The sequence below is a fragment of the Xenopus laevis genome, chromosome 9_10L (genome assembly GCF_017654675.1).
Source record: "Xenopus laevis strain J_2021 chromosome 9_10L, Xenopus_laevis_v10.1, whole genome shotgun sequence".
Lineage (NCBI taxonomy): Eukaryota > Metazoa > Chordata > Amphibia > Anura > Pipidae > Xenopus > Xenopus laevis.
The window spans coordinates 54,579,085-54,650,808 of record NC_054387.1 but is presented as its reverse complement, the minus strand read 5'-3'; the positions used below and the strand labels follow the sequence as shown (position 1 = coordinate 54,650,808).

The window sequence follows — 71,724 nt, the reverse complement described above, 5'->3', positions numbered from 1 at the left end:
TCTTTTCCCTGGGACTCAGTGTGTAGGTGACCGTGACAGTGTCATCGTGAGGTACCTCAGAAAGCCTTTCCGGCTCCCGTGATCTGCAACTTAGAATAACAAAACAAGATTTTGTGTGTGACATTCTTCGGCACGACACAGCTTCCATTAAGCAATGCTTCAGTTCGACTACGTAGTCCTCATCAGTGTCTTCAAGCAAGAGTAGAACTGGGCAGCCGAGCTTTGTGTCCCTCTCATAGTATTCTCTGAACTTCACTGCATGTTCACAGACTGTTGGAACTGGGCACGATGAGTCTACAATGGCGCAGCGTAATGTTTGCCTATATTTCCAAAGAATCTGCCGAGCAACTGTGCTACCGCCGCTCCCTGGCAGGTGTACAAGTTTGATCCTGTCGACTGGATGTGCTGCTGAGTTTTTATCTAGCCGTTTACTCAGAATTTTGTCTACCTCAGCACATGCGTCGCGTTCCAAGAACTTACTACAGAGGTTCTGCTCCGCAAACCAGAGATGCTTCCACTCCATTTTTCCTCCACGGTAAAAGGTGCTTTCAAATGCTTGGAGCTCTTCCTTGGTCTTGACTTTGATATTGCTGCACTCATTTTCACACAGTATTTTCAAGGAATGGATTCTTTCTTCATCGGGCAGGGTAAGGACAAAAACACCGTTGGTAGAAAGAGGAAGGTTCTTTCTGTAATCTGTTACTGCCAGCATGTCCTGAATGGTAGCATCCACCTGACTCAACTCCAGGCCAATGATACTTATAGACTCCAGCTCCTCTGGGCTACAGGAAGCCTGTGCCAGTCTGGCCCACTCTTTATAATGCTCCTCATTTTCTGCAATGCAAGTTATATACTCCGTACCATGCATCTGCCTATAAAATAAGTGGAATGCTTCAGCCATTGGCTTTTGTACAGGTGAAAACAACACAAATACCACCCTAAAGTACCCCCTGTTCCATGTATCCTCACAAAAGAATGAAACCGCCTTCTGTAAATATTTAGCTTTTGTCCTGATCCATGTCTGTTCATCACAGGGCTCATCATCATCTGCAGGATCTTGATTTCCATTGCACAATATCCAGCAGGTTTGTCTGAACAAGCCCAGCTCATTGATCATATCTTTATCCTTTGCCCCATCGCTGAAGGATGTTGTTAGAGAAAATGTATTGGGCGCATGTTGTTTCTTATATTCCAAACAGAGTCCCGAAGCTTCTGAATCCTCGTCAAAATCCAATACACATAAGACTCTCAGACGCATTAGGAAGCCCAGGTGCTCAGCCTGTTCCTTTGTGCACTTATTAGTTACTAAGACATGCCACTGATAGTCACCAGCCCATTGGTCACTGTTAGCAAATAGACTGGATAGTTTTTTTATTTGCTCTTGGTTATCACTTGCATCTTTGGTGACTTTATTTTCTATACAAACTTCCTTGACTTCTGTATCTCCTTGGCTCTGGCCTACGGGACCTTCTTGGTTCTGACTATTAAATCTGCTGCACTCAAAGTGTTCTTTCTCTGCAGGTGGGACGTCCTGGCCTTCATGGGGCATTAAACCTTCACTTTCCCCTTGTTGGATGTTTTTGGAAGCTAGTAATTCATTTGGTACATTGCTTTCACTGGCCACAGTGATCTGAAGTAGAGTCTTCGATTTTTGTCCTTGTTGTAAAAGGCTGTCCCTTTTCTTGATTAAAAGCTGAATTTGTCCTTCTTTCATCTGGAGATTTTGTCTGAGGAAAGTGGCATCGAGTTCTGCAAGAGCCTCTCCGTTGACTTCTTCCTCCAGTAGCTTCTCAATGTAATTCTCCTTTACATGAACTGAGCGCAGCCACTCACCAACGTCCCCTTCTGTCCACTCCTTAACAGGAATTGATCTGTAATCTGAAATGGAAGCAGGGCATTAGGAGCAATGCTGAGATATTAATCAGCCAGATCAGCACTAGCCATGGCAACTTTTGGCAACTTACCCATTGGAAGAGTAAAGCCGAGTTGATAGGGTCTGTGGGAGACAAAAGTGAGTATTGGTAAGAAGAAAATTCTGGAAAAGGATTTACAGAAGTTTTCCCAAAAAAGCTGTGAGAGAATATGATTCGGAAGCAGTAACTATTGACAAGCCGTTCTGCCCTCAGCTTGAGAGGATATAGTCTCATCTGTCTGACTCATACCTACTAGGTCTGACCTGTTGCTCAAGCATGCTGGGGGCAAGTACATGTCTTTGTTTGCTACAGAAACACTACTATAGTTTCTATAAATAAACTTCTGTGTAGACCTGGGGGCAGCCAGTCGACAGGATCAAACTTGTACACCAGCCAGGGAGCGGCGGTAGCACAGTTGCTCGGCAGATTCTTTGGAAATATAGGCAAACATTACGCTGCGCCATTGTAGACTCATCGTGCCCAGTTCCAACAGTCTGTGAACATGCAGTGAAGTTCAGAGAATACTATGAGAGGGACACAAAGCTCAGCTGCCCAGTCCTACTCTGAAATAGGACAGTACAGGTTAGATAGCAGGAAAGCTCTGTGATATACAATGGGTTAAATTCTTATGCAGGAATCTAACCCCATTGTATTGGACAGAGCTTATCTGCATGCAGCCTGTTCCATTTAGAGTGGCTGCCCTGTGGCTACTGTGATACAAATGTGAGATGGCAGGCCATGTATGAATGTGAGTGTGATCAAGTGTATCCAATATGGTGCCTTAAGGTGGCCATACACGGAGAGATCCGCTCGTTTGGTGATGTTGCCAAACGAGCGGATCTCTCTCTGATATGCCTTGAGGTGGGCAATATTGGGCCTTCGGCCTCGTGTTTTTATATGGTCATGAAACTCCTCGGTAACGTATAATATCCTTATATTTTACAGGAGGGGGTACTTTATTCACTATATATTAACATTAGTTGGAGACAAGGGAACAGCAGGAGTTGAGGTAATTAACTCATAAACTTATTAACATGTTTATCAAGAAGGAAGCCGATATCTCATTCACATGGTTATAATTTTAGGCATACAACCATTGGTCATTTTTATGGTCACAGTTCTGGGCGTATGGCCATTATTTTGTTATATGTCCACAGTTAGGATTCTGTTATGATTGATTATTTTATTGTTACACTAGTATAAAAAGGGAACTCAGTTAAGGGGGGCTCAGGGCTTCATCTACAAACAGACGTGTTGTATAGAACCTTTCAAATGGTGATGTGTTAATTTTCTTACAATATATTATTCTTATCTGATATTGATCTGTGTGTGTGTTTTATTTCTATCCCTGCAACCAAGTCTGCAAAGGGAAGCTCAGCAAGATGGCTACACAGCAGCTGATTTATAGAAACTATAGTAGTGTTTGTGAAGCAAATATACAATTGTACCAGTGTATTATATTACTTTAAATGCTTATATTTTTGTTGTAACTGTTCTTTAAGGTTCCTCTAAACAGAGAAATGGCACCGCCAAAGCCATCCAACTTCAAAAATCCAAATAAATTTCACTCTGGAGAACCGCAAAAAGTTTAGTGTTTTATTGTTTTTTTCAAATGATCCTTCATCAGGTGTTTATTTGTATGCATTTTCACATGGAATTGTTCAGTATAAAAACTGGGGAAATCATAACTGTTGCTTTTGAATCTGACCTGCATGCTAAGGATCAATTGCGAACTCACTGAACAGTTATGTACCATGTGGGCCCACTTAAAGTCAGACTAACTCAGAGTTAGAGAGCTGCAAAACACAAAGCTGTGTTTTGTTCTGTTAAACATCCATTCACTCTAGCCTTATATATTATACATGACATTTTTGGCTTACTATATTAGACACATTTTTTATTTTGCACAAGCTATTTATTTATCCAATTTTTATTTTCACTCTGAACTGTTCCTTTAATATCCACTCCACTGTGTCTGCAGCCGGACCAACACAGGTCTGCCAGTTTGGACATAGGAGTAAGCAGAAGCCAGCGGATTGGCTGATTCTCAACCTGTATTTATACACAGGCCTAGAGAATCAGCCCTGTCTGGTGTCTACTAATCACTGACCATGGCCATGATTTACTCATCTTTAACCAAAGTACATTTAGGGGCAGATTTATCAAGGGTCGAAGTAAAACTTCGAAATTCGATAGTCAAACTTTCCCTTTTTTTAATTTTTTTGCCCATTTTCAGTCGAAGTAAAATCGTTCGACCGTTCATTGAAATCGTTCGAATCGAACGATTTAATCGATTGATCGAACGATTCTCAAAATCTGGGGAGGTTCCCATAGGCTAACATAGCAATTCGGCAGGTTTAAGGTGGCAATGTTTTTTAAAGAGACAGTACTTCGATTTTCGAATGGTCGAATATTCAAAGTATTTTCAATTTGAGTTGAATTTGGCCTATACGATGGTCAAGGACCCAAAAAATACTTCGAAATTCGAAGTTTTTTTTATTCCAAAATTCACTTCGACCCTTAGTAAATGTGCCTATGAGTAAGTGCCCCAATAGGCACGAAACGCGTTAGGTCTTCATGTCCTAATAAATTTGTCTACTTTTTATATTTGTCTCTTTATTTTTGGAGATCCTCACATCCTTTTGGATACAGTGTTTTTGTCTTTGCACCTTGGGACTGAGGTGAACTTTGAGTGGTTTCTCCTTTATTATTTTTTCTATTATATTTTTGTATCTTTACTCATTTAATACTTATTTGTTGAGTGGTACCATAGACACTTTTTGTTATGTGGCAGTAGCACAAACCAAAGTATTTTCATTCTTAGTAAATGTGCCCCTTAAAGTACAATACAGGTATGGGACCTGGGGTTTTCTGGATAAGGGGGTCTTTCTACTAAAAAATAATTTAAACATTAAACAACTTAATAAGATTGTTTTGCCTCTGTAATGCCGAGCTACCCTTGGCAGACATCACGTGCAGGGATAGAAATAAAACACATACACACTGATCAATATTAGATAAGAATAATATATTGTTATATATTGTAAGAAATGAATACATCACCGATTGAACACAACAAAATGTCTAGGCGAGTTTCCCTTGGCAGACTTTTGAGAGGAACATCAGATGGGGGACCCCGGGCCAGGTACAGCAAACTCTCAATGCCAGATGAATCGGGCAAGGTTCTATACAACACGTCTGCTTGTAGATGAAGTCCTGAACCCCCCTTAACTGAGTTCCCTTTTTTATACTAGTGTAACAATAAAATAATCAATCCTAACAGAATTTGGTCTTAATCCTAATTGCGGACATATAACAAAATAATGGCCATACGCCCAGAACTGTGACCATGAGAATGACCAATGGTTGTATGCCTAAAATTATAACCATGTAAATGAGATATGAGCTTCCTCCTTGATAAACATGTTAATACGTTTATGAGTTAATTACTGCAACTCCTGCCTCTAACTAATGTTAATATATCCTTATTAATTACCTCAACTCCAGTTGTTCCATTGACTCGATTAATGTCAGTACATCCATGTTGTAACTAAGGAGCCATGTTGGATACACTTGATCACACTCACATTCATACAAGGCCTGCCATGTCCCATTTGTATCACAGCCTCCAATAAGGATTAATTACAGTATATCTTAATTGGGATCAAGCACAAGGTATTGTTTTTTTTATTACAGAGAAAAAAGGAAATAATTTTTTAAAGTGTTTAATATGGTGGCCTCCTGTAATTCTAGATACCAGGTTTCCAGATAACGGATCCAATACCTGTACAACTTTCTGCCTTTTTAGTCTGCAGAGAGTTCATGTAACCAGGACTCCATCTGCCAATTATGTTCCAAAACCAATAGAGTTATTAAAGGGGCTGTTCACCTTTCAGTTAACTTTTATAATGATGTAGAGAGGGATATTCTGAAACAATTTGCAATTGGTTTTCCTTTTTTATTATTTGTGGTTTTTATTCAGCGGTTCTCCAGTTTGCAGTTTCAGCAGTCTGGTTGCTAGGGTCCAAACTAACCTAGCAACCATGCATTAATTTGAACGAGAGACTGGAATATAAACAGCAGAAGGCCTGAATAGAAAGATGAATTAGAAAAAGGAACAATAACAATAAATGTGTAACCTTACAGAGTATTTTTTTAGATGGGTCAGTGACCCCCGTTTTCAAAGCTGGAAAAAGAAGGCAAATAATTAACTAAAAATAAAGACCAATTTAAAGCCTTTTTTTCCCAGGAGAGAGTTTTATATTATTCTGCTATACAGTATATAAACTATAGATAGCAACAGGGGATGGCATTTGTTCACTACACTCATATGAAATATCCATAAAGAGTGATGGTGCTTCCCATGGGTCTACCAAATATTAAGTCAATAGTTTTGTTTGTGAAGCACCATGCTCAAAAATGAACACACAGGTAAGTGCCAGGGCCAGAGGTTACAGAGGAGTGACATCACAGTAAAAAAAACAAAACAAAAATACACCTAGAAGGAAGGAAACAATCCAGTGCCCAATGCCTGGGTGTGTGGGGAGATGCCCCGTCACTAATACAAAAGGAAATAATTCTGCCCAAATAATCACATTCAGATGAAAGGAAGTGAAAGCAGGACTGAGCAAGATGATTGGACACTTCCCAGGGAGCAATATCTCTATAGAATATAATTGCACATGAACCACTGAACGACACTCCTTGGCCAACATGTTCCTCTCATGGCGCTGCACAAAGATTTGTCTCTGAAAATACATCTTTCAATGGTGATTCTGTTCCACCCCCCCCGAACACTTTACTCAACACTACTTTATACACTGTCCCCTGACAACATCTGCCCATATTAATTATACACATCCCACAGTTACATCGCTTTAGATTGTAAGCTCTTGTGTATTGGGCCCTCTGATCCATACTCTGTAACCCTTCTTTGTTAAATTACTGTATGATGCCTGTTTCTTATGTTAATGTAAAGCATTGTGTAACTTGCTATCGATATACAGTATAAATATATAAGGATTTTCTGCTTAACCCCTGATACTTCTTTCCTTACTATACACACTATCCAGCAGTTATGGCCCCTTCCCCTGACACCATGTTTCCTTACTATATACACCAGAGATCCCCAACCAGTAGCTCATGAGCAACATGTTGCTGTCCAACCCCTTGGATGTTGTTCCCAGTGGCCTCAAAGCAGGTGCTTATTTTTGAATTGGAGGCAAGTTTAAGTTGCATAAAAACCAGGTGTACTGCCAAACAGAGCCTCAATGTAGGTTTACAATCCACATAGGGGCTACTAAATGGCCAATCACAGCCCTTATTTGGCACCCCAGGAACATTTTTCATGCTAGTGTTGCTCCCCAACTCCTTTTACTTCTGAAAGTTGCTCACGGGTTCAAAAGGTTGGGGATCCCTGCTGTACAGGAATGTATTTATAAAGGCATCGCCCCTACAACACTGATACTCCCATCAATTTCCTAACTCAATGCCTGAATACACCAACACACAGTACCAGGGGAATGTTGTATTTACATACCTAAAAAGCTATCCAGCAGTTACAGTCCCTTCCCCTGACACCATCTTTAATTACTATACACACTATCCAACAGTTACAGTCCCTTCCCCTGACACCATCTTTTCTTACTATACTCACTATTCAACTGTTACAGTCCCTTCCCCTGACATCATATTGCCTTCCTACACTATCCAACATTAACACCCCCTATTTTCCCTTGATCTCATTTTGCCTCACTACACACACACAATACAGCAGATATACACTTTAGCCCATGGTGTGTTACCTGTTCCCTCTTGTAGCTGTGGCCAGGAGAATGAGTTAAACAGAGAGCCGAGTCTTTCCCTGCTGCACAGTTAGTACAGTAAATGCTGAGATGAGAGATGTGCACCTGTGCAGGTAGGGCAATGCGGGTGTGGCTTGAAGCTGGGAGTAGAATTGACTACGCACATAGTATGGAATAGGATTATAGATAAGTGGCTCCTATTTTTCATATGTAGTGAAGTAAAGCCCCACTGGCAGGGTTATGGTAATATAGATGTTCCTGCAGGGGGTGATAGTTTGAGGCTTTTTGCTATGGACTTCAGAGCTCTCCACACTGATATATTCATAGGGAGCCACCTACCCTGCACTGACGTGATATAAGTATGATACATTTACTGCAGCACCACTGACTCCTCCAGCCACATAGCACATTAAATTCAAGTCAGTTAAAAACCGCCCAAAAGCAAGTGGGGCATATTATAGGTACCTATGAGGCAGAAGCAGCACTGTGTCTTAGTGGATAGCACACCCTACTGTGTGTGAATGTGAGAGGGACCTTAGATTGTAAGCTCACTGGGGCAGGGATTGATGGGTTTGTTACAGGGACTTTAGATTGTAAGCTTACTGTGACAAAGACTGATGGGCCTTTCATTGTAAGCTCCAATGGTACAGGGACTAATGGGAATGACACACTCTCTGTAAAGCACTATATAAATGCTAAGAAATACCAGTGTTTAAATGGGGAGAAATCTGTATCCAAATGAGAACTAACCCTCAAATTGCACCACTCCCTGCCCTCTCTGCCCCGCACATTGGTGCCGTACATTACTTTCTGCAGGTAAGTTACTAAGCTTGAGTTGGCATTTAGGTTGCAGAAAGAGCAGATTGGTGCCTAACAGAACAGCAACCCAAGGGGGTACAAAGAGCAACTCATCGGTCACCACAGAAGAAACTCGTGGCACTGGGTGGGACATTGTCTCAGTCCTTTACTAAATTATGTTCTCAATGAGTGTGAAGTGCTGAGTCAATGGATTTGTGCTGTATAGATTAGTGAGGCAATGGGGTTGTGCTGTATAGATTAGTGTGTAACTGAACTCTGTACTGCACTGTCTTGCCCTTCTCTTCCATTGCCCCTGTCTGCCACTGACAAACCAATACTGTGGACTCTGTGCCAGCCCCTAAGAGAGAAGTGCTCAGCAGACATACCTGTGCCAGTGTCTCTTCTCACTCCTTTTCTTGAACATCATGCCCAGAGACTTGTGGGTGCTTCATATGGTACCTGGGCATGTGCCTCACTGCCCACATCTTATAGTGCTGGTACATCCTGGGCAACTGTTAAAGAGAAAGTTACACTACAATGGCAATTAATTAGATTTGCCCATATCCCAACCCATGACGCAGACGTGCTGAAAAGAGATACAGACAGACTCAATAATAGTTACACTTAACTTTAAGCCCAGTGAGAATGAGGAAAGAATGGATATTCTCTGCCCCTTCCACCTCCACCTCTCTTCCTAGTCATCAATTAATACTTCTTTAGTGTCTAACACCATGGCCTTATGAGCAGAAGATTTGGAGCTGGCCGTGAGAGATAAACCTCCAAGAGAAAAGATATTGGAGTCCCCAGAGGATTTTCGTTTAGCATCTACTTTTTGTCTTGAGGCAGCTCTGGATCTCACACGACTGTCAGCTCAATTGTTCGCTTTTTCAGTCTCGGCACATCAAGCTCTTTGGGTTCGGTCTTGGTTTGCTGACACAGCATCAAAGAATATGCTTTGCAAGATGCCCTATGAGGGAAAGAGATTGTTTGGCAAACCTTTGGATGAAATAATTTCCAAGTCCTCTGGCGGGAAAAGCACTTTTCTTCCCCAAACACAAAGATTTTGTGAGCCTTCTAGTGAAGAATCAAGGGGGAACTTGAAGTCAAGCTCTCTTCGGGGAGACAATACCTATAATGGAATGGGCTCAATCTCATCTTCTGGATTTAAAAGCCCGGTATATCCCAGGTCCCCTGAATGTGAAAGCGGACTTTCTCAGCAGGTATACCTTGCCCAAGTGGGAATAGGCCCTTAAACCAACTGCCTTTATCTGGATAACCTCAATTTGGGGTTGTCCAGAGGTGGACCTGATGGTGATGGAAGACAATGCCAAAGTTCTGAACTTCTCCAGAGCATAGTCACCGAGGGCCCAGGCAACAGATGCTTTCTTCCAGAGCTGGCAGGGTCTCTTTGCTATTGTGTTTCCACCTATTGCAGTAATCATGAGAGTCTTGCTGAAGATCTCCAGAGTGAAGGTGATTGCGATTCTTCCCAATTGGCCCTGGTTTCCATTACTGAGACGTCTTTCTGTACAGGAACCCCTAAATCTTTCTCACATACACGATCTCCTAGTTCAAGGAATTTAGAAACACCCTAATCCCAAAAATTTCAGCTTCATGGCTTGGAGGTTGAGAGGAGAGTCCTAAGACGAGTTGGGTTTTCGGTTGCAGTCATACAGACTTTTGTCAAGGTGAGAAAGCAATCCACACTTTCCCAGTATCACAAGATCTGGGATTGTGTTTGTTCATGTTCATCTCAGAATAGAGTGGATCCCTGCAAACCTTCAGTTCCTTAACTTTTAGATTTTCTTCAAGAAGGCTTGCAGAAAGACCTTAGTCTAAGTACTCTTAATGGTCAAATTTCCGCTTTATCTGCTATTCTGGAAAAGAAGTGGGCTAAAGAGCCATTGATAGAAAGATTTTTTCAAGCTGTCCTCAGAATCAGACCTCCTGCAAGACCAATTCGCCTGACTTGGGATCTTCCTATAGTGCTGGATGCTCTAAAAAAGGCCCCGCTTGAGCCTTTGGAATATGCTCCTATTGGATCTTAACTTTGAAGACCTTTTTTCTTGTGGCGCTCACATCAGCCAGACGGATAAGTGAGCTCAAGGTGCTTTCTGTGGATCCACCTTACACTAGCTTTCATGAAAAGAAGGTAGTACTGAGGCCTGTCCTTGAGTTTTTACCAAAGGTTGTCTCCAGATTTCACATTAATGAGACAATCGTATTGCCATCTCTAGTTTCATCTGACTCCTCTCAGAGAGAACTTGTTGCCTTAGATGTCGAGAGGTGTTTAGAGATTTATATCAAGAAAACTGCTAATATCAGAAGATCTAAAGCTCTGTTTATTATTCCGGTGGGGAAAAGAAAGGGAGAACCAGTAGCCAAGTCCACTTTAAGAATTGTGAAGACCATCACCGAGGCTTATCAGGAGCAAGGCAGACCACCGCCGGAGGGAGTTAAGGCCCATTCCACGTGGACTATCTCAGCCTCTTGGGCAGCAGAGGCAGGTGTTTCAGCACCTAACATATTTATTAAACATTACAAGTTAGATTTATTTTCTTCTTCTCAAGCTCAGTTTAGGCAGTCTGTTATAACTTGTGTTTTTTCTTCTGAATAAATTCTAAGCATCATAATATTTTCCATTTCCCCCCTCCCCCATTACCATTGCTTGGGTATAACCCATGAGTGTTTTTCTATGTTTATGGGGATGGCCAGGAAAACAGAAACTCATTTCGTACTTACCAAGATTTTCTTTTCCTGGCCATCTGCCATATCAACATACCCTTCCTTCTCAGCTTATATATTGGACTGACAGGGGAGGGCCTTATAGCTTTAAAAATCCCTTTCTTCTGTCTGGGCCTTTATTCAGAGGGAATTAACCCATGAGTGCTTTTCTATGTTGATAGGGAGGATGGCCAGGAAAATGAATAGTTCCTGGTATCGGTAGTGCAGAACTCAGTGCTTATTTGGAACCCCTGCTCCTCACTCCCATTCACACATAATATCAAGTGCACCCCATCAGCCCTCTCACCCTAATACAGCTGAAAGTGCCCCATGTGGGGGATATCTGAGAAGGGATGGGATAAATTTCAGCACAAGCTGCACAGGAAATATTGGGTCCAAACAAATACACTGCACCTGATCATTAACTCTAAATTTAGATCACGTTTTTCACATTTGATTAAATTTTATACAACTGAATACTACTTCACTAAAAATCTTTGTTCAGAAAACACCCCAGTTCTCAGATGTTCCTGGGAAATGAAATACATACCACTGTTATCTTTTTTGTTAAAAGTGGAGTAAATTGTTATGCATGCTGAGAGGGGTTCCCAAACTATTTCATATGACTGTATATTTGTATGGCAGTATCAATGGCTGCATGATTAATTTTGCTTGTGTATTTTATAGGCACAACTTGCTGCATTTCGTTTGCTTGACACGTGTTCAAAAGACAATAGAAAAAAAACAGTTGTGTTTGTAACGCCAAAAAACACAGTTGCACATATACATGTGCTTGTAAACAGTTAAAAACTCTATATTGTGCCACTATGATAACAGGGTCATGTCATTCCCAGGGCTATTCAATTCTTATTCCAAAGGTTGAGTCACACTGACAAAATCTCAGGGTACAGACCCCCCCAGAAGAGAATTTATTATGAAATGTGAATATGAAAGCCAAAGTGGCAAGTGAATGTTTGGAGCAAATGGTTCCCAGGGTTACATTTGTTACCTAGTAGGAAATTCCTGCAGTCCAGTCCACAGTGCTGAACAAATTCTATAATCCCCAGGGAGCACCCAGGTGCTAAGAGATCATTCTTATTGGCTCAAAGAGAAAGGGAAAATTTGCCAGCGCTCAGTTTGACTTTAAAAAATAATTACAAAAAATGAGGTGTTAGTACCACACTTTGGCCAAAATATGTAAGCTCACATGCCACGTCAAGGCCCCTCATTGTACGTGAGTCCTACACTATTTGTGAGCATTGTAAGTTTGTAGTGCATTTAAAATCAAGTCCGCCTGGAACCAGTGTAACTGAGAAGTAAGACCATTATGCACTTACCCTTAGCTCAGGAGCTCTAGCGAGAAAGCTGGGAGCTTTTAAGTAATTATTTTTTAAAGGCAAACCGAGCACTGACAAATTTTCTCTTTGTGTACAAATATTGGCTTTTATCATTTCAGCAGCTAGACAACTCCAGAATGTGGGTTATTCCAAGCGATGGGACAATGGTGTTTACGGCAGCTGGTCAACGCCACAGCGTGAGTCAGACAGAGCACTGGCGATTTCTTTCTGTATTTCATGTACGAATTGTAGCCAAATATTGCCTGGCTGCTATTTAGCCTTTAAACCAGGTAATCGCTTATAGATGTATGTTAATTGGCTTGGGGCTAAAAAGCTCTTTGCTCATTCTTATTGGCTGCATCAACTTGTCTTGCCTTATAAAGCATCACAGGGAACTTACCCAGTTCTGTGAGTGTTGGAGTCACAATGTGTGTGATTGTTCCTAAGGTTATTTACTGGTGGAAATATTATATAAATCTTTATATTAGAGGCTGGCACAGCTATGATTGACTGGAACAGTATCTGCCCCTCAACCTGTACTGTTTCCCACTCAAATCTATCCCCTGCCCTGAAAGTGATTTCATCATAAACACAAAAGTGATGTCATCCAATTGTGGGCACAGGTCAGAACTTGTACTTATTAAAACATCTACTGTATACCTGGTATAAATGTATTGAAAAATCTGTGCAGTCAATCATATATTGCCTGCCCCAGCCCCACCTCTATGCCTAAGGCATAGGTTACAGTTAAAGGATCTCTTATCAGGAATGCTCAAGACTCAGAAGGATAGTTTGCCCAGTATAGTTTCTTTCAGCTCAGTCAGGCTCAAGTACAAGGCTATAAAGACCCAAGGAGTGTCCACAAGTACAAGGTCCTGTTTTACTATTAAAGAGAAAAAACAAACCATTTAGAAAAAAAATAGAAATATGTTTAACACCTTCCTGTAATACTGAGCTTTGTAGATAACGGATTCTTGGATAAGAGATCCCATTCCTGTACTATATATTGCACCTACGAGTAACAGACCTACAGAAAGCAGATTTAATCCCATAACACTTACTGCAGCTTGGCTCCACTCACCAGCATAACCAGCAATACTAGGCAGCAGCATAAATGCATATATATATATATATATATAAATATATATAATACACAAAAGCCATGAATATCTTGTAAATTATATCCTTATAAACGGTGAGTTCTGATGTCATCAGTTATAAACGGTGAGTTCTGATGTAATTTCTGTCACATGACTCACTAAAACTTGTGTATTATAATAAATAAAGTACCTCCAGTTGTGAAATATGAGGATATTAGAATTTACCTCGGAGTTTCATGACCTGTATAAAAACACTCGGCCTTCGGCCTCGTGTTTTTATATGGTCATGAAACTCCTCAGTAACTTATAATATCCTTATATTTTACAAGAGGGGGTACTTTATTCACTATATATATTAGGGATGCACCGAATCCGGGATTCGGCCAGCATTCGGCCTTTTTCAGCAGGATTCGGATTCGGCCAAATCCTTCTGCCCAGCCGAACCGAATCCGAATCCTATTTTGCATATGCAAATTAGGGGCGGGAGGGAAATTGCATGACTTTTTGTCAGAAAACAAGGAAGTAAAAAATGTTTTCCCCTTCCCACCCCTAATTTGCATATGCAAATTAGGGTTCGGATTTGGTTCAGTATTCGGCCAAATCTTTCACGAAGGATTCGGGGGTTCGGCCGAATCCAAAAAAGTGGATTCGGTGCATCCCTAATATATATATATATTTATATAATTTATATAGCACCTCCTCTCTGGGAAATTGCCCCTTTGCCAGCTCCCCAAAGAAAGGTGCATGGGTGCAGTACTCCAGACAAGGGAAATTTGATGCAGATTTGGGGCTGATATAATTAAGGGGAACAATTTGGGAAATAGCAGAAGAAACTGGTTTAATAATTCAAAGGAGCCGTATTATATTGCCATCGCTCCCTTGAGTATAGGATTATACCTCTCACATCTGGAGAACATGGGGCAGGGCAAGAAATCTGATTTCTTCTACGTCCCTCCATGTCAGTACACATGGGGCATTGCCCCTCCCAGACCTGGAGGTAGGACCTATAACATAGCCAATCAAAATGAATCATGACCTATAAGACCACATGACCTCCTCCTCACCACAGTTATTTTTTGTCCTACTGGACAGGGAGGTAGGATCTCCCTCCTCACTTTTTATTTTTTGTTGAATTTTGAGAGAAATCAAACACAGTTTTTGTTTTTCTTTTGCATTTTCTTTTTGTTTATTTATTTATTTATTTTTTACCTCTGTGTAGACACAGAGGGATGATTCCCATGTAATGGAGAAGATTTTACCTGATGCCTCAAGACGCATAATCTGTAAATTATCGCTTATTGGGAAGAAATGCAGGTGTGGGCATATCCATGGTCCTAGCCCTGTGCTAAAATAGCCCCCCTGCTATATGCCCAGCAAGGCACAAGATTCAATCTAGTGCTTTTTGGGAAGAGACACAGTTGTGGGCTTCCCACATTATTACCTGTGAGCCTTTTGTTTTTTCTTCTGTATTTTTATTTATTTATTTTTGCTTATTTTTTACCTCTGTGTGGACACAGAGGGATGATTCCCAGGTAATGGAGAAGAATTTACCTGATGCCTCAAGACGCATAATCTGTAAATTATCGCTTATTGGGAAGAAATGCAGGTGTGGGCATACCCATGGTCCTAGCCCTGTGCTAAAACAGCCCCCCTGCTATATGCCCAGCGAGGCACAAGATTCAATCTAGTGTTTTTTGGGAACAGACACAGGTGTGGGCTTCCCACATTGTTACCTGTGAGCTTTTTGGACTCCCCTTTTCTTTTGAGTTATGTGAGACTTTACAGAACTCTACAGAACTTCGGCAAAAGGGCCGTTATAACAGCCTGAAGCTGGTGAGTATGATTCTTCATTATCTACTGTGTGTAGTGCACTGGGAAGTCTGCATGCTAATTAGCTAATTATGTCCCTCAGCTGAGAGCTATTGGGGCTTTGGCTGGAGTTTCCATCCAGCTAATTAGCCACTCTGATAAGGTGCAGGTGTGCCTTCGCCCCGTTTTGCTATTGCTGTTTAATATTTTAAGCCTTGTATGAGTGAACCTGCATCCTCTGTGCAGACACAGAAGTTATATTGGCACCTCCAGGAAGGGCTAGAGGTTGCACTGCTCAAGCAGTATGGCACCTCCTTCCTTCTTATGAGTCTCCTCTTAACAAACCGTGTTCCACCTGGATATTCCTGCTGACAAGCCTGAGCTATCTGGTAAGGTGCCTGTGTTCCCCTGACTTCTTGTATTATCTGAAGTCTTATGTTGTGAGCTGGCGTCCTCTGTGCAAAATACAGTATTGGCTCTTGCTGCACTTTAAGTACTGGCTGGTGAATCCCTCTGCCTAAAATCCAGAGATTTTGATTTCTCAGTATCCATTGTGTATTTGAAACATTAATTTCACTGGGAAGTCTGCATGTTAATATGCTTAATATGTCCCTCAGCTGAAAGCTATCAGGACTTTGGCTGGAGTTTCCATCAAGCTAACTAGTCACTATCTGGTAAGGTGCAGGTGTTCCTTTGGCCCCTTTGCTATTGCTGTTTAATATTTTAAGTTTTCTATGGGTGAACCTGCATCCTCTTGGCTGACAGTGGTTATATTGGCTCATGTGCTCAAGCAGTATGGCACCTCCTTCCTTTCTTATGAGTCTGCTCTTAACAAGCAGTGTTCCACTGGACTGGATATTCCTGCTGGCAAGTCTGAGCTATCTGGTAAGCTGCCTGTGTTCCTTCTTATATTATATGAAGTCGTATGTTGTGAGCTGGAGTCCTCTGTGCAAAATGCAGTTACACAAGGTACTAAGTCTGCATGTTAATAAGCTAATTATGTCCCTCAGCTGCAAGCTATCAGGGTTCTAGCTGAAGTTTCCAACCTGCGGACTTTTCATTGCTATCAGGTAATGTGCAGATACTCCTCAGTTTGCTTCTGTTGTTTCTATTGTCCTCTGTGCAGACACAGAGGTTATATTTGCCTTTTATTACACTGGGTGCTTGCAGGGTTGGCTGGAGGCTTGCACTGCTGAAGCAGTATGGTAGCCCCTTCCTTACATTGAGTCTGCTCAGTGCTGTAACCTGATGTCATTGGGCCCCACAGCAAATTCATTTTAGGGTCCCTAACATATCCAGAGGTTGTGCTTTTTTACCAATACGTATTGAAATTGCTCTTTATTTGGGCCTCATGGATCCCTATACCTTTTGGGCCCACCTGCAGCCGCAGGGTCTGCTTCCTCTTTAGTTACGCCCCTGAGTCTGCTCCTTAGAAGCAGTCTGCCACCAAGGATCTGTCTGGATTATTCCTACTGTCTAGCGCATATTATCTGGTTAGGTGCCTGTATTCCTCTGACTTCTTGTATAGTTGTCATCTGAGGTCTTAGGTTTGTGAGCCTGAGTTCTCTGCGCAGACACAGTAGGCAAGTGTGCTCTTATTACACCTGGTATTTCCAGGACCGGCTAGGGGTTTGTTCTGCTGTAGCAGCATTGTGCCCCATTTTTTCCTATGATGTTTCCACACTTAACAGGCAGTGTTCTGAGTTATATGGTGTCTTTTTGTGTGATATAGGCCTTCTCTTAGATATTCTATTCCCATCTGTTGGCTTTTGTTGGGAGCTCAGTTGTAGTTATACTACATCTACTGAGTTTTTGTGACTGTAGGTTTCCCTTCTTTAATTGTTGGTAGATTAAAGGGCACTTACTGTTATGTCTATTGGCACCTTAACATGCTTGAAGCCAGCTTGTAGTCTATGGCCCTTTGTGTGGCCTCGGGCATCTCGCCAGGGAGCTGGGTTTGTGTGGCCTCTAGCTTTCATTATGGTCCTTGGCTTGGGTTAGAGCCCTTGTTTTGGTCCATGGCTTTTTACCATGGTCCTCGGCTCCTGGGTCTGCTGGCCTTTTACAAGGGCCCTTGTTCTGCTGGCCTGTTGCATGAGCCTTTGGCTCATGTGGTCTTTTACCCTTGGCACATTTGTTTGTCCTTTTACCTGGGTTATTATGGCTGCGGGCCTGTTTTCATGGCCCTTAACTTAGGTGCTTGCTTGCCTTTTACCAGGGTTCTTGGGCTGTTGGCCTTTTCTGTGGCCCCTGGCTAAGGTGGCCGCTAGTTTTTATTATAGTCCTTGTGGGCTTGTGGCTGCCAGTCTTGGCTGTGACCTATGGTGCATAGGTCACCAGCCAGTCTGTGGCGGCTGATAGGCATGGTTACTATTCTTGCTGTGGCCCTTGGTGGGCATGTCTGTTTGCCTTGCGGCAATCCTTGGCAGGACAACAGCCATTGGTTTTGTCTTGTCTGCAATCCTTGCAGGTATGGTTCTGGTTACACCAGCAGTAGGCATGATTGACTATTTGGTTGGATCTAGCATGGGTTGTACCATCAGCTGGTGTTTGCTCTGAGTTTCACAGCCCATAGCTAATTTTGTTGCTGATTGGTATTCAGCAGCTGATGTTGGTCATATCTTGGCTTACAGCTAACCTTTTCTTCTGCCTTAGATGCATTGTTTTTGGTCTTGTATGCCACTGCTTATTATCAATAAGGCTGGCTTGTGGACCAGGGTTTTGCAAGTTCAACAACTGACGTGCTCCGTTGTTGCATGTATGGAAATTGACTTTTGTGTCAGGTGCCAGTGCAGTTGGTTACCTTGTCCCTAAGGGTGGCATTCACAATAGCTGGCTTATTTACTATTGCTTGTGTATTCGAATTCCACTCTGGTTTTTTGCAAACACTTCAGCTGACGGGCATCTTGGCCTGCTAGTGTGACAATGGCCTTGCACATCTATGTTGGAATACATAATAGCTGGTTGGTCCACCACTGGTTGCATGTATGGTGGCTGGCTCTCTGCCAGTGGATTGTGTATCATTGCTGGTTGGTACCAGTTTTTGTAGGCTATAAGCTTCTGGCATGCCTGATTTTTGGATTGTGATCCCAGCTGTTGGCTGGTTCAGTAGCTTCTATGTATGGTCACAGGTTTGGTTCAGTTTTTGCATAAACTGTAGCATTGTGCAGCTTGAGCTGTAGTGGCCTCGGCTTTTGTGGGTGTTTTCTAGAACTGTAATTGGCTTGGGTCCCATTGCTTGCTTGTGTAGCAGTTGGCTGGGGCAACAGCATAGCTTACTGGTAGATGGCTTTAAGTCACATTGGTTGGTTCAGCAGCTTATCCTTGTGCTGTTGTATACCCAGTTTAGATTTGGTGGTTGGTGGAGCTACTGGGCTGTACCAGCATGGCTCTACAATGGTTACAATGATATGCTGATTTATGATAACCCAGAGTTGGTGTTCATTTAGTTAAGTCTTCATTAGGTATTATTAGCATTGAGTTAGTGGATCTTGGACTGATCTCTGGTGTAGAGGTGACTCCGGTCAGCACTGGTTTGAGCTGCTTCCATTAAGATGCAGGACCAGGCTAATGTGGGCCAAGTCTTTTTAGGGCCACTTGCTATTGCTGAGGATTGTGTATTTCTCCAGCACTGGTGATAGATGCATTCAAGTTGTGTTTAGTTTCTGATCTGATTGATTTCCTGGTGGTTTCTAGGGTGTTTTAGTTCTGAGATGGCTATTGCCATCATTCTGGTTTTGTCCTAGGGCACCTTTTTTGTTTTAACAGTTGCAGGATTTTTGTTCTTCCCCAGGTGGGGTTTTGTCAGATAAACATATTGCAGGTATCCCTCTTGTCACTGAGGGAACCTTTTTAAACAGAATATGTTTATTCTTAATCTGCAATGCTTGATCCTCAAGTACCGGTCTCTGTAATTTTGTGGTTGATTTTGTAGCTCTTGTTAATCGTTTACCATGTCCTAGGACATGTTGTTCTTGTGCCTTTTATCTACCCTTTTCAGGAGATATACATTTATCAGCTCCCCTGTTGGATGGATGTGATGCTGGCCTTTTCTCAGGGCCTCCTTAGCATCAGTTTGGTTTTTGCATTATGTTGGTTATTCCCACCCCTTGTTTTCGGTGCATGGCTTGGTAGATCCCATGTGTACTGACATGGAGGGACATAGAAGAAATAGAGAATTTTACTTACCTACTTGACGTAAATTCCTTTTCTTCTAGTCCCGACATGTCAGTACAGGGTTTCCCATCCCAATTATTTATTTTGGTTACTGTACTGCTATGGCAAAAGTATAACTGTGGTGAGGAGGAGGTCATGTGGTCTTATAGGTCATGATTCATTTTGATTGGCTATGTTATAGGTCCTACCTCCAGGTCTGGGAGGGGCAATGCCCCATGTGTACTGACATGTCGGGACTAGAAGAAAAGGAATTTACGTCAAGTAGGTAAGTAAAATTCTCTATTTGCCCCAACACTCAGCACTTACTCTTAAGCTGGCCATAGACGCAACAATCCGATCGTACGAATCGTGGATTCGTATGATTTTCGGACCATGTGTGGAGAGTCCCGACATTTTTCGTCCGTCAGAGATCGGTCGTTTGGTCGATCGGCAGGTTAGAAAATTTCTATCGGCTACCCATAATATCTCTGCGTGTATTGCCGATCGTACGATTTTCAGAATGAGACTGTCACCAGCTTTGGTTGGACATAGATATCGTACGATTGCTGTCAGGGGCAGAACATTGCTGATCTGTTCTTTTGTACATTATTTGATCGGAATGGTAAGACTTTGATCTGAATGGTTAGTGGCAGGTCGGGAGATGGGAAAGTCCGATCGTACATTGATTCGTACGATCGGATCTTTGCGTCTATGGCCAGCTTTACTGTAGCAGCTCCATTGACACAGGGCCCTTTGTAGCAGCACCATAAACACTCACCTTGGGGGGGGGGCACAGTAGGTGGTTATCTGGTGCAGTTTCTGGACTCTAGACCTCAGTTAATCTTTGTTGATTGGTTAGGTGTGTCTTCCAGTTAGGAAAGAACCATGTGGCCCTGTCTAAGTATCACTCAGTCCTCCATGTGCCCAAAAATATCTTTCTTGTGTATTATTTCCAGTTATTTTTGTGTGTGTATGTAGTGTGTGGATGACCCAGATAAATGCTAAACTACAACAGTCATTTACTTACCAGTAAACAAAGTGTAATTTTAGGACGGACGTACAGACTTCATGCAGGTAATGCCCATTTTATAGGGTTTTCGTCCCACTAGAAGATTCTGGGACATATCTACTAAATGCATTTGTTAAATGCAATTGTTATCAATGCAGCCCTTCTAGCTGGATTTGCTAGATGTGACTCTTAAAACTGGGGTTACGTAATTGACTATATAATCCTCTCTTATTTTAGGGGCATAAATAAAACATGTTTCGTTACACATTAATATTTTAGTGTGACTGTCTCTCCCTAGTTTGTCTTTAAATGATTTAATTACAATTGTACCCTGATACTGCACCTCCCAGAAGTCACCAGATTAACAGATTGTTGACCTCCTACTTAAACCCCCCCCCATAGGATCTATTTCTCATGCAATTTACTATAATCGAGCTGAATGTTTAAGAAAATTGTTAAAACGTTTTATATTTGATGTCATAATCACTGTATTATCTACTTTATGGAAACATATACGAGTATTTCTTGTGATTTTACTTTATCACTTACAATAAAAACAAGTTATAAAAAAAAAATGATTTAATTAAATGGAATAGTAATTTGATTTAATGTATTGAAAAGAATTGTTACACCATCTGTTATTTTACAATAGGGGAAATACCTTCTCTCCAACCCACAAGGAGTGTCATTTCCTCCATGTAATATAAACCTCAAATTTACATGACTAAATTATTATTATTTTTATTATTGTGGTTTATTTAGCTGGTTATTCATATTCTAGTCTCTCATATAAACCACTGCCTGGTTGCTAGGGTAATTTTGACCCTAGCAACCAGTTAGATAGTAAAATTCCATACTTGAGAGATGCTGAATGAAAAGCCAAATAACCATAAATAAATAAACCACAATAATAAAAACGAAGACCAATTGGAATTGGAAGAACACTCTCTACAAACACCATACTAAAAATAATTTTAAAGGTGAACAACCCCTGTAAAAAAAACTAAAAAAACGAATAACCAAGTAAACTCAATCATCATCATTGAAATGTAACCTGTGAGATGTCGCCCACCCTCCTTTATATTGTAGATAAATGTGAAATGCAGTTTTATAATAAAGTTATAGTGCACAAGTCCCCCATTTGAGTTTTAAGAACTACTCCTTTATGTACCTATTTCTTCTTGTAGATCTTGATCTCAGTCTGATGCCATTTTGTCTATTATGCCTTCTTTGTGCTTTCTGGTTAATGTGAATTTCTTGGTTCTTTTTGTGTCTACTATCTAATGAAGGCACATGGGCATTTTGTCTCTGAATATTTTGTGATTAGAGTTTTTACACCACAACTCTTGGGTTACCAAATATATGTGAGCAAAAAGGTTCCTCCGGAGAAGAAGATGTGCAGGGATGAACATAAAAAGAAAGGTCTCCAGCTGGCCCATACAAGCAGAAACGGTGGTGAATATCTCATGTGCCCCTTTCCCCAGAACAACAACAGGTATTGATTAAGGGGTTGTCTTTTGGGTGGTGACTGACCTGGATTTATTTCAATTGGACATTGAACTTTATTGGTTTTTCAGAGATATTCAGTTAAAAGTGCAGTTTGCATTTGACCATTCTGATAACAATAGATACTATTAACACTTTATCTGGTCATGGAATGGGACTTAAACCTTTGAGTTATTATAAACCTGAGGTAGATAATGTGTTTGTAGACTCCTTCATGTCTAATGTGAAACGAGATACAGCTGAACTAGGAATGGTGATTTGCATGTGATTCCTTTGCATTTGAGCAAGAGGGAGTTTTGGGCATTACAAGAGTATAGATACGATCAATCTTTGATGGATAAGGGAGGAGCATTAGTAGTTATAGACAGAGAGTTCTATGTAAATGAGGTTAAGCACCAGCTTGGGGTTACTGAGACCTACCGGCAGGTTGATACCAACCCACTTTTTGCTATAGAAGGAAAGGTTGAAGGTTATTAACACTACCTTGGCACAATTCTTACAATAGTCTTTTCCTATTACCCCTATTTTTTACATACAGTAGAACCCCCATTTTACATTTTTCAGTGGACCAGAATGATGTAAATCCAGGGAAATATATTATGCATAATGTATAGATAGGATCACAAAACAACAATGTAAAATGAGGGAAAACTTAAAATCAGGGGATGTAAAATGGGAGTTCTACTGTACTTCCTAAAATACACAAATGGTTGGACAGCCCCCATGGCCACCCAATCATTTCTTGTATTGATTCTGTGTTGTCCCTCCTTTCAATTTTCGTCGATCAAAAATGGAGAGTCTATACAACTCCATACCACATGATGGGGGCTGTCCATTTAAAATTGTAGCGAGATGTGACTATGGATGGATCTCAAAAAAAAATTTGCCTTTAAATGGTGCTTTATAACAACTATTTCATGTTCCAAGATGATTTCTATATTCATATTATGGGTATGTAAATGGGGTCCAATGTGGCTCTATCCTATGCGAACATTCATGAATAATTTTGAAATGAGTTATATATATTCTAAGCAGCAGTTTCAGAAACATTGTACGATTTGGTTATGATTTATAGATGATGTGTTCACCAAAACTTTTTACCAAGAAATTAATTGTTACCTCTTAAAAATTAATTCTACATTATATTTTGTTGAGCAGAAAAATTGCATTCCTTGACACCATGGTACTTAATATGGGTGGGAAATAAGGTACAGTTCTTTTTGTTAAACCTACTGATAGGAACACGTTGCTCCATTTCAAGTCATTTCTTTATATTCAATGAAAAAATCACTTCCAAAATCCCAGTTTCTTCATGTGAAATGTATTGTCTCAGATGGAAAAGTATTAACTGAATGATTGGATAAAATGGAGCAAAAGTTTGTTCAGAGAGGATATCCCATGTCCCTTTTGAAACAACAACATGGATATAAAGGGGATCAGAAGAAGTTAGATTTTAGTAATAAAAGCAAATCAAAGCAGATCCTCTTTGTTTCCAAATTTACAACTATTAGTACTGAGGTTTCAAAGATTTTTTTGTAGATATTGGGGCTTGTTAAAGCATGATATTCCTGCTGTTGAGGCATTTCCAATTTGCCCCTTATATCCTATAAAAGGAATAGAACAATTGGCTCTGTGTTGGTGAGATCTGATATAGGAGTTAAACATATTCAGTAAAGACTGTTACAAAATAATCAGACTTTTCCATATCTGTCCTGCAATTGCCAGGCCCCAATTTGTGGAAAGGCCACCATGGCCTGGATTTTAGAGGGCAGCATGCTGTCCAACCACACCCACATTGGTTCAGAAATATTGGGGACGTGAAAGAGATAAAATTGTTTTTTTAATTTCCCATGCGCCAATCCCCATTTGAGCAAATAAAAGGGAGGGGACGGGGGGCTATGAACGTCAGCGGGCCTAGGGGTGCCCACTATATAAATCGGTCCCTGCGTATGACTTCCATCATTTATCTTAACTTGGAACATGTACAGTAACCGAAGATCCCAGTTTAGCTCCCAGTGTGTATGGGCCTGCTCACTGAAGGATACTGGAAACAGAAGTGACGTGGGTAAAAGTGGGGCCAGCACTGCTGAGCAGCTCTGTAGTTCTGGGCATGATGGGGAAGGGGCTGTGTAGCTGTACAAAAACAAAAAAAATGCCAGGGTAGCTTTACTTCCCCTTTAAATAAAGATCTCTAAATTATATTGACTTAAAATGCTCACATTGCCTCGTTCATTGAGCAAAAAATAAAATAATGCAAATGTGACCTAAAAACATGATTTTTATAACCTGTTTTATGTTGGTAATAAATTCCTTTTAAATATAAAATTATATTAATTATACTTTTTCCTTGATTATTAACCTACTGTTAATCAGTTCTAGTTATATAGAAATCAGGGCGTGTACATAATCCCCATATTTTGGTGAAAGTGAGGTACAAACACTTCAGTTCTTGTACCAAGTTTTTAAAAAGATTGGAACTGTGCTCTGGGAATCATTCTCCTTTTGTGTTAAACATACACTTACATTCATATCAAATACCCAACATAATCACTGATTTCAAATAGCAAATGATTTCATCCCAACAAAAAGCTACATTATTAAGACGGCCATGGAACCTAAGGCAACCTAGAAAATCTGGATCATGTGTAACATGGTTAGTACAGGTACTGGATCTATTATCTGGAATGTGACCTGGGGTGTTTCTGTAATTTGGATCTCCATACCTTAAGTCTACTTTATGAATATGGATTCATGCAGCTTTGTCACCATCAAGTACAAGATATTGTTTCATTGTAACAGAGAAAAGGTAATAATTATTTAATTATTTGCTAAACATTGACTCTATAGTAGATGGCCTTCCTGTAATTTGCGCAAATAAAAATATTTGCATACTAAGCCTTTTAGAAAAAAAGGAACATTGCATGCGAGTGTGAGAGATACCCACAATTTGATATCTCTGCTTAAGCTGCAACTTCTGAAGACATTTCCAAATATATTTGGGGAGGTTGGATTTATGCCAGGAAGGATTTAAAATCAATACTTATGTGGAGCATGCCACTATCACTTCAGTAGGGGAGGGGTTGCTATGTACAGATATACCTGTAACATTGGATTATGCTTCACTAACATCATCTGCAATGACAGATACACGGAATGTGTTCATAGGACTAACCTGTAATAACCAGGTGTCATGTTCGGCACATGCTGAAAGAAGTAGGATGGCACACACTAGTAGCAAATGTGCTAAAACATAGGTGTTTTATTTAAATCTCAAACACAACGTTTCGGAGGGGCAACCTCCTTTATCAAGTGTTCTCTCTCGGAGAACACTTGATATTCGAATTTCGTGCCAATGCGTGCTGCCGTCATCACCTTTAAAACTAGCAGAGGCGCACAATATGGAACGCGGAAGCCGGAACTAGCTTACGGTAAGCCACTGGGCCACCAGGGTCAGCTGCAATAGACACTAACTGTGATGGGGAAATGTAAATGTAGCCACTGAAAAAAATAAAAGCAACCAAGCTAGCCACTATACATAGGCACATTGCCCATATATAAGCCCACTTGATATGCCTGGACATGGGAGGTTGAGTGACTTGTCCAGGTCACAAGGAGCTGCTGCTGGGAATTGAACCAGGGTCTCCCACGCAGGAGTCTGATTGCTTATCCTTTAGGCCAACCCCTCCTCCTTCTTGTAATCGGTTCTTTGTTGTATATATGTCTCATCTGCCTGTTGAAGAACATAGAAATGGCTGCAGTGATTTGGACCTTTTTAAATCTGGGCCCTGGCAATTGCTGCTCTAATTATCAAAAATAAGACATTATATGCCATCCACGTAGGAGCCCACATATGTATATCTGCTTATGTGGTATACATTATTAATGCCCCTGTGGGCAGTTATATATTAGACAGATGACGCGTATGGTAAAATAGAGAATCCGTGAACATAAATCTGCCGTTAAATCAAAAGTTCAAGTCAAGTGTGTCATGTCATTTTACCTTAAATGGTCCATGGGGTTCAACAACTTAAAAAAACTCTGGTGAGGGGGGAGGGGCAGAATTAAAAAATTGTTGAGAAAAGAGGCCTTAGAACCCCATGGTCTGAACCGGGAGTGATTTGCATTCGATATTTCGGTGATTAAATAGGTTGTTATTTATGTTTTTTCTTTCATATGGTGGGTCATCAATACAATTCTTTGCATATGAATGGATATGTTTCTCTAATAATATGTAGATTTATTGTAGGTTTATTATGGAATCATCTGTATTTTATTACTCTTTTTTGTAATATAATTATAGTGTAGCAAGCCACTAGGTGGTGCTATGTGAAAATGTATAAAGCTGTTTGACCACTCATGAATTAGTAGCTTGACAAAGGGCCGAGTATTGCCAAACTAATGATTGGAACGTTTCATTTTTCAGATCAAAGTAATGCTAATAAAGGCTTTTTCAATTTACATTCTTTGATGGTGCTGTCTTCTACATTTTTGTTACCAAATATATGTGATCCTTTATTCAGGGATATTTTGAGGGTAAGACGTATAAACAAATGCAAATCTCCCCTCTTGTTGCAATAGAATTTGACATTTTATAATTATAGTAAATGATCTCCTTTTATTTGAGCGTGCCATGGTATTAGTCCTTGAATATCCAATTTTGTAACTCTAATACTCCAAATTACTTTTTTGTAAAACTCTCAGATATCACTATTACTATTCTAGGAAGTCTCTGATTATTTTATATTTATATTATTATGATATATAAATATAATCTATTTTCCAAATCTTCCTTCTTTCTAGGACAAGGATTTTTTTATTATTATTAAATATTTGTATTAGTTTTAATAAACAAATGTAAAACATACGTTGTTTTATAGTAAAGCCATCATATCATCTTAATAAACATATTAGCCATTATTGAACATTAGGCAATGCTTCTTGGCACTCTTTTGATATGTGTGGGATGTAGAAAGGGTGGGTGGTGAAGAGGGAGAAATAGGAATAGGAACGAGAGATGGGGAGATAGGAGAGTGGGGGGGAGAGAAGAGAAAGACGAAAGAAGGGAAAAAAATAAAAAAGGGAGAGAACTCGGGGGGAAGGATGTCTTTCTAGGACAAGGATTTGATGATCTGTGGACCTCAATAGAATAAATCCTTTTTGATGTTGACATTGTGTCAGGTAAGTTGTTCTTTCACCTTAATACCAGTTTCTAACAGCTATTATCAACAATCTTTCTATGGTAACAGTAATAAGCAACTGGGACATGGTAGGCAGAGCATAAAAGATGAACAAATTAATCTATAGATTTATTATTTGAGGACCCCTTGCCAATAACAAAGACCAGCATGCTGGGCTTCCTCAGTCCCTGGACCAGATGCCTAATTAAACAGAATGAGTTATTCTTGTACTTTGAGGTCATAGGCAATGAGTCCAGCATAAGAAAAGGCTAAGTAAAATGTGACGTTTTCACTTCCATGAGGCACTGATGATTGGTTCAGGACCACAACTTCATACCTTTGTTGTTTGCTGTACCCCTGTACATAGACCTTCCCATCCTCTGTCCACCCTGACACAGTTTTTAGCAGTCTTTGCGCATTCTCTGATTTCACCATTATCCCATAGGCCCATTTTAATCTCCACTCATTTACCGGACCTTTCATCAACTTTTCAACTTGATGTCTGTGCAGAAGCTTGAGAAGGCCAGGCCCATGCCCCATAAAAAAGAGCACGTTGGTTCTTTTCTTCCGCACAGGAACATTCTTTATTCTGATTTCCTGCAATCGCCTTAGAGTCTGCAGAGCAATGTTCAATATCTGGTCTTTGCCAGCATCATCTTCTCGATCAACCAGATTATCGGGCCAGAAAAGGAGAAGAAGCAGAAAGTAGGCACTTGCAGGAAAAGACTTATTCTTTGATTGGAAACGCTTGGATAGATCTCGTAACCTCTGTAAAGAAAGTAGCCTTGGGGAACCAGGAGACTCACACCCAAGTACTATGTGGCACATTATGTAATTAATTAAATCAATATCATCCAGTCCTCCTGGTTCTGAGATACCTTCATAGAGAGTTAATATCTCTGAGAGTTTTTCTTCTGCGCTGTGACCTTTCTTATCTGACCTCAGGGAAAGGATTGCAGTTGGGCTTCCACCGCCCAGTTTGAAGATATACATCTTTCGGAAGAATGTATTGAGCAAAGCTTGAGATTCAGATTCATCACTGGAGGGTAAAAGCTGGGAAATAAAAAACTCCGCAAAAACCTTTGTTCTTCCCATCAGCCATGTGTGTGGGTTTCTCCTGCTTTCTTCCACCACTGTCTGCTTGTCATCATCAATTTTATCAGTCTGAAAGTAACTGAGTTCTTCAGAAATCCAAGCCAAGGCATTGTATATGTTTTTGTGAAGTCCTTTCAGACGGTTATGAAACCTATACCAGGGTTTTCTGACAATGTCAGGAATATGGTCAGTTAGCAGATACTGTAATAGCTCACGGTTGACTCCATTTTTGGTTGGAGGAAATATTTCAAGTGTCGAAAGAAGCTTGAGCAAACGGCATCCAACCTCAACCTCTCCAAAGTAGCCAGAGTTATTGATGATGTCCATTTCAGATTTTGCCGCTCTTTGTTCCGCACGAAAACAATCCATGGATTTCAAGGCCATCTCTATGACATTAACGACTTCATCTAAATTAACATTACTGTTTTTACTCAATAAACTATTCACCCAGTGTTTGTACAACTGCCCTTCCGTATCCAAAATAAATGAATCATTTAGTTGTTCTTTAGCAACCTCGACCCATTTTTTTGCATCTTCAAATTTCTCATATTTATAATGCAATCGAGCAAGCTGTTGTGCAAATAAAGGATCTTTATCAAATCGTTCATAAGCAGCTTTTAAAAGATCAATTGCCTTTTGTTTTTCTGGTTCAATCTCTAAAACGTGCTCAATAAGAGGCGATAAAAATGTGTCAACGGTATCCCCCCTGCTTATTTTGTGCCTTCTGAAAAACAGGTCTCTAGTGAACCTGAGGAATTCTTCCCGGCCAAATCTGTGGGTGAATAAAACATTTTCTCCTAGAAGGTCCATAGCTATTTTACTCTGAGGGCAATTTCCAGAAAGTTGCTTTAAAACCTCTTTTGCAACCAAAGGATGTATGATATGAATGGAGCTAATCCAAGACATTGGCTCCACCAGTTCAATAAATATCAGTCTTGCTTGTTCACTTAGACAGCTATTAAAATTATGTTGCCTTAATTCACTTTGACCTTTTGTGTGGGCATCCAGTCCTAGAAAGGCCTCACAGTGTGAAAGGGAAAGAAAAGAGTTTTCTACATAGCTGTTCAGAAGAGCAACATAGGTCATCAAACGGGTGACATCAGAAGATTGTTCCACCCCAAGCATAACATGCTCCACAAAATCTGTTACATATCTGGCCTCAAACTCTTTGCTCATCAAAACAAATGTGATAATAAATTCAGGTCGGAATTGCTTCTCTAGTGTTTTAACTTTTGCTGCAAATTCATTTTTCTCTTTGTCACTGAGTTTATGAGTAATTGCAACAGTAGCCAATGGAGAGGACTTGTATTGCATCTCTGGACAATTGGACCTTTTGCAGCTGAGAAGGATGAAACACGGCTTCTTACAAGCCATTGCTTTTGTTAACTCGTCCCTTAAATCATCAATGTACTCTTCATCCCTGTCTTCAATCAGGAGCAGAACAGGGAGGCATTGGTTCACCTCAGTTTCATCATATTCTCTAAGCCTTATGGCATGCTCACAGACCATGGAGACTGAACAAGATGGTTTCACTACAGCACATCGTAAATATTTCTTCTTTTTCCAAAGAATCTGTCTTGCGACTGTGCTTCCTCCGCTGCCTGGATGATGGACAACTTTGATTCTGGCAACGGGAATTCTGATTAAGTTTGCATGCAAAATGTTCTCTAGAATATCCTCAACTTCGACACATGCATCGCGGTGTATTATATCTTCACATTTCTTTTGTTCTGCCAGCCAGAAATGTTTCCATCTTATTTTGCCACCACGATAAAATGTACTTTCTATCTCCTGTATTTGTTGCTCAGTCAAGGAGTCTACATTGAGATCGCTGCATTCATTCTCACACAGTATCTCCAGTGTGTGCATCCTTTCCTCGTCAGGTGTTTCAAGGACACACACGCCTTTCGTGGAAACTGGCAAACGTCTATTCTTGCATGAGAAGGGGAAGAGACTCTGTACAGTTGCATCAAGATGACTAAGCTGCATGCCAACAACACTCCTCTGTTCCAGTATCTCCTTTGGGCAGGAGACTTGGGCTAGACTGGCCCATTTCTCATAATGTTCTTTATTCTCTGCAATGCACATTATGTTCTCCACGCCATTCAGTTCAGTGTAGAACTCCTGAAATGTTTCTACAATTGGCTTTTCCACGCGGGATAGCAGCAGGAAGATCACAGTGAAGTAGCCTTTTGGTAGGATTTCATCACAGAATAAAGAAATCACTTTCTTCAGATATTTCCTCTTTGTTCTGATCCAGGTGTTTTCATCACAGGTTTCATCTCCTCCCCGATAATTGCTACGCCCATTGCAGAATATCCAGGTAGTCTGATTAACCATGGAGAGATTCTTTTTCAGTTCTTTTGTGCTCAGCCCACTTTCAGTGGAAAAGCTCTTTAAGGAATGGATGTTTGTAGCATGGTGTTTTTTGTAAGTAGAACATAGACCCCTGCTATCAGAATCTGGGTCAAAATCAAAGACACATAATATTCTCATACGCATTAAAAAGTTTATATGTTTGAGATTGTTCTCTTCACACTCATTTGTGACAAGTATATATCGGAGAGAGTCATCTAAATACTGTTTCCCATTTGTGAGCAGAACCGATATCTTCCTCCCTAAATTCTCTGGAGGCATGATATCACAGTTTCTTTTAGATTCTGCTCTTTGCCGCTTGAGATCTACATCCTGAAGGCCTTGTATAAACTGAACCATATCATCCTCTAAGACTGGCTCGGATTTGGCTCCCACCCGTCGATACATAGCTTTCTTTTCAAGTAAAACTTTATTGCTCTTCCCATTAAACTTTGGCAACCCCACTTGAAAGGCCTTTCCTTTTACCAAATTGAAGTCAGGAACGATGTCTACTTCAATAACAAATCTTTGCTCCTCACAATCCCTCTCAATGACTTCAATGAATTTTGGTGGCCGAATACAGTCCCTAGCAGCATCATTCTGAGTAAAAACTTTCTCAATACAGTCTAATGCATCCACAAACCAGTCCTTGTCATGCACAGGAATTCCCACTATTTGACCGTGCTGATAACTTTTGTCTTCCTTGCTGTCCACGATTCCAAAATGTATTGTACCATTTGTTCTTGTATTCAGACAAGCACAACCAAATCGAAGAACCTCATAAGCAAATTTTGTCCCGAGCCTGAGCCGGTCTAATTTGGCAGCCGTGGAAAGTGACTTGTATTCATGACAAGGTTCGATCAAATCTATAGCCCCTGTTTCAGGTGAAAGAACATTATTTTTTACATATTTAAAATTGTCTACTTCTTTATCAAATGGGCGGAAACTGCTTAAGGATAATGAAATTGCTAAATCCTTTGTACTTCCTAATGGATTGCAGGCCCTTAAGAGGTCTATATTGTGTTGCTCCTTAGGGGTTTCTGATTGTAGAGGAAGCTCAGGCATACTGCATGAATTAGTCAGAGATGAAGGCACCTGCACTGCATCAGTAGGAGTTGTGATTTCTAAGCTGCTTGAAGAATCTGTATGAGTTTGAGCTGAAGCTTTCCCCTTTTCAATAGGTTCTTGATTGGTTGAACTGGCCAGAGTTGAAGGCACCTGCACTACATCAGTAGGAATTGTTGATGTGACTTTTAAGATGCTTGAAGAATCTGTAGGAGGTTGAACTGAAGCTTTTCCTTTTTCAATAAGTTCTTGATTGGATGAACTGGCCAGAGTTGAAGGCACCTGCACTACATCAGTAGGAATTGTTGTTGTGAGTTTTAAGTTGCTTGAAGAATCTGTAGGAGTTTGAACTGAAGCTTTCCCTCTTGCAATAAGTTCTTGATGGGATGAACTGGCCTGTGTGTTCTGTGAAGGAGAACCAGGTTCTGTGGATTTCTGTTCCAGAAGAAGCTTGTCTCTCTTGCTGATTAATAGCTGTATCTGTCCTTCTTTCATGCCAATTGTCTTTAAAAACTCATGTTTGATTTCCCTCAGTGCTGGGCCTGTCACTTCTTCTTCAAACAGTTTGTCAGTGTATTCCTTCTTGAGTCTTATTGAGCACAACCAGTCTCTGACATGCTCTTCAGTCCAGTCGTCCAATGGTAACTTTCTGTACTCTTCTGTAATATAGATACACACAGTAAGTTACAGAGCATTCATGTCACACCTATTCTCATGTTATACCTCACCCACATTTCTCATTCAAATTCCTTGCCTAGCCTACCTTGGTGAATTTGTGGCTATGATACAAATATTCCACAAGTGTTTTCAATCCTGTGGGGATTATGTATTGGGGTGAAGCGGGTTTAGGAGACAGGTTAGATAGGACTCCATAAAAATCACTGCTGGCTGAGCCATCAATCAGTGGGGCATAGCAATGCATGGTCATGACTTGGACATGGGTGGCAAATATAAATGCACCCTGTCCAGTTCTGACTGATCTGATCACTAATTTGCCTGCATAGGGACAGTAAAGTCACATTTTGGGAGAGCATATTCTGGTGCAGTAGGTTCAGTACAGTTTGGTCACTTACATTCATGACAAGGTTGTACCCTATCCAAGCACACAAGCCAACGGCAGGTCAGTTGAATTTATGTCTGGCTTTAGCTGTAGCAGACTAGGGATGGGAAAGGGATGCAAAAGCTTATTTAGGAATTTGCAATAGTCCACTGGTCACAGGTATAAATTGGATTAGATAAATGCCAGGGCTTAGATGGATACACCTCATACAGTACGTAGAAAATGCAGGTTTCCCCAAGCAACACACACACGGTGTCAGCAGGTAGAGCCCTGTGCCTACAATACCCTGTACACAACCATATTGTGACTGATATAGAACTGTGTGTGTAGTAGCTTGACTCACCTCACTAGGGGGTCATGAATCCAAGTTACTCACCCATTATTGCTTCTAAGTTCTTCTCCCTCGCACTGATCACATGGGTATAACCTGGAAGTTGAAGAGCAAAACCTCTTATCATTAACATGTTTTGATGGGACAAAACTTGAAACAGCTGAGTTATTTATCTTTGAATATCACTGTAGATCAATTTTAAAGGAACATCAAAAAATAAAAGCATTTAAAGTAATTAAAATATAATGTACTTTTACCCTGCTATGTGCTTGCTTTAGAAATGCTACTAAAGTTTTGATAAACAAGCTGCTGTGTAGCCATGGGGGCAGCCATTCAAAGCACAGGTTACATAGCAGATAACAGATGCACTCTGAAGAATCCAATTGTATTCTATTACAGAGCTTATCTGTAAAGTAACCTGTGCCTTTTCTCCTTTTTCAGTTTAAATGTCTGCCCCCATCACTACACAGCGGTCTAGTTATAACTATAGTAGTGTTTCTAAAGCAAACACATAACTTTTACCAATGCATAGCAAAAGTACATTATATTTTAATTACTTTAAAACGCTTTTATTTTTTGATGTTACTGTTCCTTTAAATGGGAAGAAATGGTGATTAAATTTAGTGTACATTCCTTGTAGTAGTAATTGTATTAGGGTACAACCCATCCCCTCCCAGTAGTTACTTTATTAGGATTAGAGTACAATAACCCCCAGTAGTTACTGTATTATGGTACACTCCCACCCCTTCCAGTAGTTACTGTATTAGGGTACACTCCTTCCTAGTTGTAGCTACGGTTAGACTCCCTCCCAATAGTTACTGTAGTATGGTACAATCCTTCCCCTCCCAGTAGTTACTTTAGTAGGGTACAATCCTTCCCAGTAGCCATTGTACTCAGGTACATCACCTTCCAGAAGTTACTGTATAAGGCTAGTGCCACACTATGCAGAGAAATGCAGGCTGAGAATCTGCTCCTCCACTGCTGATCTGCCTGTAGCTGAAAGCATTGCCTTCAATCAGGTGCAGGCAGACATGGCGGATTTTGGTGTGAAATGCAAAATCTAGTGTTTCGGCAAAATCCGCCACATCTGCCTGCACCCGAGCATGAGGCATTGATCACAGAGATCCACATAGTCCCAAGATCCACATAGTGTGGCACTAGCTTTAGGGTACAATCCATCCCCACATTTTACGCATCACTAACAGAAACTGCATGACCAGCAGGAACATGATATTTTTGGGCAGCAGTCCCAGTTTTTCATGGACAATGCAGACCTGGGGCACCTTATTTCATAGTAAATTAAAAGACAAGGAACGAACGCTTGGGCACCACCTACTGATTTTAGTCACTTACCATCAAGTCACTTACTTCTGGGGTTCTTCTGGTCTCAGTGCCGCTTGTTATGCAAGAATCCCTGTGTTGCCCTCAGGTGCCTATATGGAAAATAAAAAAAGTACTTGAACAAAAACCCCACACTCAGCAATCAGATACATGCGGCTAAATCAGGCGTGGCAGCGCCAGAACTAGGTGTAGGCAGAAGAGGCACGTGTCTTGGGGGCAAAAGAAAGGGCCACTAGACACGTTTATCATATGTCTGTCTACTCCACAGTTCCAGCCCTTCTCTGAGTTGAGCTCCTGTGAGGGTGTAGGGGTTGGAGAAGGATTCTGTGGTTTCTGAGGAGGCCATACACAGGCAGATTTAAAGAGGACCTAAGAAATAATTCCAAATCCTATTATATGGTATTAGACGAGCAACATTCTTACACTATATACACTATTACAATCTTGTTTACTTCATTCTTTTAAAATTCACAATTTGAACATACAGGCAGGCGCCATTTTGTGGAAAGTGTTATCAAGGCAAGTTTTATATCATCCCAAATCTAATGTCTGCACCAGAAAGGAGGAGCTGATGCAATTATAGACATTGAAGGAGGGGAATGAAAGGAGGGCACTGACATCAAGGAAGTGCAGAAATGAAAGTGAAAGTAATCACTGTGCCTCAGGCATAGAGGTGGGAAAGGTGATAAACAGGCTACTGGGACTTTAATTTACCATTTGCCTGTTAACCAATTCCAGTGTCATAGCTGCTTGCTAGGATTCTGTAGGAGCCCTTGGCATATCTTTCCATGGGGAAGACAAGGTCCCTGTGTTACTTTTAGGCTAGTGCCAACTTCCAAGAAATAGCCAATTTACTGGCATTCACTCACTCATGTCTGCACTGACGGCCACTGTGTCTGCCTTTCAAAATCTGCTCCATGTGCCAACACCGTGCCTGTCAGTGCAGAGACATGAGCGAGTGGATGCCAGCAGATCTGCAATGGAGTGTAAATCCAAGTATGTGAGCCTGTGCAAGTGTTTGAGTATAGATTGTCGGTGTTAATGAACATTGCGTCTGATGGACTGGCTCCAGGGGCGTTTCAGGCAGTAATGCCGCCTGAGGGCACGTTCACAATGCCGCCCCCCCGCCCTTCACGCTTACCTTAATAGCCGACGGGGGGTCCAGTGGAGGCGCATTGGTAGTGTAGAGAGTGAAATTGCGCTGAATTTCCGGGTTTAAAAAACAGAAATTCAGCTCTTTAAGTTACCAGAAGTGGCTTTTTGCCACCCTGGTATGGTTTAATATGTTTATATAAAGAAGGCTGCATTGGCTGAGCATCATTGTAGCTCATAACACCCCATTCACACACACAAACACACACACACTATAATAGCATTTCCACTGCACGGAATTTCTTTTCCCCATCAGGCTGATTAACCGAATAACCATTTCAGCTGTCTCATACTTCTCTCTTTTAAGAGCACAAACCCTCCCAGTATCTAGATCTTTGCTACCAAAATATTTGTAGAAGTATTACTTGTGATACTTTTACCTAATTACCCCCCTCCCCTGAAAAATGTTCTGCGGATGCCTCCAACCCCAGACCAGCCCTGAGTAATTTTTCTCTCAGGGCACCATATTTTCCTGTAGTATAGAACTAGGGTACCTGGCACCAGCCAAAGGACCCAAATCCAAGGTTCCCCTATTTACTGACATAAGCCCACTTGGCTGTTGTGCAACTCTGCCCAACCTGCAACTTGCACAGGGAGTTGAGGGGAAATTGAAAATGCAGTAGGCACAAATGACCCCTCAACAAAACATGGTGCCTAAGAGGTGTTTGTAGTGTGGCAGAAAATGATTGCCATGCCCTCTTTACCACATGCCCAACCTCCCTTTGACACTAATGAGCACTGCATACCCCAGATATGCCAGGAAGATCACTGCAGGAAACAGATTCAGATCTGTATACATAATGCGTTAGATAGATACTGTAGATGATAGATAGATAGATAGATAGATAGGTTTCTAACCATTTCACTTCTTCCCTTCCTAATGTCCCCCTCCATTCCCTTCCATTACACTTATTCCTGGTCCCTTTCAGGCTCTATATACTATACTACCCTGTATCCTTATTTACTCACTGCTCCTCTTGTCTTTCTCTCCGTTGCAGTACATACTGTATCTGCATTAGGGAGAAAAAAACTGCATTATTTGGAGGAGACATTCATTTAATTCCTCACACAGTACTGGTGCAATAGTGGTGTGATTTTTTTAGTTTGGGGAGGTTAATTACAGCTTATGGGATCCATTATTCAGATACCCGTTATTTGGAAAGTTGCGATTACGGCCAAGCTGTCTACCATAGACCCCCATTCCAAATAATCCTAATTTTAAAAAATGATTTCCTTTTTCTCTGTAATAATAAATCCTTATTGGAAGCGGATTATTTAATGTTTATCAAATTACGGAAAGATCCGTAATCCCAAACATTCTTGATAACTCAATGATTTGTCTGATAGTCCAATGGCACAAGAATCCATGCAAGCACATACAACGCAGTGCCAACCAACTACATAATGCCCCAGAATAAAGTTTCAGTACAGTTCTATTGTCATTGAATATAAAATGCCCCACAACACATGGGATAACAATAAAGTGCAATTTCCCTTTAATAATACTCCAGAAAACACAACAAAGAAAATAAAGTCCCAATAACAATGGTGCCAGTTCAATCAATAATGCCCCTAGTCATGGCTGGATAGATACAGTGTCAATTCTACTTATTCTAGATCAGTGTGCATGGGCTGTACTCAATCAGGGACTCGGGTGCATACTCAGACATACTGCGGTTTTACATATTGGGTCTCTTGAGAGGTCCTGGAACCTGAGCTGAGAAAGTAGGGCTCATTTTTGATCACCGTTACAATTGTGGTTGCACAAAAAAAACCTCTCCTGCTTGAAAATTTGTGCAGCCGCAGCAAACTTGCCCCAGCGGGCAGTGTCACATAGATGTTGCTGTGCATCAGTGGTGTAACTATAGAGGAAGCAGACCCCGCAGTTGCAGGGGATACCGGGGAACAGGGGGCACAGACTGTGGGGTCTGCTTTCTCTTTAGCTAATAAAAAAACCCTCATCTCCAGCCGCTCTCTTACCTGCGGCGAGGAAGGGGAAAGCAAGTCGGGCAGGGTGTGGGCGGAGGCTGGGAGTGGGCAGTAGGATGGGGATCGGAGTGCAACGGGCCCCTCTGAAGATTTTTTGCCACCGCTGTGTGTGCCAGTCCCCTCTGAAGATTTTGAGTGCAATGGTGCCTTGTTTTTGGCCCACAAGCCAAGTTTTGGGATTTTAATGCATCGCTGCACTGCTGTCAGGACCAGATTTGACCTGAGGGCATCTAGAGGCCGGCATCCTCCATTGCCCACTCCCTCTTAAAGGATAGCGCATGTGCGCATGCCCACTTCGCGCCTAGTGGCTCCAGAATCAAAGAAATGGCTGGGAGTCATGCCACCCCTCAATAATTTTATACTGCCCTAGGCCCGGGCCCTTGCTACCACACCGCAAATCCGGGCCTGACTGCTGCAATTGCTGCCACTGTGCTTGCCACTGTGTTGCATTAGCTCTATTAACACTGCCTCCCATTTACTATGAATAGAATCTCTGGGTGCAGCAAACATTAATCTCCTATACATGAGTGTGAGCAAACAGATAACTTACTAATATATATTATTCAGATATAGATATATAAATGGAAGTTTCCCATGGTGCCAACTTACTGTGGTCGCTGAGCAGGAAGTGCAGCCCCAGAGAAGGGAGAGAAAGGAATGGATTAGAGAGATTGAAAGCTGATCCCTCCCCACTCCCCAGTTTCGTTTTCTGCTGCTGATGTCACTGGAGAAGAAACCAGAAGCAGCAGATTCCAGTCCTGATGTATGTGCTTGTGTGCATCTGTGTGTCTGTGTGTCTGTGTGTAAGCCTAAACAAAGCCATAAATATTCTTGATCTAGCGGACAATATAGTCAGATCCCCCACTGCTCCAAGACAGAAGGCTGTGGCCAGCTTTAAATCTGACAGGGATTATTATTATTATTATTGTTATTAATATGTATTTTTTTTGTAAAATAAATGTGCATATACAAAGAAATCACATGAATTACATAGCTATAACATAAAGACCTGTGCAAAAGAGCTTACAATCTTAAGGGGAAGGGAGCCTCCATCACAGAGACTAAAGCTAGAGCCACGCGGGGGCTGAAATCAATTGAAAATATACTTACTGATTTCAGCCCTACCACTAGCAGTAGTCTCCTTTCTTTTCTGCATTGAATTGGCATGGCACAAACAAATAGGCAGGTTTTGGGTCAAAATGAGACTTTTTGCCAAAACCCACCGAGTCTGCTCACACCAAAGCTGATTCCGCACTTACAAATGCAAAAAAGAGAGGGGGGCTACTGCCCGTGGTAGGGCTGAAATCAGCCAGTGTATTAGCTCATTTTGGGCCCTATGTGGCCCTAGCTATGGAAGGTGGCTCTTGTTGTATAAACAACTTTTTATGCTCCATCTCCATTTGTCTCTCCGTTGGGCACTTCAATGTCAAACATAATTAATTGAGAGAGCTGTCTTCTTGGATAAACTAGCCACACAGCATCTACAAAGAAGGAACGATCCTCCTCATCTTCAGATGAACTCAAATCCGAATCTATGTCTCAGATAAATCAGGCTCACTAGGCTCAATTAAAGGAGGAGCAGTCTGAGAAGATGTTGCTTTTTGAATGCCCATAGAAACAGCCTGCTTAATCCAGGCTAAAATATCATTCTGTGAAGTCGCTCTAAAATCTGGGTCCCCAACATTTTTTACCTGTGAGCCACATTCAAATTTAAAAAATCTGGAGAGCAACACAAACATGCAAAAAGTTCCTGGAGATGCCAAATATGGGCTATGATTGGCTATTGGTAGCCCCTATGTGGTCTGGCACAGTACAGGAGGTTCTGTTTGGCTGTACATCTGGTTTTTATACAACTAAAACTGGTCTCCATGCCTGAAATTAAAAAATAAGCACCTGCAGTGTTGGACTGGCCCACCGGGATACCAGGATACTCCCGGTGGGCCCAAGTGTCATTGGGCCTCTTGCTTCTAACCATTTAGCTTATTTCATGGTCATTCCCTATCTACTTATGGGAAAAAGTGTAATAATGGAATAATATAGCAAGTAGACATAAAAGACTTGTAGAATTGAGAGATAAAAGAGGTGAGGAGAGGAGGAATAATAGTTTGGAAAGTGGGCCCAAGGTGTAAGGTTTTTCTGGTGGGCCCCTGGCATCCCAGTCCAACACTGAGCACCTGCTTTGACGCCAATGGGAGCAACATCCAATCGATTGGTGAGCAACTGGTTGTTCACAATTTCTTTGTTGGCCCAGCTCCTCAGTACTTTCTTTCCTTAGCAGCAGGGTGCACGCCACATCATGTGTTCACCTTCACATGTTTCTATGGAACCAAAATACGAAATTGGCAGCACTCCCAATTGTAGTATAAAACCCCTTTATTCTTTCACATATAGTAAGGCAACAGCAGCAACGTTTCAGACCCACAATGGTCCTTTTTCAAGCTGACAAAGCTTGCTGCTGTTGCCATACTATATGTGAAAGAATAAAGGCGGTTTTATACTACAATTGGGAGTGCTGCCAATTTCGTATTTTGAGCAACTGGTTGTTCTAAGAGTTCAGCCACACAATCTTTACAAAGTTATTTATTTGGAATTGCAGTTTTTTTCTTTTTTTATAGGATTTGCAGAGTCTCAACTCCTTATCCTGCAACGTCTGCTTCTTTCTGACAGTCTATTCCGCAGGGGTAGAAAACAGACAAGTGGTAACACTTATAAGTAACACACTTTCTTGTTGGTAAGGGCTGAACTAACTGGAGCAGAACTCACCATGTAGCCTTGGGAGCAGCACTTTTTCTCAGCAGCCAGATTCATACTGGGAACAGAAATGTTCAACATTATCACTTTGTCCCCACGCCAAAAGAGAACTGAGCACCAAATTAGAATAGACTTATACCCCCCCAGCTGCAATTGGGGACCTGCTCCTGAGAAAGTACTGTGGCCTAGAGTTCTGCTGCAGGACGTGTACCCACAGACTACACGCAAAGAGGTGAGTAACCTGCGAGTTGTGGGTATAGATGAGGGTTGACGGGTCTGTAGGTTGTGGGTATAATCAAAGTTTTACTCCTTTACACGTTTTTTAAAACTGTTTTCCCTGACCATGTCCACTTCTGATACAATCACGTTTTTCCTGTTTCTTTAGTTTCTGTAGTTGGCAGGTCACGGATCAGGTTACATAGTTACATAGTTAAATTGGGTTGAAAAAAGACAAAGTCCATCAAGTTCAACCCCTCCAAATGAAAACCCAGCATCCATACACACACCCCTCCCTACTTTTAATTAAATTCTATATACCCATACCTATACTAACTATAGAGCTTAGTATCACAATAGCCTTTGATATTATGTCTGTCCAAAAAATCATCCAAGCCATTCTTAAAGGCATTAACTGAATCAGCCATCACAACATCACCCGGCAGTGCATTCCACAACCTCACTGTCCTGACTGTGAAGAACCCTCTACGTTGCTTCAAATGAAAGTTCTTTTCTTCTAGTCTAAAGGAGTGGCCTCTGGTACGGTGATCCACTTTATGGGTAAAAAGGTCCCCTGCTATTTGTCTATAATGTCCTCTAATGTACTTGTAAAGTGTAATCATGTCCCCTTGCAAGCGCCTTTTTTCCAGATAAGGTAGTTGCAGGGTGGGTTGGGTCGGGTAGTGGGTCCAAGCAGGTAAAACTGCAGGTTTCAAAAATTGGTTCTGCGCATGACTATACTGTGGCCTCACAATGGAGAAGAAAAGGTGGAGAAAGTAAGAAAAACTGCATCTGGAATCAGTGGCGTAACTAGAAGTTACTGCAAATTCAAGTTTGGGATCAAAGTTGACAAGTTCTACCTAGACATACTGAAGTTGCCCATTATATAGGGCCTTAATGGACCCCCTAAACCACAGGGTCTGCTTCCTCTGTAGTCATGCCCCTGCCTGGAATGCAACTCTAAACAGAGCTGAGCGAGTTCAAAAAAGAAAAATACCATTCTTTTTAGAAGAAAAAAACAAAAGACAGGAAAGGACAGAAAGGGGTGGGTATCCAATACATTGTTATATAAACATGTCTATGTCCTGACAGCACAGCAAAGAAAAAAACCCAAATGTTATTCCATTTCTAATGTCCAATTTGTTTTTTAATTGAGGCAATGAAATACGTTTCTAATGAATATTATTTAATGCTCTTTCCTGCCTGGACAATTAGCCAAGTGCAACATAAATGACATTAATTGAAGAACTTGTGTTTTTTCCTCATGAAAATCCCTTTACAAATCCTTTTGGATCATCAGAGATCTAAATCTAGGGTTAAATAGAAATAAATATTTACCTTCGTTTGGAATCATTTTTAGAGACAAGACTTTATTGCATCTGTCAACCTAGTTGCTCCCCGAATATCCACATCCTTATAAAAGAGGGAGGGGGGTCCATCTGGACCTGCAGCTTAAAATATTTCCAAAGATTTATTGTGGGCAAAATTGGGGCAATTACACATTATAAGGTGAGAGTCAGACTAATGGGAGCAATGTTCTGTCTGCAAATGATCAGATTCCTAAGAGGAATACAGAAACGTATCATTTTTAAAGAAATCTATAATTTTGTTTAAATACCTGAGTTTTATCACGATTATTCGAGACATTTACATTTTTGGTTATATAAGTGATAAATGTGTTAAAACCTGTTGTTAGCTATATCACATCAAATGAACACCTGGCCTCTAAGTTTTGACCACTGTTTAGGGGTTTATTTATACATTTTTGAAGTCGAGGGGGGAAAAAAAGTGAGCGCCCCCAAAAAGCTTCACAACCGTGTGACGTTTTCTCAGAAAAAAATTTTGCATGCCAGCAAGAATCATATTGTTCCATTCATTTTAATAAGGCTAAAAACTCAACTGTTTTAATGAACTAGGAAAATAAATGACGTTATTAGAGACTATTCACACTGATTGAGGTTTTTCAGGTGATTTTGTCTTTAATAAATACAGCCAAAAAAATCTCACCTTGAACAGTCTATATATTTTTTCTTGAATCGTGGACTAAACACAAACTCTATTTTTTTTTTTTATATATAAATCAGCCCTTTAAAGGAGAACTAAAGCTTAAATAAATAAATACAGTAGGCTAGAAATGTTTTACATTATGTTTTGGGCTTCTGTACCAGCCCAACGCAACCACAGCCTTTTAGCAGTAAAGATCTGTGTCTCCAAAGATGCCCCAGTAGCTCCCCATCTTCTTTTGTGGCACAATATACAGTACCCATAGAATATAAATGTCACAATATAAGGCTGATTAGTTATTAATAAAGGTAACTATTACATGGCAGCACAGAAACCAGTGCAATTAGCATCAGAATTTAATAATTAGACCTGTAGCATCAGCTTATATTTCAGACAAACCTCATTTTCTGCTGACAACCCCTAAGCTTAGCTTCTCAACATCTGCTCAGAGCTCACTGAGCATGGGAGTGTTAAGCTGGCCATAGATGTTGAGATTTTTAAAAGATCAGATCCTGATCGTGAGACCACGATTTTCTCGGAACGATCGTACGAATTGACCATCAACTAAAAAGACCAATTTGCAGGAAAACAAAGGGGAGCTGCCTGCTTGGCCCTGCAAACATAGATAGATTGCACTGGGACCGACAAAGATTTTTTGACCTGGCCGATCAATTTCCTGACAGATGTCGGCCGAAAAATCGTAAGATGTACGAGCGTTCGAATCCCACTAACCGCACGATAATTTCGAAGGATTGGTCGGGCTTCCCTAAAATCGGTCGTTCTATGGGGAGCTTTACAGACACTTTCCAAGATGGTGACCCCCTGTGACAAGTTTGAAGTCCTGGATCATTGCTGAAACTGAAACTTTAGGCTGGTGCAAGGAGTTCATTATAAAAAACATGGCATTTTTAGCCATATTAATTTTTATGGTTTAGTTCTCCTTTAATCAGCAGCATTGTCTTACATTGTATCAACAGTCTGAGCCACCAGGCAGAGAATAGAAAGGGACAAACACTGCTTTCAATAGCAATACAAATACGGTACAAATAACTTAATAACCATAGAACATTTGTAATGAATGTACATGGGAAATTTGCTTAGAATGGTGTTTTCTTTTGGTCAAAAAAATTTTTTTGGGGTTGACTAAGGGTAGATCTGATGCGGTGCGCTACGAGGAAACACAGATGAACAGTCGGATGGGCAGAATATAAACATCGCAGCCACATGCTGCATCTTCATCGGACAGTCGGATGCATGTATTTGTAGCTGCGATATCGCCAAACGAGACGATCTTTCCCCGATATGCCACTAATGGGCATGGGGTAATCTGAACGTTCGGCCCTATGGCAGAACGATCAGATTACGATAAGAGTGCAATAGGCTCCGGCCAGGGGTGCTTCGCCAATTAGGCAAGTTGAGGCTGTTGCCTCAGGCGGCAGCGACCCACTAGGTACAAGGGGCAGCAAAAATGCTGCTCCTGGTACTTTAAGAGTGAATTTACGGGGGAGGGGGAGCAGCAGCAAGTGCTGCTGCCTCAGGCCAAACCAAACGACCGATCTCCGCCGGACGAAAACCAACGGGACTCTCTACACACGGTCCGAAAATTGTACGAATCCTCTATGGCCACCTTATGTCCTTTGAGACAAAGAGAATCAGTTCAGTTAAGTAAGAATCTCCATTATATAATTAAATAATTTTTTTTGTAAATTCTGTAATACACAGGAATTTATAGTGCATAGATATTCGATCTGTGTAGGATTCATTACTCTCAACCTGAGCAATCACTGAAATTGAAGTGAAGAAGGTTTCTGGGAAAGCTCTTTGTTGTTGTTGGAGCCTAAACAGAAACAAAGTGGTGGATTTGGTCTTTAAGAATAATCCTTGCTGTGTCCAGAGAGATGTCAGATATTTTCTATATCATTTCAGTGAGTTTCCTTTAACATCATCAAACCTCCACTAAATCTCTTTCAATTACGAAGAACTTAATGTAATGATTCCAGCTCTTGACATTCCGGGAATTTGCCTGGGGGGGGGGGGGTGATATAACTTATTATAACATTAAATGGCAAGGATTCTTACTTGTATTTAGCAAAGCATTGCACTTGGGAAGTTTAGGGTAGATGTTTGGATTCAGTAGAATGTCCAATATCTGGCTTTCTGGGATGATCTTAATTTTTGAAGCTTTACTTTGCTTTTGCATGAGCAGATGTGTCAGCCATGGATTGTGCTATTTACATTTTGGGGTCTCTACATTGTATATACTATGCACATTGGCTAAGTAGACCCCTGACATTCATATTTAGGATGTTTAAATTGGTCACTGCCGGAACTACTTGATCTGGTGTGAACCCCATGATTTCACATGTACAAATAAAGCAGCTTTCTATTTATTAGTTGACCTTTAACGCCTCCTTCCGTTTTTCCTTTCACTCCCTTTTTGTGCCATTTTTTGCTTTCTATCTTTCTTTACTCCTTTGTCTCTATCATTTTGTTATCTGCTTGTCAGTTTCTTTCTTCAACCTGCCCCCTCCCAAACTCCCATTGCAGGTTCTGCTCACTACTCTCCATCACCCTAACCTAACTCCATGTGCCCTCTCTTCTGTTGTGCCTTTCTTTCCATGTGCCAGTCTCTGTGTCATGTTTACATGCTTCTAGTCTATACATGCTCCATCTCTGCTTATGTTGACCCTCATCATGTTCCACTCATTCATAATGGAGTAATGTAATACACAGCCTAGTCTTACTTTGCCCACATCTAGTAACCCAAAGCAACCATCATTTGAGCAGCAAATTGTACCTGCTGATTGGGTTCATAGATGCTCTTGGTCCTGACCTCCAGCCGACTGCACAGGGACTGTAACTGAAACATCATGGCTGCAGTTGTTAGTGGGGTTTCTCGCTCACCGTGTATGTACTCTGGTCATTGACAGAAGTGACTGGTCAGTATCACTTTATGGTGAAGGGTGAGTGTAATCTCTTGAGTTTTTAAGTTTATTTGCATCCCAGAGAAATGTAGCATTAATGTTAATGCTTGCACCAACCCCATCTGTCATATTACCAGCAGCCAAGTGGTTAATTTACCCCTGATCAGACTTCTCTAATCAGAACCCTGATACAGGTTGGTTGTGTGCCACAGCTGGATGGAGACACACACACACACACACTTATTCTGAATAAAAAGAGATTTATTGATAAAGAAGCCTGAGAGGTGGGCGAGTTGTGCCCAGGGTATAAATCTAGGGTATGCGCCCCCCCCCCCAATATAAAGCAGCAGGTTCATTTGCTCTTTCACCAAACTTGCCAATAAAATCTCTCTAAAATCCAGTGCTCGACTGCGCTGCGTTCTCCTCCTCCTCCTCATCAGCCGACCACATTAAGTAAGAAAAGTAATAAAAGTAAAAATGCCCCTCGTACCCCTTTCAGCCCCCCCCTCCCTTCTCCCAAAACACAATGGGCCCAGGGGGTGGGCAAATACTTCATACACATCCCCAAGGGATTGAGATGCAACAGAAGCCCATCCCAGGCCTTCCCTTCTCCCACCCAAGTGTAATATAGGGGGCATCACATACTTGCCCCAGTGAGCCCAGGGGCAAATGCTAGGAAATAAGCTGCGCCCTTTGTTAATAAATGTCAACATTTTTGAAACATACGTTAAAAAAACCTAATCACAGATGGGCACAGACCTGATCCTGTGCCAGGAATAACCTCCCCACCCCCTTCCAGACAGGCAAAGACCCGCTCCTCTGCCAGGAATAACCCCACACCCTGTCCGGCATAACCCAACATTCAGAGTGGGCTGCAGCCAGACTAAAACCCACCTGGCGAGTGATGCCCTAGTGCAACAATAATATGTCACTTATCCTTACATGGTGCCAGGCAGGTGTCAAACACTTACACAGAACCCTGTGTGCCTAGCTAGCGCCAAGTCAGTACTTAAGGCACATTGTGCGGGGCCTTAGTTGTGCCCCACTCTTCTTCTTCCACTGTCCACCATATGCCACACAGAGCCCTCTCAAGCCACGTCAGGACAGAACGTGGAGGGATCGCTGTGATAGTAAGGCTGGAAGGGTCTCTCGTGGCTGCACATGTGCATAGCAAGGTAAGTGTGTAAGAGCAGACTGGGAAATCGGGATGTGAAGTAACGAACAAAATCATCTGGGACACCCCCCAACGTTTCCTGCACCTCAGCCGGCAGCTCCCTGTAGTGATGTTTCTGTGGAGAACACAAAGCTGGGAATGAGCACGATGCAAAGCAACAACTGTACAAATAACCAGTGTGTATTTCACTAGTGCCCCTAAACCATATGGATCCCCAACTCTATGGCAGGGAATCTGCACCATCCAGTTAGAAGTAGAAGACACAGCTCACTCATGATGGAAGATCCCCACCAGCAAGGAGAAATCAGTTAGGTACGAGAAGTGCAGGGGGTGGTGGCTGCACTTGTGGGTGGGGTGGGGGCCCCCAGTGACAGCCCCAGTGGCCCCCAAGCACCCCAGTCAGACACTGGTTCTAGATAAATGTGGAGCAATACAGAACCAATGCCCAACAAGCCAGGTTGCCCATCTCCTTCTCATGGTACAGCCATGTTTCACTCCTCATAGGGTCTAGTCCAGCCCAGAGCATCGCAATCATATAGGTCCAATCATAGAGGGACCTGTTGCCTGGGCTGATGGCTTGGTGTCTCAGACTATTGCCTTGTAGCCCTGGGGTTCTGGGTTTGGTTTCCACCTCAGGAAGAAGGATGTATTGTATTTTACTAAGAAAGGAATTAAAACATGGCAGCCAACAGGAGAAAGAATAAGTAGTAAGAGCTACTCAGTGGTCTTGAGTTTAATTTCAACATGTTCTTGAATTGCTATTGCACCTGTCCCATAACACACACAGGTGCCGCCCATGGCTACCCACCTGCGCAAACACTCACTAACCTACGGATAAACATGCTCTGCGTGGGAGGGAGGTGCCTGAAGTAAACAAGGAAACTCCCTTCAATTCACAGAACATACAAGCTCCCTGCAGTGCTGAGGTGGGAATTGAACCCAGCAATATTGCTTCTAAGCTGTGCACTTGTGCATGCACACACAAGCTTTGAGGCCAGTGCACACAACAAATTGGCACACACAAAATGTAACCATTATTCTAACCTGTGCACACATTTTTTAAAGATTTGCACAAAAGAATAATTTTTTTTGCACACATAGCCAAGAAGGAATTAGAGGTAACATTGAACCCAATATCCCAGTTCTACAAGGCAGGAGAATTTACCTGCCATCAACCTGTCACCATCAGATTAGCGCTAGATTATTCTCATTCCCCATAATACAAAACGTTTACTCTTCCCTGTCTGCCGATATCTGCTCCATACAACTTACTCCACCCCCATATAATGTGACCTACACAAGAACTGGTAGCAGGATCTTCTAAAGTCACAAAAATGTCTTTAGTGCACCACCTTCTGAAACTGCATAAAGTACCCACCTTGTTGCGCAATGCCCGGAGAAGGTCTCGTACAGAATTGCCTTTATAGCTGCGGAATTTCCTTAGATCTGCAGAGAAAAACATTGATCTAAGCTTCTTTATTCATAATATTGATATTTGCCAGTGCCAGTATGACAGCGTTGCAGGGCAGCCTGTGCCGGTGACAGTATGGCAACACATCAAAGCAACTTTTGACAGGGTGAGAGCATGGAGGTAAGGCAGTCTGTGTGGTGGTTGTAGCATGGCAGAGCAGTATGGTTTTGGGTACCTGTTTGCAGTGGGACAGTGATATGTTGCCTCCAGTCCATTTGTACCACAGATCTTCCTCCTCTCTCCAGCTGTTTCACCAAGGGCCCATCCAGAGCCTCTTTCTCTATTCTGTCACTCACATCCTATAGAGAAGCACATGGTGGGTCAGAGCCAAATAATTAAATCATTTAAGCAGGTTCCAAGCAGCAGGCACAATGGGAAGGGTTAAGAGGTAGACAAGGGAGGAAGGCGGAGGAGGTGAAAGGCTATAGAGCTGCTGCATTTCTTGGCAGGGAAAGAGAAACATCACATGCCAGGTACCTTCTGGGGGTTGGAGAGGAGAATTTGCAGTACCTGCTGGGGAGAGAGACACGCAGAAGCACAGAAGAGACAGGAATGCAGTAATTGCTGGGGAGGGGGGGTAGATTTTGCAGTGTCTGCTGGGGCATTTGCCTTCTTCAGGGCAGTTGCTGGGGAGTTTGGTGCACAAGAGAAACACAGACAGTAGATGTCCCTTTAGGAAATCGGGTGACCTACCTGGAAGAACTGAAGTTGTTTATCCAGACTCCAGAAAAAGGGGTGCTTGAGCACAGCCGGAGCAGAGGGGCGTCTCTGTGGGTCTTTATTTATCATCTCTTCAATAAGCTGGTGGGCAACAAGGTCCTCTATTTGAAGAAAAATGACACATGAATCATCATTGAAACAAGGTGAAGCTGAGCACACTCCGTTAAGGTAGCCTGGTGCACAATGCAGGAGGGTACGGCAACCCCCAATACGTCAATGGTATAGGAATACACTGGCACTCAAGACAGTTCAATGCAGGGTTGCCCCTTGCACAAAATAAATAGCAAGGGGCAACCCTACATGAATCATCATGACACTTCACAGGTCTGTATGATGCATCATGTGGGGGCAAATATGGCCAGTGCACTATAGCACCTGGGACACTTCCCCCCCCCCCTTCATTTAATTAAGAAATACCCCAGCCTGTTGCATTTTTTTGCTAACAGGAGCACTGGCCCGGAGTATCAAGTACTTCATTATAACAACTCCTTTAACTGTAGGCTCGGCTGAGTTTGAGGCTTGTTTCCATTAGAGTCCCTCAAGCAACCAGCTGACTCACCATGCTTGCCTAAGTCTAAGCAGTCAAGACTGTAGGTGCCCAGGAGGATGTTGGCTTGCCGCTGCAGGGACTTGCCAAACGGATGTTTCCCTTCCGATATCACATAGTAAAAGAGACAGCCAGCAGAGAAGATATCCACTGTGTAGGTCTGGGGGGAGAGAGAGACATCAGCAAGGGATCCCCCCCACACAGCAATAAACCCCCATAAAGTCTGTTGCCTGGGCACACACCCAGACATGGGAATTTCCTTTGCTTTATCAGAGGCAGAATTCCTACTTCCCGCAGGATATCAGGGCAAAGTATGAGCACCACCTCCTGTGCTGTACCAAAACTGCCAGCATCCTAAACGTGGCCATACACATAAAGATCCTCTTGTTTGGCAATTTCACCAAATGAGTGTCTCTCACCCCGATATGCACACATTGAGGTGGGCGATAGGCTGATCCAATAGTGGGCCCTAGGGACAATACGGACGGTCAGATTGTGATCCAATGGGAGTTTTAACCCTGCCGATCGACATCTGCCCTACTTTCGGTCAGATATCGATTGGGAAAGCCCATCAGAGGGCCCTACACACAGGCCAATAAGCTGCCAACTCGGGTCTGTCGGCAGCTTATATTGGCCGTGTATGGCCATCTTAATACTGGCATAGTGAATAATGGGAATGATTGTTCTGAGGTTTTTATCATGGACCATAACACATTATGGGACCTGCAATTGTGTAGGTGGGTGGAAGGGGCAGAAATGGTGGCCAGTAATTGGCAAAATGGAGGTCATTTAACTTTTTCCTTTTTTTTAACAATTGCGTGGACATTGTGTGGACAGAAATCAGATTGATCATTCTTTACATTTGCCCCAAGCTTTTCTATCAGATATCAGCGGAGCAGGGAGCTGGCGACTCATTTTGGAGAGACCAAGTATGGATTATAGACACCATAACAGTTCCTCCTCCCTGGTGTAAAGTGTGCAGTTTTGCTCTTTTCCCTCCCCAGCAGCCCATGTTGGGCACAGAAAGGAACACACATGGATCCACTTACCGGATTTTCTTTACTATCTTCACACAGCATTTCTGGGGCGATCCATCCCTCGGTCCCTGGGACTCCAGATCTCCGGCTGAAACTATTCCTTCCTACTGCCAACTTCTTGCACAGGCCAAAGTCTGAAATCATGGCTTTCACCTTTCCATGGGCATTGGGCATGGAGATCAGGATATTGTGAGGCTTCAGGTCTCTGTGCACTGTGGGTAATGGAGCAACATACAGTACATTCCATCCCATAATATCTATAGGACTCTACCTGTTCCTTCTGTCTCTCCAACCTACTGTCAGGGCACTGCCCCAGTGCACTGTGGGTAATGGAAAAGGGATCCATTCTACCCTATGTTAGGGAGTAGGAAGATACAGATTCCATAGAAAGCCCTGGTGGGCCTTGGACCCCCCAGTTCGACGATGTATACCCTTCCTGTTGTTGTAGGTAGCTTGCATTCACTTACACTGGGTGGGGGTATCTATAAAGTTTTTGAGGAATACACAAATGCACACTAAGAAGCTGCCTTGTTTGTTAGAAAGAAATCCCTAACCACTTTCTGATGCATGACTTCCCCACCCCCGCACACGGTGAAACTGTCATCTGACCTGCTGGGGGTCCCCATACTTAGGCTGCTGACAGATGTGGAGATTAGTCTCCCTGCAATTAATTTCCACAAACAAGTGGATGACTAAACTCCTCTGAATGTTTTTCCACCTGCAATAAAGTGAATGATCAGTAGGAAAACATAAGAGTCGCTTTGGCTTTCCGAAGTTTACTCGTAAAGCAGAAAATGATGAGTTGGGTAGTTGGACACCAATAGAAAATTCTCCCTTGATGCGGTTGCAGTTTAAGGACTGATCTTACCGATGTTGAGTGAATGCAAGTAGGAAAGTCCCGAAATAGTCTGCTCCAGCAACGTGATTGGTTCCAAGCCGTGTCTATCAAAGTCCTTCTCTTCTACATACTGATCAGAGAGAAACAATGAGCAAAGAAATGTACAGAGATCTCAGAGCAAGAGGCGAGGTCATAGCTGTGGATCGTCATCATTGTCTGGGAATCCCCTCAATGTATGTGACCCCTTTAGCTCTATGGCAGTACTGTGTGTACGCACCCTGACCCTCAGTATGTATTCAATGGACCCCCCCAAGACTAACCTCCTGCAGGGTGGCAGTACACAGCTCTATGGCGATGTACTGGAACTGCCGATCCCTCTCGGTGCAGAAATAGCGAATCACATTGGGATGTTCATCTGATTCTCTCAGAAGCTGCACCTCCCTGTCTGCAAAACTGAAGCATTCTGGGAGAATTCTTTTCACTGCCACGTCCCGGTTATCAAAGTGCCCCCTGAAAAGAGACAATAAACTGATCTCCATAACAGGAAGGACAACCTCATTCACTGCTGAGGGAGGGGGCCAGGAGCTTTAGGTGCTAGGGAGAAGAGAACCAACCCTTAGTCGAGAGGCACTGTTCCATTTGTGGGTCCCTGCATTATACACAAACCCCCATATGTAATAAAAGGCAACAAGTTTTCCCAGTAGCAGGAATGACAGTAACCAATAAGATGTTTGCATTTAAACAGGTGAACACTAAATTGTACCTGCTGATCGGTTGCTGCTCCAGGGCAAACTTTGTGCTTTTTATTACATAACCCCGAAGCCAATAAAAGAAACAAACAAAAGAATAAGAAGGGTCAAATGTCTCCAAGAGTGAAGCAAGAGTTTGGCCCCATTCCGTATCCAAATGTTCAAATTAGAAGTTGTTGCTGGTACCATGAAGTATTATGATGATAAATTGTACTCGCCTGTACACAATGGTCCCCTCAGCTCCGTGACCCAGAACTTCCCTCGGATTAAATGAGATTTTACCCACGGCCACATGCCTGTCCTCATCTGTAATAGAGAGAAACAGGCTGAGTATGCCCCATAGACTACAGCATACTGAACTAAAGTCACAGCACAAGCGTGCCCCCTACACAAGACCATACTGTACTACAGTCACACCCCAAGTGCATCCCCTAAATTAGAATATACAGTACTACAGTCAGAGCTTGGGAGCACCCCCTACCCTTGAGCAGAGCTGCTCAAACTTTTTTTTTTTTTTTTTCTTTGAGCCACACTCGTGTAGAAACTGTTGAGGAGCCATCATAGTCCCATGTGGCCTCTATCCCACAGGAAGCACTGTATGGATTAAACCGGTGTCTTTATGCATCCAATACTTGCCTTCAAGGAATTTAAAACTGTCCCTGTGGCATTGTGAGCAACATCAACGAGGGTGGCGAGCAATATGTTGCTCACGAGCCATTGGTTGGGGATCACTGCCCTAGAGCAAAGCCTTCTACAAACACAGGCCAAGGGCACCTCCCACACTAGAGCAAATACACTACAGACACAATAACCTAAACCAGACGTTTAAAAACTGTTGGGAGGCATAATAAAACTGTTATAGTCTAATTGGTAGCCTCGTGTGGGCTGCTAGCCTGCAGGAAGCCTCTTTTGGAGTAAACTTTGAGGCCACTATAATCAACATCAAATATTGGTTGGGGATCACTGACCTAAATCAAAACGTGTGACTACAATCATGGGGCCCCCTGGTCCAGAGTTTTGGCGTTTCTCCTAACTTCCCCCCACCCCTCTGCTACAGAAAGCCCTCCTACCTGCATCCTCGTGCTCTGTGGAGATAACACTGGCGCCCTCTGATGCAGATATGTTGGAACACACAGAGTGGTTGGAAGCCTTTGGGGACACATTGGGAGAGCTGACAGTAGAGCCTTCCCCCTGCCCCCCAGAGATATCCAAATAATCTCCATCTGGGGACAAATCAGCCGGAGACTGGAACGGAACATTCTGCATCTGCAGGAGCTGAATCTTTTCTTCCAACTGCTTCTGAAACTGCTGGTGCTGCAGCTGCTGCTGCTGTTGTACTGTCTGCTGGTGCAAAATTACCAAAGGCCCGACACATAAATACATTGTGTGCACAATAATCCTAATCATTGCTCTGTGCACAATAATCCTAATCATTGCTCTGTGCAAAGGGACACAATATGGCACCTCCCTCCCATAGGTATAAATACAAATATGCATAGAAGGAATGTTCTGGGAACACAATAAGCTATACTGAGAGGATGTGTTTTGGTGTGCTCTGTGGAGTGTGTGGTTTCGCCCAGGCCCTTGTGGCCCAACATCATCTTCTTTAAGGGAAAGCGTGGTGGGGCATTGGAATCAAAATATGTTATAAATCTTGATTTTTCTGAATTCTCCTATGGAGTGATGAAGGGAAATATGGCGGCGGGAGAGACTGGGTCACACTGTACATAATTATTGCAGTTTTGAGGTACCATCTATGGCATGTGACATGTCAACTGACCACCAGTCGGTAGTGATTACTACAAATACAATTTGTCGGGACATTGTATATATCAAAACCAAAGAAATTGCTATTTCTTATGTCTGAACAAAAGAATATGGAATGGTATTCATTTTTGTGTCTGTTAAAGCTTAATGTTTTAATCTAGTTTATCGTATTTTTTTTGAATATTTTATATAAAATTCTCTCCCATGTGTATAAATGCAAATATGCAGATTGTTCCCTCTCAGCCCCTTGGATACAGCACAATCCCAATCTTTTGTAACCAAATATGTTACCTTTGGGTATGTGATGACAAAGGCCACCCAGCCAGCCAGCAGGAAAGTGCTGAATATTATTGTTGCCATATCTTTGAGCATGGAGTCTACAGGAGCTTCTGGCTTGGGAGGGACTGGTCGAGAAATGTCACTTAGATCCTGTGAGTAAGAAGTGCCCAGACCCTCAGATGCCTCATTTGCCATGTCCAGAACTTCCTGTAAATTGAAAACAAATCATTGGCTTACCTCATGGTCCTAGCTGCAATTTGGTGGTATTGTAATGGCTCCATTTGTACTCATAGTAATATTATTTGCAAAGTATCTACATTAACACAATCCATATTTGCACTACTATTAGCATTACTGGCTATATTACTACCATTATCTGCTTGATATTACACATATTAACACTAAAATGTTATCTACCCTAACAGTACCATTATCTACAGTGGCATGATTCATGTTTGCACTGAAAATGCCATGTAGACACAGCCTCACCTCTGGAATGCGCGGCTTTTCTGCACCGGTCTCTATGACATTTTCCTGGCCACGAGGCAGGGAAGCAGGGAAGTTCTCAAGGATCTTGGTTGGTGCAGAGTTAGGGACCTCGTGGTGCCCTATTAAAATAAAATGTCAATATGTTGAAGGCAATCCCCCAGGCATAGAACATATACAGCAATACATGATAGGGGTGGTAAGGCCTAGTTTGAGTACCTATGAGCAGCCATTGGTTGCGCCAGTAACTCAGCTTGTCCTTTGGTTTGATCCCTGCAGGAATTTTCAGATCTGTGCTGGGCGTGAACTCACACTCCCCGTTCTCCTCAATGGTCACCCCGTCAGTTGTGGGACCATCCAGCAGTGGAATTGCCCTCCCTCTTGGCTGAAGGAAAGATACAATGAAAGCTGTGGGTGCCTTATTCTGCTCAGCGTGATACCTCTGGTTACATGCCAGGATTTGGGCTGTCCAATGCCAGGCACTCCGGAGAAACCTTTATGCAATACGTGGATATGGCCCAATGAAAGCTGCTTGGATCAGATGAGTAGAACTGGACCTCTCCTTCAGTAAAAAATACTGTCTGGGAAGCCAAATAATCCCATCCCCTGGGTTATGCTCACTGACAGACAGACAGCATAGTGACAATATACTGCCCTCTTATTAAACTAATCATCCACTGGTTATATTAATGCTTGGGGGGTAAGTGCCAGTGGCGACTGCTGAACTTGCTTATGAGTAACTAAAAATTGTTACCATGCTGATCCCATAAAATAAGAATGTGAAAGGGGCACTTACCACCACAGTGACGCCTTCATGGACCAGTGAGAAGGAAGCATAGAGACTGGTGGAGTATTTGCCCACGTACAAAGTAGGCCTAGGCATAAAGGAGAAACAAGAATCAGTAAGAATGGCACAGGTCGGATGCCGAACTTGCCCCCCCCCAATAGTAATACAAGGAATGAAATCTCTCCTGGCCACTTTCAGAGAAATGGAGGGTTAAATTGTACAAACTGGAGTCAAGTAGTACAAAGATCAAGCATCTCTTGGCTGACGCCTTTGATTAACCTACTGCACTGTACCCAAAGCCTTCCTATGATACACTTGCCCCAACCTCACTAACAAGGATACATACATGAGTTTGCTCTTGGTCTCTGTCTCTTTGGGGAAAGGATATTTCCACTTGGTTATGCGGCCAACCTCTCCGGACATGAAGGTCAGGTAGCGCAGAGTCTCCACTGCCACATTGGTGTGCCGCACCTTTCTCAAGCCTTCTCGCTGCCACATATACAGTGCCACCACTGGCGAGGCATAGTTCTGTATCCAGAGCACGTCCCCCGATTCACTGTCCACAGTCACCACCATTCCGTCCCCATTGGACACAAAGTGGGACATTTCTGGGGAACACAGGAGTTATAAGCCGTGGGCTACAGAACAGCACGGCCCCCTCCCAACATGCCCCCTTATGAGATTGGGCAGCACTTACTGTATTCAGTGCCCTCGTCAGGAAGAGTAGCAGCATAGTCATGGTAAGTGGCGTTCCAGTGCAGCACTTTATTCTTTGTGTCATACATAGTGATGGTGTATTCTGCAAAACAAACCCATGCCTGTATTCAGTTAAAGCCAAAGATCTCCCTTTCCAGCACTGAGCTAGATACAGTAAAGCCAACAAGTTGAGATTTGGACACTAGAGGGCGTTCAATTATACTGCTTTTCACTGATCACCTTGGAACATAGGAATCAATATATATGTATATAAATAGCAAGTCCCATTATTATACCAGCCATGGGAAGAGGACAGCCCAGGAGCAGTGGGGAACAAGGGCAATGGCAAAATAGCAATGTGCCATAATGCCCGGTATAAATGTTAGTACCAGGAGAAGCTCAAATTTACTCTTACCGGATCAGTAATCAAGTAGATTCCACTGCTGTTTTGTTATAGGCATAGAAAGTAATATGGCAGGCCAGTGCATGTTAATGAGAAAACACCAAACCTTTAGGCATTGTTTTATGGTAACTCTCTATACAGGCTATGAGCAAACCTTAAGGGCTGGTTCAAGCAAAACTGTGCTCAGTACAGGGGAATACCTATGCTGGCATAGTTTTATAGTATCTCTATGTACAGGATATATGCAAACCTAGGGGACTGGTACTGCTTCATTGTGCTTAATAAAGGGGAATATTCTGGGATAGTTTTATGGCATCTTTACATGCAGGCTATGAGCAAATTTAGGGGCTCTTCTTACTAAATTGTATATTTGTAAATTGTATAATTGTAAATTGGTAGCTCTAGAGAAAGGTTAAGACTAGAGAAAACTGCTGTGGGGGAAGATAAGCAGGGGGGAGGCAGTCTGGCCGAGAGTGCTATGGAAGCTGAGCAAGTTAGTCCCACACACGCACACACGCACGCACACACACACACGGCAAAGATGGGTACCTGTCCTCCCCAGGTACAGCAGTGAGGTTGATGGGCAGAGACTCTCGGCAAAGGAGGATGTCAGAGTCTGTTGCTTCTCACCAGTCACCAGGTCAATGACGTACCAAATATCCTGCTTCTTGCCTGCAATTGGACAGGAGGGTAAATCAATACAAAAGTTCCAGCTAGAAAAATTATAGCCTTTGGGAACAGCCTACAGTGCTTGCAGCATGATGTCACAAAGCCCCTCCCATCTCTGATCAGTCTGAAAGCTTCAGTTTGTTAGAATCCCACAATGTGGATACATGGCTGCCTCAAGAGCATTAGAGGGACTATGTCATCCATAATTTGGCTACTCACCCATATACAACATGCCATCTGAGCTCCGGCAGGGAGAGGCCTGGACCAGCTCTGGGATGGTAAATGGAAGTTTCTGCGGGAAGAGCAAAACAGTCATTGGGTGGAAGAATTACTTGGGGCTACAATGTGCAGCAGCACAAACTCAGAGGAGTGTATCCTCAGCCTTAAGGTAATGACAGATGGGATATTTTGTCGCTCATGATTAATCTTTGGTAGAGTCGGTGACAAAACGTCCCATGTTTCCTCTCCAGTGGCTAACATGGGAATAGCCACTGGTGAAACACATGCAGATGAACCTTTGGGCTTCTTCAGAAAGTGGCACCACTGCAAATGTTTCCCAGCAGCGATACCCATGTTAGCCACTGGAGAGGAAGCAAGGGCTGTTTTTCCGCCTCTTATACTGAAGATTAATTGCAGGCATTGAAACAACCGGTCTGTCATTGCCCTAAAAGGCATGTCCTGGTGAGTGACTCTGTGAGCTCTTGCTGAAAGAATATGAGGCTATTTATCTACCTGGAATTAAGCAGAGCATATGTACCGACCCCTCTTAAAACAGCTCTCTTTGTTAAAGGTACAACCAGTGTATTTCTGTCCTGCTTAAAGGCAGACAATCAAGCTATTTCTAGAACAGAGCATACTGTCATAGTGACACAAATCCTGTCTGATCCTCATTGTAAGCAGCAGTCCTGCCTTGCTTTATGGCTAAGATTCTAGCTATCTGTATAACAGAGCATTCTATCACAGTGACACATATCCTATCTGATACCATTGCCAGCAGGCAGCAGCAGTCTTGTCCTGTTTTATGGGGGAGATTCTAGCTATCATTAAAAGCATTCTGTTTTAGACGGAGTGTGTCCTGGCCCTGTGCCCTCATGGAGTCAAGCCAAATACCCAGTTCCACAGGTTAGGTTGTATTAAAAATAAATGGAGGAAAATGAGGATATTAACTCTGAGTGAGAGTAACCTGAGCCCATGGGCACCCTTACATAGGACGAGGAATTGCTTCTTACCGTCAGTCCTTCCTTGTTCTTACTTCCCAGAGTGTAGAGGCTACCATCATTTGGGTCCGGGAGGAAAGCAGGTCTGAAAGCACAGTAGGTATGCAGATGAGACAAGGATTTGGGTAGGGAAATCACATTGTGCTGCCATGCTGAAGGCTAGCAGGCAGTTGCTGCTGGTCTGTACATGAAGGACAGAGCTTTGTATCCATCTGCTCTGTATCAATTAACAACAATGGAGATTATGGTCACTAAAAGGCATCAGAACCTGCACAATAATGTTCCTGTGTATTTGAAAATGCTAATAAACACAACTGAAAAGAACAATGTTCCCGTGGTTCTGTTCTGCCCCATTAAATGGGGTTTTCGCCTTCCAACACTTTTTTTTAGTTCAGTTGTTTTCAAATAGTTTACCAGAAATAACAATTTCTTTCAATAACCTTCTATTTGTGACCGTTTTTCTAAAATTGGAGTTTAAGTTTAGCAGCTTTGGGAGGGGGTCACAAACTCTGCAAATTGTTCTAAATGGATACATTTCTTATCTTTGTCCCTGCTGAACAGAATCTCTGGGTTTCATTACAGGCAGCTGTTAGAATTGATAAAATAGTTGCTAATACTCCAGAGATGCTGCTGAGAAATGTATCAACTAAATGTTGCAAAATTGTAACAGTTCAGAATCTGCACCTGGATTATTGAGTTGCTAGATTGAAACACCAGAGACAGGAACATTAAACTTCAATCCTGGAAAAACAGTTGAAAATAAAACATTGGAAAGTAATTGTTCACCAGAAATAAAGACTTGTTTCATTTACTTTCCATGTTTTATTTTTGACAGTTTTTCCAGGATTGAAGTTTAAAGTTTAATGTTCCTGTCTTTGGTATTTCAGTCTGGCAGCTCAGAAAATCCAGGTACAGAATCTGAACGGTTACGTACTGGCCACACGAGCAGATTCGGGGAGATCCGAAGTCACCCTAAGTTTCCTCGTGAGGCAACTTCGGGCGACTTCGGAAAGCACCGCGTGTGCCTTCCCCCAGATGATTTTCATTTTAGCCGGTGGAGGGCAGGGGAAAGGCAGTTCAGGGAGATTGTCGCCCCGAAGAAGAGGACATTTGTCGCTGGGGCGACTAATCTCCCCGAATCTGCTCGTGTGGCCAGACCCTTACAATTTGCTACAATAGTTGATACCTTTCTCTGCAGCATCTGTGGAGTATAAGCAACTATTGTATCAATTCTAACAGCTGCCCTTAATGAAACTCAGGGATTCTGCTCAGCAGGGACAAAGATAAGAAATGTATCAACTAATGTAGCAATTAGAACAGTTACAGAGTAGGCAAAGATGACAAAGATAAGAAATTATCAGTGGCAGTAGTAATTAGATTATCAGTGGCAGTAGTGGTAACAGTCAAACACTTCTATTTGAGCCATAAAGTAACTTACTCTGTGACGTGTGTTGGAACTTGCAGTACTGGATCTGCAGAGAAAACAGCAAAAAAAAAAACTTTTTTTATAATCACATAAATCAAATGTCAAACTTTTCCCAAGGGCTGGAAGTCGTCAATTCAACCTGCCTTTGGCATACACAAGCACAAGAATAGGGCAACTCCTATTCCTAACTCCTAATACCTTTTGATCTTAATCCTTAATGGCAGCTCAGGCATCTGGCATTAAACATGGGGTACTAGGGACACTAGTAAATAAGATGACACAACATGGAGCATTCAGACATAGGCACTGCCATTCCAACACATATTCTCTAGAAAGCTCTGGCAGAGACTACCTCCAACAAGCAAATTATCCAACCAAGACCAAGTGATACTTTAGGGATAGCAGGAAAGACAACCGACATCCTGACTCTGTCGGGCTGGTTGCATGTCTAGGTAATTCTGTATGTCACTGCTGTATTATTCCTTAACTAACACATACTCACTAACATCCCTACCTCATCTTTTAGTTACATTATGGTTTTCTCTATACAAGCCTAAGCCTCTGATAATGTATCCCCTACTGTAAATTAGAAGTGTTAAATGTTATATATATATATATATATATATATATATATATATATATATATATATATATATATATCACAACATCACCCGGCTGTGCATTCCACAGCCCCTCTTCTAGTCTAAAGGAGTGGCCCCTAGTGAAGTGATCCTCTTTTTGGGAAAACAGGTCTCCTGCTAATTTTTTATTTTTTTTTATAATGCCTTCTAATATACTTGTAAAGAGCTATCATGTCCCTCGCAAGCGCATTTTTTCCCAAAGAGAACAACACAAACTTGACAGTCTACACTCTTTTAAATCTTTAAACTATAATGATTTTAGAAGTCACTATAAGAAGACCTATGTGTAATGCAGGTATTTGTGCCCAAGCTCAGATATACAGAATCACTATGAGAGGAGAGAAACATTGCCTCAATGCCTCCCGCTGTACGTTTTTACCCTCTCTGCTATGTGGAATGAAGACTCTAGAGTTATATCAGGCACCCTGTTCCCCCAACTATGAATTAGCTGATAGGACACACAAGACAAAAAATGGCACAGTAGTTGTTACAAGACAGTCTCCTGGAAACAAACCCTTTTTACCTTCTTTAAGGGTCCATCTGATGGAGCCAGTGCGCTTGCTGATGGCGTGAAGGCTCCCATCAAGTGTGGATACAAAAAGCAGTGTTTCTGGCAGGGACACCGTACTGCCGCTTCCTCCGCACTGTAAAAGAACAATCAGCAATGGATAAGGAGTCAGACTGATCTTTTCAATAACAGCTGGAGGGCTGCAGGCTATGCATGTAACTGATGAGGATAACAGATACCAGGCATGAGGGGCAGCCCGCTCACAAGCAGCTATTTCTATACAAACAGATTCAGCTCTCTATTTACAAATATGCACACACTCCAACAATGCACTGCACAAGGCAATATAGCTGCCTCTAGGGGCACAACAGCAGCACAGTCAGTAACAAGAGTGGGCCCAAGAAAGGATTGGGGCACTGAGCATGTCTGCAAGACAGGTGTGCTCCTAATATGATTTTGGTGTGGGGCCTGGGAACCTTCAGCTGGAATCACAAATCTTCCAAGTCAATGCTGAAATCACACTAAGTGAAAAATTGAGAGCTCTGAATGACATGAGTAGGGCAGATCCTGCTATGGGCATTAAATCCCCATTTCTGGCAATTTGTCAGGAAAATGGAGGCACTCGGGGTTAAGCTAACCTTGCCCACTCATAAATATAGGTGCAAAGATCAAGCAGCCCTCCCCCAACCCAAAGAAAGGTACGGAACACAATAACTACACTGCAGTAAAAAGATCTCGCACACCAAGAAATAGCTAACCACAAGATGGTACTAAACAAATATTCCTTATATAAAACAAGCTTTACATGATTTACAAACAGGATATATATTTCAGGCAAGAGAATCACCCAAATGTTTTAGTACAAAGCCTTTGTCAAGGGGAGTTGTGGTGTGCCGTTTCACTCGCCACATATACACCTAAATAACGCTGGTTTCTGTAGTTTGTCAGGAAGCCTCAGGTGCAGAAATAGAGCTGAGAGTGAGAGCTACGGCTGCAAGTGTTGGTTTCTTATCTGGTGCCGCTTCACTGGGCAAACAACCCAAAAGTACAAAATAATCCACACCCCCTGCACCTGTGTGTTTGCTCTGTGAGGGGAGGGCTGTCTAATTACTCACACCATGGTACCCTCTACCTGTATTAGCACAATCACTTTCCACCCACAAGGGCACAACATGGCAGCACATTGACTTCCAACTCACAAGGCTGCACATTTGATTTGACCTAAAAAGGAACAACATGGCAGCAAATTAATTTTTCACCCACAAGAGCAGAATATGGCCACATATTTTGCAAGGGGTTGGCATAATCCAAAGCTTTGCAGCTGGTGCCCTGGGGCAGGTATGTTGCACAAAGTGGTTGGGACAGTACCAGTGCATGGCAGGAACATCTTCCCCCCCCCCACATAAGGGAGAAGGGAACTTTATGGAAGCAAATATTTTCCTTTCTTAGACACAGAACAAACATAGACTCAGGGAACTCTGGGACTATTGGATGCTTGGGAGGCAAGCAGTTATTTGGGTACATACACAGTGCTGCCATTTGCATGGCACAATCTCCAAAACTGTAGGGCTGACCTACTCCCAAACAGTGGATGTGGGGCACTAGCCCGATCCCCCAACCTGAACATGACTCCAACTATCAACAGAATATATCCTTGTATTTCTGTCCCTTAAACATATGGCTAATCACATTTACCTCTAAGCTTTGGCTCCTCCCCAAAAACCACACAATGAGCCTTTGTTTCCCTTATTCAACAGAAAGGAGGATAGCACTGTGTCCTGGAACAAAGTGATCCATAACCAGGGGCTCATGAACAACATGTTACTCACCAACTTCTTGGATGTTGCTCCCAATGGCCTCAAAGCAAGTGCATATTTTTGAATTACTGGTTTGGAGGCAATCACTGGCCTTATATGCAACCCCGGGAACTTTTTTGTTCTCGTGTTGCTCTCCAACCCTTTCTACATTTGAATGAGGCTCATGGGTAAAAAAAGGTTGGAACAAGGCAGGTTTGTTCTAACGAAAATCCACCATCTGTTGCTGCTCTCTCTCCTGATTAGGCCACACCAGTCCGACCAATATAATATATGTAAAGAGGAATAGGATGGAGCACACAAGTCAGCAGATTTTACTGCAAAATATTTATTAGCACAACATGTTTCGGATCTTCACGGAAAAAGGATCCGTGAAGATCCGAAACATGTTGTGCTAATAAATATTTTGCAGTAAAATCTGCTGAATTGTGTGCTCCATCCTATTCCTCGTTACATAAAAAAAGGTTGGGGACCTATGTAACAGAACTAGCGGGGCCTGACATCACTTCAGACACCGGAAGCTGAGAAAATGAGTCTGACACACAGGGCCAGTGGCGTAACTACGAGGGTGCAATTGCACTCAGGCCCGTTTGGCATCTCCTGAAATACCAGTTTATATAAAGAAAGAATAACCATTTAGGCATTTCATTACCTGGAACAAACCAAAGATCTCCTGGAGGTGCCCAACTGTTGCACTCCTGTATCTGCAGGATATCAATGCCCCAAACAAATACAAGTAGGGGCATATTCCTACAGACACAGTCGTATGATTAAAAACAAGGACATGCCTATTGGCTTGTATGACTAAATACATAGTAATGTAGAGCAAAGGGCCCCTATAGTATGTTTATAGTTAACCCTGTCCCTGCCATTACACTCATATAACATATAGAGCCCATACAGTAGCGCATACATTGCCCTGTGATCTACTATATATGCTTCCATTTCCATACAGTACAGTATATATTCCCCTGAGAGCAGGACAGGACATAGTTTATCTCCTCTCAGGGACCATATGGTAGATTATGTCGGGCTCTGAGCAGTATTTATAACCACAACATACTCATACAGGGGAATCTCAGACAGGTTAATTTTACGGTGGGATGGATGGGAAGGAAGGAAGGAGAGTGCCCAGTGAGAGGAGGAAAACAGATAAGTAATGTGGCAGATGGAGAGCAGACAGATAAGCAGTGCAGCAGACTTCGGGCAAGCATGTGAGTAGGGAACCAAATGGGGGTGCAAACAGATGAATAGTTCAGTATATGAGGCAAAGGTAGGCACTAGGGCACATGGGGGCAGGCACGTGAGTAGTGAGCCAGATGGGAGTCAAAGAGGTGAGTAGTGAGGCAGGTGGGAGTCAAAGAGGTGAGTAGTGAGGCAGATGGGAGTCAAAGAGGTGAGTAGTGAGGCAGATGGGAGTCAAAGAGGTGAGTAGTGAGGCAGGTGGGAGTCAAAGAGGTGAGTAGTGAGGCAGATGGGAGTCAAAGAGGTGAGTAGTGAGCCAGATGGGAGTCAAAGAGGTGAGTAGTGAGGCAGGTGGGAGTCAAAGAGGTGAGTAGTGAGGCAGATGGGAGTCAAAGAGGTGAGTAGTGAGGCAGGTGGGAGTCAAAGAGGTGAGTAGTGAGGCAGATGGGAGTCAAAGAGGTGAGTAGTGAGACAGATGGGAGTCAAAGAGGTGAGTAATGAGGCAGATGGGATTATGTAGGAAGGTGAGTAGTAGGACAAGTAATCGGCAGGTGAGCAGTGAAATAGATGGCGGACAAATAATGTGTGGGACAGACATAATATTTCCCATGAGGCAGAAAGGCAGCGGGTGGGAAAGGAAGGTAGAATCCAGGCAGGTGAGTATGGGGGAGGCAGGTAAGAAGAGCAATTAGCCGGGCAGTGGAGGAACAGGAACGGAACTCACCGTGAGGCAGAGGAAGAGCAGCAAGAGAACCGCCAGAGGCGCCATGTCTCGGATCCCGTTGGTCTCAGGGTGTAAGGCTTAGGGCACCGGGTATTCCGGTCGGATCCTCCATTCCCCACACGGTAACTGTAAGTTCCTAGACGTGAGTCGGCCTCCGGTGACGTCACTCGCACGTGACGCCCGGCGTCATTTTCGCATGGGATATATAAAGAGTACATGCGGGCGCTCAGTTAGTGTCGCGCGTGGTGAGGGACGCCATGTTCTCTGCACAACTCCCTGGGCCTATCGGGCTGTGGATCTCTTGTACATGTGCAGCTCTCTAAGGTGTGTGGCCCTCAATGTTTAGGGTTTGTTGCGGAGGCAGTTTTACTGATACGTTGTTGTGTGGCTACAATTGTGAGGGGAGATTAGGATGAGCTTTTATAGGCGTGTGTGTGTGTGTGTGTGGCCTGGATGTGTCTGGGTTTGTATCATTCACTGTGGCTCCTAAATTACTTTATCGTGGCAGGAGGAATCGGGTTATTGTGTAGTAGGGCCTCAAAGAAAGTAGTGGGCGGCCCATTGCCTCGCTGTAACTTACATTTAGGTTGAATATTTGTGGGTGCAGGTGTGTAGGAAGCCGAGTGCAGTATAACAGTTCATTCTGGCCCACGTGGCATTAGTCTCACGGGCAATTCTAGCCTGGATTGAGCTGTTTCTGCTCCAACAGCACTAACATGGGTGGTTCACGTTTGAGGTAACTTTGAGTATGTTCTAGAATGTCCAATTCTAAACTATTTAATTGGGTTTTCATTTATTTTTTTTGTTCAATTTCCTTTTTCTTCTGACTCTTTGCAGCTTTCAAATCTAAAATGCTAATGCTCTGTAATGCTACACATGTATTTTTGTTTTTATTTTTTTATTTAAAGATTTTATTTTCATAAGAAAAAAAAGAATTTGTAAAAGTATGATAGTTAGATAAATTATCATGGATTGGAATAGCAAGCACTGCTAGACACATCTCTTTGTAACCAGTAAACCATTGTGTTGAACATATACATGCTACTTTTGATTAACCTCTATTCTGGCTCTTTCCTATTCATATTCCAGTCTCTTATTCAAATCAATGCATGGTTGCTAGGTTAATTTGGACCCTAACTACAATGCAACTTGAGCTGCGAAATAACTCAAAATCCTTAAATAAAAAATGAGAACCAATTGCTTATCTCAAAATATCTTTCGCTTGATCATCAAAGATGAACAACCCCTTTAAGAACATATATTCCTGGGTGGTACAGTAATTTTCAAAAGGCACCCCTCCCCCAACGGAGTGAGCACATGGCAGGGGGGATGGGGAACTGAGAAAAGGGAATGATGGGACACCCTTCTCATATACTGCGTGACACTCCCTTCATTTCACACGTGTTATCCGAGGCACTGGGAAATGGGATATGATGTAGAATGTATATTGGGAGAGGAATATGCTTCATACAAATGTTTCATCTCTCCTGCTGTAATATGGAAGTGGATAAATTAAATGTTATACAACTTCCTAACACTTGTTCAGATTGTTTACCAGAATACTCCAATTTGCTAAATTTTTCTGTGACCTATTAGCAACTATTGTATCAATTAGAGCTGCCTTTAATGATTCTGCTCAGCAGGGCCAAAGATGTTAAATGTATTAACTTAGACTTTATTAGTCTGTGACCCCTTCCCTGAGTTGCTTTAGAAAGACACAAGAAGGTGAAATTGGAAGAATGGTCACAAATAGAAAATGGGGGGGGGGGGCAGTCTCATTTCTGAAAACCCCTGAACTAAAAGTGTTGGAAGATGAACACCCCTTTAAAATCAGATGGTGTATCTTGTTTATGCATCTGTCTCTCACATCAGATTTTATCTTGTTGGATGCAGCATTCAGTGCTACCTAACCATAGACGTGTAAACTACATGAAAGATTTGCCATATCACTTGATATGTCAGATTTTTGCATGCGCCATTACTTTTTTAAACCATGGAATTACATCCAACTAGTAGGATTAATCCTGGCACCATCCCACAAACGGGCCATGTACCTTAGGTCTAATGCATGAAATTAGAGATGTGAATATTAATTGTAGAATTGTTTTTTTTAGATATGTTCAGCTAAATGTAAGTTCACAGCATTATCAGATATGCCAAAGAAATTGCAAGTCGTCTTCAAAAGCCATCCCAAGTGTTATACAAAGAGTCTCTGCTGGATAAAAAAAGATGTAAGAGTTATGGATGAAAAATTGGCCTTCTTAAAGGTAAGTGCAAATCTGGGGAAGTAGAAAACATGATCCATTTAATGGACAGCTAAAATAGGTAGTGAAGTAGAGCACACTCCTCAGTGTAATCGATGACGCCCGGTGCTCAGGGTAGAGGGCTCGGCAACCCCCTCGGTAAAGGCTTCCAAAAAGGTACACTGGCACACAGGGCAATTGAAAAAGCAGGGTTACCCCTTGCTACTTTTATTTAAGCGGACGTGCGACGTTTCGGGGTTCCTACCCCTTTCTCAAGCTTGAGAAAGGGGTAGGAACCCCGAAACGTCGCACGTCCGCTTAAATAAAAGTAGCAAGGGGTAACCCTGCTTTTTCAATTGCCCTGTGTGCCAGTGTACCTTTTTGGGAACCATTTAATGGACAGCCACCATGTACATGTGGAGTTAGCCAGTTTATAGAGATTTGTCAAAAGGACATTTAATGAAATGCTTTTAAGCGATTATATGACCATGCAGAGAAGAGACAATTTTGGTCACAAATTAGATGGCAAGGATTTACTGCTGTCACATATACAGACCCTAGAATGGACAACTAGACACAACCTTCCCTATACAATAGGTTCTGCTTTTCTGCTAGGTGTGCCCTAACTTTGACAATCTCAATCCACCCTTCCAAATAATGCCAGAATGAAGCCCAAGAAACACTGCTGTGATCCATTTGAGCAGTACCAATTGTAGATCTAGAAAACCACTCCCTTAGTTTTGGATTCCAGTTGGAGAAACTGCCTTGTTTGTCACAGCGCCTCGCCTCCCCACCTCATTGCTTCCTATGCCAGCACAGGTAACTGTGTGTATGGGGGATGTTGGTGTGAGTGAATATATGTGGGAGGCAACAGGTTGATGAGTTTGGTGCGTTAGACTTCTGATGCTGATGAAGTCACAAATCCGATCTGACACTGCCTGGATACCTGCGTGAGGCTGAATGGATTGTGGATAATTAGCACAGCACAGGGTGAATTCTGTATAGAAAGGGAATTGGGTGACACGCACACGTTCAGTGTTTAAATGCTGGGATGATTAGACAGTGAGTGCAATTTTGAGGTACTAGACCTCGGGGAGGCAATAGGGCTCAGGCTGTGAGGATGGGGTACAAAGGCTCGGCAGTAGGGACCAGTAGAGCTGGGTCCAGGGTAACTGGCTCTCTTACACTGTGCCCATCTGTTTCTCAGGCCAAAAGATGCGCATGGGCATGTGCCCACTGAAGATGCAATAGGGGAGGCCACTGTGCCAGAAGAGCAGTTACCATGCCAGATGTGAGTTGCCGCCTGTATTTATTGGGCCAAATCCTTGTTTGTTGCTTTTGTTGTGCTCCATCCCTATCTTTCCTTTATTGGGACCCACGCGCTACCTTTGAACCTGTGATTTGCCCCAGTGGCTTCACTGGCCAAGCAGCAGCGCAAAAGAAACTGGCTGGTTATAACTGGTACTTCTCGGCCAAACCTGAGCTGTGCTTTTAACTACCTGCTACAGTCCTTGTCCCACAAGTAGACTTGCTCTTGCAGCCCTTCTTCATTCTAGCGAAATTCATGACGCTTGTCTTCCTATATGTATTGTTCCAGTTTACATTTACATCTCTTGCCCATCCTTGGGCCCCACATACTGCCTTGCTTAATCTCCTCTGTCTTGTTTTTGTCACAGTGCACTACCCCTCTGCCTGGTCACATGGGAGTGAAGCAGCACAGTCATTGCTTCCTTTCTCTACAAAGGTAAGTGTGGGTATAGGGGATGTTGGTGTGAGCGGCAGGATGATGAGTTAAGTGCGTTAGACTTCTGATGCTGATGAAGTCACAATTCCAACCTGATGCCGCCTGAATCCTTTTGTGTGAGGCTGAGTGGAGTATGGGTATCTAGCTCAGCCCAGAGGGAAATTCTGGATAGTGTTAGTTGTGGAACCAGGATCCCTCCCCTTAAGCATGTTGGGGTGATCCAGTGGTGACAATAGGGTTGTGTACTAAGTCTTGGAGCCTCTGGTGTGGGGTGGTGGGGCAAGAGGATGGGGTAGTAAGCCTCGGTTACAGGAGTAAGTAGGGCCCAGAAGAGCTGGATATGGGGGCAATTGAATCACTTAACTTCATTTAACTTTCTCAGGCCAACAGATGCCAGAAGAGCAGGTGCCAAACTTGAAGATGCCATAGGAGTGGCCACTGTACCAGAAGAGCAGGTGCGATGGTGGAAGGTGTGTTGCCCCGGTGGCCTCCTGTGCCTTTCCTTTAGTGGGGCCTTGCCCCTGTCTCTTGCCTTTATTTGGTGTCATGCTCTGCCTTTGAACCTGTGAGTTGCCCCAGTGGCCTCACTGGCCAAGCAGCAGTGCAAGAGAAACTGGTTGGTTATAACTGGTACTTCTCAGCCAAACCTGAGCTGTGCTTTTAACTACCCTCTACAGTCTTTGGTACACATGTAACCTGCTATTTGGAACCTGAGATTAGCAGAATGTGCGGCACATCTTTCTGTATATAGACTGCCTCCATGTATGTCTCTTACCCATCCTTGGGGCCCCAGACGGTGGCTTTGTACCGAATTGTCAAGCAGTTTCCTTTTTTGTTACAGAGCACCACCCCCTCTTCCTGATCCCGTGGGAGTGATGCCGAGTGTCTTTACTTCTGTTCCCAGAGCAGGTAAGTGCATGTGTGGGGGATCGGGATGGTCTGAGTGAATGTAAGTGGTGTGGCGGCAGGATGATGAGTTAAGTGCGTTAGACTTCTGATGCTGATGAAGTCACAATTCCAACCTGATGCCGCCTGAATCCCTGCATGTGTAGCTGAGAGGCTTGTGGGTATCTAGCACAGGAAGAAATTATGGTTAGATTGGATTGTGTAAGACTTATGGAACTAGGACCCTCTGTGGGTTCAGTGCCTAAATGTTGGGGTGATAAAGGAGAACTAAACCCTAATATATACTATTGCCCCAGCCCTAAGTTTCAGCTTCTTGATAGCAGCAATGGTCCAGGATTTCAAAGTTGCCACCATTATGGAAAGTGTCTGACACCCCCATCCTCAGTGGGCTTTGAGCAGCTGTTGAGAAGCTAAACTTAGGGGTTGTCAAGCAGAAAATGGGCTGATTGTTTCTAAGATGCCATGTATTAACTATTGAGTTGGTCCCTAAGCTCAGTAAGTGACGGCAGCATAGAGCATGTGCAGTGAATCTGCAGAAAAGATGGGTGCTACAGGGGTTATTTTGGGAGGCACAGATCCTTCATGCTACAGGGCTGTGGTTGCCTTGGGCTAGTACAGAAACCCAAAACATAATCTGCAACGTTTAGTTCTCCTTTAAGAGCCCATATTGTGAATGGGTGGGTTACTGAGGCACTAAATCTCGTCAAGGCAGCAGAGCTCTGGTACTAGGGGTTGGGTACAGAAGCTGAGAGCTCCCAGTATAGGTGGGGGTGGTGCAGTAAGGAATGAAGATGGGGTACTAAGGTTCAGTCATGGCAAGTAGGGCCCATGAATCAAACATTTTGGGGGCACTAGCGCTGAGTACTAGAGCAATTGTATCACTTTATTTTTTTTGATCTTTCTCAGACCAGAAGATGCTATAGGCGTGGTCTCTGTGCCAGAAGACTGACTGAGTCTGAAGATAGAATTGCCCACTTTGCCAGAAGATGTAATCGTAGTGGCCACTGTGCATCTCACTAACACTTATAGTATATGTGCCACTTGTGATACCATTTGTGTTGTAACCCCCATCCTTGGGCCCCAAATGGTGGCTTTGGACTGCGGTACTGGCTTGCATAAACCATGCCTGCTTGTCCTTAAAGGGGAAGACTTCTAAATAAACCTTCAGTATATAAAAGATCGACCTAGGCTTGATAAAGGGCTCAGAGGTGTCTGAAACATTGCTTTGTTTGTGAAATGCTTATGTACTAAATAAATCTCTTTTCACACAACTTTTTTTTTTTTTGTGTGCTTCTGGATTTTGTCTATACCAACTTCTGTCCCTGTGCAAGGAAGGGTATTTTTGGTTGAGCACCCACAACAATTGAGAACCTTACAGGTAGAGCACTCCTTTATTGTGCAGCAGTGTATACTGGATCGACCTATTGTCAGCAGCTTTTCATAATCATGGAACCAAGTTGCAATAGAGTATGCCAGCTTAGATATATCCTATTCATTTTCTATTCTGGTGCTTGGTCACTATGGTAATTAAACCCTAACCATGTGAATTTGCCCCAGTTTCTTTTAGTGAGACTCCATTAAAGTTGGAGGGTGTGGCAGTTGTGAAGAGATGTGCAGCAGGAGTCCATTAGCATTAGAATCTCTAACTGACAGGCTGATGTGGGACAGTCAGGTTGAGAAACTTCAACAAACCATTACTTAGAAAAACAAACCTTGGCAAAAAAATTAACATGCACATTCATATTTTAAAAAGTAGTGTTTTTTTTTTTTTTTTTTTTTTTTTAGTCCATATCACTTTAAGACCGTGCTGTCCAACTTCTGTGGTACAGAGGGCCAGAATTTTTCTGGCCTACGTGGCAGAGGGCTGATCATATAAACCAGTGTTGACCACTCCCTTTTAAGACCACACCCACTTTAAACTACCCCATGTTATCACATGAAATGTTAAACCAAAAAAAACCAAATGGTTGGTGCTCACTGCAGTTATCACTTTGGGAAAAAAGTTTCATACTTAGACATACCCTTAATCCATATCTTCTCCTCCCCTGTGGCTAGCACGGCAACCCCCAGCACATGAT

The 71,724-nt window shown here is 42.5% G+C and overlaps 2 protein-coding genes, 1 long non-coding RNA gene and 2 other non-coding genes across 14 annotated transcripts; 3 read left to right on the top strand and 2 right to left on the bottom strand.

Annotated features, from left to right (window-relative positions):
* Positions 1 to 27,448: 27,448 nt before the first annotated feature.
* XB5880825.L (provisional ortholog of sterile alpha motif domain containing 9 like L homeolog) lies at positions 27,449 to 38,449 on the bottom strand. 2 transcript variants are annotated; one of them, XM_041576215.1, is made up of 4 exons: positions 38,330 to 38,449; positions 34,607 to 34,671; positions 33,284 to 33,334; positions 27,449 to 32,506 (listed from the first exon to the last, which is right to left on the bottom strand). In XM_041576215.1, exons 3-4 carry the CDS (start codon positions 33,285 to 33,287, stop codon positions 27,552 to 27,554), a joined length of 4,959 nt encoding a protein of 1,652 aa, XP_041432149.1. In that variant the 5' UTR covers positions 33,288 to 33,334; positions 34,607 to 34,671; positions 38,330 to 38,449; the 3' UTR covers positions 27,449 to 27,551. The 2 variants fall into 2 exon arrangements, with proteins under 2 accessions (XP_041432149.1, XP_018091031.1); XM_018235542.2 differs by having other exon boundaries at positions 34,592 to 34,671; positions 38,330 to 38,448.
* A 7,409-nt stretch (positions 38,450 to 45,858) lies between these two features.
* ern1.L (endoplasmic reticulum to nucleus signaling 1 L homeolog) lies at positions 45,859 to 64,900 on the bottom strand. 2 transcript variants are annotated; one of them, XM_018235536.2, is made up of 22 exons: positions 64,754 to 64,900; positions 61,046 to 61,166; positions 59,894 to 59,927; positions 58,468 to 58,540; positions 57,458 to 57,530; positions 57,119 to 57,241; positions 56,168 to 56,269; positions 55,817 to 56,078; positions 55,480 to 55,558; positions 54,903 to 55,068; positions 54,687 to 54,805; positions 54,210 to 54,404; positions 53,222 to 53,495; positions 52,370 to 52,457; positions 51,723 to 51,912; positions 51,433 to 51,532; positions 50,577 to 50,776; positions 49,540 to 49,687; positions 48,954 to 49,081; positions 48,436 to 48,559; positions 48,168 to 48,235; positions 45,859 to 46,904 (listed from the first exon to the last, which is right to left on the bottom strand). In XM_018235536.2, exons 1-22 carry the CDS (start codon positions 64,796 to 64,798, stop codon positions 46,704 to 46,706), a joined length of 2,913 nt encoding a protein of 970 aa, XP_018091025.1. In that variant the 5' UTR covers positions 64,799 to 64,900; the 3' UTR covers positions 45,859 to 46,703. The 2 variants fall into 2 exon arrangements, with proteins under 2 accessions (XP_018091025.1, XP_018091027.1); XM_018235538.2 differs by having other exon boundaries at positions 53,222 to 53,492.
* Positions 64,901 to 64,951: 51 nt separating this feature from the next.
* Positions 64,952 to 70,913, top strand: LOC108701212. 8 transcript variants are annotated; one of them, XR_001933128.2, is made up of 8 exons: positions 64,952 to 65,077; positions 66,868 to 67,020; positions 67,661 to 67,815; positions 68,204 to 68,287; positions 68,673 to 68,740; positions 69,123 to 69,210; positions 69,582 to 69,649; positions 70,553 to 70,913. It is a non-coding gene; the product is annotated as an uncharacterized LOC108701212 (long non-coding RNA). The 8 variants fall into 8 exon arrangements; XR_001933127.2 differs by having other exon boundaries at positions 67,612 to 67,815; XR_001933129.2 differs by lacking the exon at positions 67,661 to 67,815 and having other exon boundaries at positions 69,123 to 69,195.
* LOC121398600 lies at positions 68,376 to 68,506 on the top strand. Its single transcript, XR_005964421.1, has one exon. It is a non-coding gene; the product is annotated as a small nucleolar RNA SNORA76 (small nucleolar RNA).
* LOC121398601 lies at positions 69,289 to 69,419 on the top strand. The gene has a single exon (XR_005964422.1). It is a non-coding gene; the product is annotated as a small nucleolar RNA SNORA76 (small nucleolar RNA).
* Positions 70,914 to 71,724: the final 811 nt, after the last annotated feature.

Bases quoted from the DNA above. Each gene is read 5' to 3' on its own strand.
- ern1.L (XM_018235536.2), bottom strand. From the start codon at position 64,798: ATGGCGCCTCTGGCGGTTCTCTTGCTGCTCTTCCTCTGCCTCACG. The intron at 52,458-53,221 runs GTAGGAGGGCTT...TCTCTATTACAG, and splicing joins CACAGAGCACGAGGATGCAG to ATGAGGACAGGCATGTGGCC. The intron at 51,533-51,722 runs GTTAGTCTTGGG...CTCTCTGATCAG, and splicing joins GTACTGCCACCCTGCAGGAG to TATGTAGAAGAGAAGGACTT.